The sequence below is a fragment of the Pongo abelii genome, chromosome 13 (genome assembly GCF_028885655.2).
Source record: "Pongo abelii isolate AG06213 chromosome 13, NHGRI_mPonAbe1-v2.0_pri, whole genome shotgun sequence".
NCBI lineage: Eukaryota > Metazoa > Chordata > Mammalia > Primates > Hominidae > Pongo > Pongo abelii.
In genome coordinates, this window is record NC_071998.2 from 109,341,061 (window position 1) to 109,413,149 (window position 72,089).

A 72,089-nucleotide genomic window follows, 5' to 3' on the forward strand; every position below is an offset into this window, starting at 1 on the left:
TGGTGATGTGAAACCTCCTTGACTGCCCATCCATTCATAGGCTCTCTGCAGGGGGAAGCACATCACGTGCTGTTGGCTCATTCTGGCAGTCCAACCTGGCATTGTCTTTATATAGTCCTGCATGCAATTTTGTATTTACAATAATCAGGAGCATTTCATCTTTTATTCCGTAGCAATAATTTCAGAGGGTCTCCCTACAACTTCTCCTACATAGTGCTTACTACAAATGTTATTAAACATTTAATTGTGCATTTGTTTATTATCTGTATTTCCTGCTAGACCAGAAAATCAATGACAGCAGAGCCCTGTCTGGTTTATTATTAAATTTTTAGTACCCAGGCCATTGCCTGTCATTTGTTGAAAAACATATTCAATGAATGTGAGACTGAAGGAATAAACAAACTCACTTGACTTGTGGGTTCTTGGATGTCTTGTCTTATATGCCTAATTGGATACTTAATACGTGACGTTTCAGAATTTGGAATGAGTCTTTGGGCTTCTTTACTGCTATTCTACTGACCCACTTAGATGCACTTTCTAAACTTAAACAGACAAATCTGTTTTCTAAAGATTGAGCCACTGTCCGCAAGTTAGTAGCATTTTCAACTTCTAAGTCATGATTTCTAAAACTAGTCACTAGTAACATTTTGGGCCAAATAAGTCTCTGTAGTGGAAAGCTTGTCATGAATTCTGCAAAATGTTTAGTAGCATCCCAGCTCTATCTGCTGAGAGTCAGTTGTGCAGCATCCCTATCTCTCTCCAGTTGTGCCAACCCAAAATGTTCATGGGGGTCAATCCAAATGTCTCATGAGGGCCGAAATTGCCCCTGGTTGAGAATTACTGCTGCAAGGGGAGTTCCAGCTTTAAACAATAACATAAAAACAAACTTTCATCTCAATCCTGAAATCTTTGATTTATATATGCAGATGCAGCTGAGAAGGGCTGATCAGGTTGCATTGTTTCCTCTGGGTTGGATTTCTCTGGCTGGCTAAAGTGATCCATCTCTGGCTTTGTAACAGTTTTTTAATTGGGAAGAAACTGCTGTTTGAGGGCCTGATGTGTGCTCCAGAGAGTTTGGGATTGTTGGGTATTATGCGGAGTGTTCTGTTTTCCTGAAATGCCTGTATTAAAAAAAAAATCTAAATACTAGGATAATCCTTTATCCAACCCCCACATTGACACTCTGTTTGATGCATCCCTTAAAAGGCTCAACAGTCTCCCCAGGCTAGTAAGCTGTAGGAAGTAGGAAAATAACCAAGAGACTTAAGTCTTTTATTTCACTTTATCTTTTTTTTTTTTTTGACCCAAACTGCCTCTGTGTGAGTATGAATACCTATACAACAAAGGAAAGTAACATTAGGAGACAAAAGGAAATTTCCATTTTCAGGAATTATCACAATGTAAAAAAGCTTGAATTGCCATGGAAACAGCCTAGTCACATCACATTGAGTGGTTATTTTTCCAAAGGAGTCCTTGAGACATCTTTTGTTTCTTTGAAATTGGGTGGAGATGGGTCAAGTGAGTCAGAGAAGTGGGGGATGAGAGATTTTTTTATCACTGCCATTCAGAGAGCTGGCATCTGCTGAGGGGGATATATTCAGTTGCTTTTTCCTAAAGATCTTTTTACCCCAGAATGATTTGAATAAATGTCTTCCAAGGTAGAGTGGTAAACATGGAAAAATGCAGAATTTCATTGAAAATGATGATATTTTGCTTAAGGGACATCACTGTAGTCATCTGAGGGAATCAGAGAGAAGCTGAAGATCTGAAGACAGATGCATCCTGAGCTGCTTCTGATTCAGGCCTGCACACCCACCCACAAGAAGTCTGGAGCCCATTCTCGTGGCTACAACTTAAGTTTAGGTCGACATCAATTCTTTGGATCACTGCAAAGAGACTCCCAATTTATGTTACCATCATCCAGATTCACCACTCCTTAATTATTTCTTTAATGAAATCAAAGTGGTCTTTTAAAAATGTAACTCTGATCACACCACTGCTTAAGTTAAAATTACTAATAGATTGCCTTTTGAAAGTGAAGATATTTTGCTTAAGAGACATCACTGTAGTCATCTGAGGGAATCAGAGAGAAGCTGAAGATCTGAGGACAGATGCATCCTGAGCTGTGCTCAGAATCCGTGAGTTCTGATCCAGCTCACAATCCGCCTCCTGCTAACATGTTCTGGTTTGGCTTCATCTTTGTTCCCCTCATTTTCTAAATTCCAGCATGACCAAATTTTCTTCACTTTTCTCTCACCTTTACCCTGTGTTCATTTCTTCATTATCCCAGACTAAAAAGACCTTATGAGTTTCTGGCACCTCTCCCCTATACTCCTTGATTCTTCTTTAATGTCCATTCTGGGCTGTTACCTACTCAAGTGCTACCTCTTTCCAAACCCTGTTGTCCATGCATCAAATGCAAAATTAAATGAGGACATCTTTTATGCTTTCTCCAGGAACTTCTCCCATATTATATTAAATTCATACGTCTACTTTTTCATCATCTGTACTGAGAGCTCATTGCAGATAGAAGCTATGTTGTATCCATCTCTTTGTCTTCAGTTTCTACTGTCAAAGTACCAGACTGATGCTCAGTAATTTATTGTTGAATGAATAAATGAATGACTTAATAAGACACCAAGTATCAAGGGGTCCCTGGAGAACCTCTGACCAGCCTGTGCTCTGGGAGAAAAGGGTGGAGCCACAAGAGTTTGTGCCGTTTGCAGAGGGGAGGATCCTGGCCTCTAGTTCCTGTGTGGTGGAGCAGGAGCTGGTTAACAGGCTTCCCTCTCACTCTGCTGAAAGTTTTTCTCTTTTTCCTTTTTTGCCCAGTAAATTCCATTTCCCCTCACCCTTCAAAGCGTCTGTGAGCCTAATCTTTCCTGGTCATGTGACAATAACCCAGATTTTCCTGCAACATTAATACACAAATATATGAATAAGTGAATGAATTCATGAATTATTAAATAACATCCAACATTCTATTCCATTCATAAACAAAGTCCTATATTCTTTCGCCTTACTACTACTGTGCTACTTATGTACTCTATTTTTGAATTCAAACATTTCTTGACACTTAGCCTATCTTCCTTCATGATTTTCCTCCATACTTCCTCCCTGTTTCCTTGACTTCTTTCTTCTCTCCCTTTTCTCTCTTCTCCTTCACTCTATCTGTTCCTTTCTTCGTCTTTTACGTTCTTTCTTCCTTTCCCCATTATTCATTCAACACATGTTAATTGAAAGTCTATCATGTGCTAGACACTATACAAAGCTCTGAAGAAATGGACATACAACTTTAGTTCTAGTGGAGAGGCAGACATAAATACACAATGATCAACAGTGATGCATATGCTAAAAGGATAGAAATAAATGCTCTGTTAGAGAATGAAGAGGTGGAGGTTACTTTATTTTATATAATCAAGAAAGGCTTTTCTGAGTATATAGAAGACATTTAAATTGGCCCTGAAACATGAGAAGTTTCCATGCATATGGTGGGTGGGTGCAAAATTATTTCAGACAGAGGAAACAGTGCGTGCACAGACCTCACTCAGAAGAAAGAGCCACTGTATCACAGGGAGGAATTGGGGTAATGAATGGCTGGAAATAAAGTTGGAGAGACAGGCAGAGACCTGAAAATTCAGTTTGTTGAACTTTTCTCCTAAGATGTGTGGAGTTTTTATAACATATAAAGGAAAGCTATTTTTGATAAATACTTTTAGTTTCCTACCTAAGTGGCATTCCTTCTGCTCCCCCTTTTCTTTGTTTTAATTGTTATTGTTATTGGAATCCTGCTTTTTTCAGAATTCCAACCCTCAGGAAGATTTTTTTCAGCTCTAGAGCAAACTTGGTTAATCTAAATTAGTAATGTATTAAAACATGTTTAGCTACTAACTTTTCAGAGGGTGTGAAAGCCTAATTTGTAGCACTTTCCAGTTTTTGTGGTGTAAATACTTCCATGGTGGCCATTTTCAGGCAAGTGACATCAATTGGTTAGCAAAATTCCTGAAAACTTAGCAATGTGTTCTTATGAGCCATGTAACTGGGCTCTAGCATGCCACTGGAAACCAATTATAATCATCTCACTGCCCCTGAAAGTGATTCATGTAGAAACAGGCATGTGAACGCTTCCAGCCAGTTAACTGTGATGAGAAGTGAGGAAGAGCTGAGAAAGGTTTTCTTAGTCATGGAAAGAAGTTCATAGGAAAGACGGATCTTTCTCCCTCCATGGGACAAGCTCATATTATTACATGACACATGGAGCCACCTTAGCCCTAACTTTCACTCCAACTCCATCAGTCTCAAGCAAGCCTGGATTTTGGTGACCAATTTAGGCATGAACTACTTTGGCTTATAATTCCAGAAGGCTCTCTCCAGTGCCTAGTGAGTGAGTATGAGAACACATTCTAGAGATATGGAGGAGACATTAACTTATGCAACCTCTTATTTCATATGGGAAAAAGGTGATTGAGATGAGGAAACAACATGATTTGTCAAGCATCACGTAGCTTTTTAATGGCATAGGTGGCTATAGAACCCATTTCTTTAATTTTATTATTACTGTTTTAATTTATAACTTGTTATCTATGATTAATGTTTATTACTACTATTTTATCCATTGTTCTACACTGAAAAGACATATAGGTGAATATATGATGTCAGAGACAAGACAGGAGGGAGGATGCATGGGAAGGCTGGAAGGTTACCTATTGGACACTATGCTCACTACCTTGTTAACAGGATCATTTTTACACCAAGCCAAAGTGACATGAAATTTACCCATGTAACAAACCTACATATGTACCCACTGAACTTAAAACAAACATACAAAAAAAAAAAAAGAGAAGACATCAGAGATAACAAGTAGAGAACCATTTTGATTTGATTCTGTATTGAGGATTCTCTAGTGTTTTCACTGGTCAGAGCCTAAACTCAAAACAAAATATAATAGAACCATTTAAATATTGTAGGGCACTCATTATATTAATCAAAACAGCATAGAATGTTCAATTTTACTGAACCATCACAGCATTAATTTTCATATTCAACATTTATATTTTTATTATTGGGTAATATACACAGAGAAAAATGCACATTGCAATTGTACAGCTCAATAAATTTTTACCAAATGTACACTTATCTATAAAACTACCAGCCAGAGTATGAAATAGAACATTTCCATCATTCCAAAAACCCTCTGATACCCCCTACTCTGTTACTTAACCACACCACAAAAGTAACTGCTTTATTGACTTGTAATTTATAGATTATTTCATCTTTTTGAAAAGTTAACACACTTTATCATATATAATGTATTGTGTTATGTCTGGGTATTCCTACTCGATGTTATATTTGTGACCTTATGTTGTTGCATGTAGCAATAGTTGTTTTGTTTTGGTTTTCCTTATGGTTGAATAGTAGTTCTTTCCGTGCAAATATCACAAGCTGTCTGTCTATTCCACTTTTGATGGACATTTGAGTTGTTTTCAGCTTGTAGCTATAAAGAAAATTACTGCGTGAATATCTTTGTACTTCTCTTTCTTTGAGCATACACAGGCTTACCTCATTTTATTATGCTTTGCTTTTTTGTGTTTCATAAACATTGTATTTTTTTTTTCAGGTATGCAAAACGTAATTTTCTTTTCTTTTTTTAAATTTTATTATTATTATACTTTAAGTTTTAGAGTACATATGCACAACGTGCAGGTTTGTTACATACGTATACATGTGCCATGTTGGTGCACTGCACCCATCAACTCGTCATTTAGCATTAGGTATATCTCCTAAAGCTATCCCTCCCCGCTCTCCCAACACCACAACAGTCCCCGGTGTGTGATGTTCCCCTTCCTGTGTCCATGTGTTCTCATTGTTCAATTCCCACCTATGAGTGAGAACATGCGGTGTTTGGTTTTTTGTCCTTGCAATAGTTTGCTGAGAATGATGGTTTCCAGTTTCATTCATGTCCCTACAAAGGATATGAACTAATCATTTTTTTATGGCTGCATAGTATTCCATGGTGCATATGTGCCACATTTTCTTAATCCAGTCTATCGTTGTTGGACATTTAGGTTGGTTCCAAGTCTTTGCTATTGTGAATAGTGCCACAGTAAACATACGTGTGCATGTGTCTTTATAGCAGCATGATTTATAATCCTTTGGGTATATACCCAGTAATGGGATGGCTGGGTCAAATGGTATTTCTAGTTCTAGTTCCCTGAGGAATCGCCACACTGACTTCCACAATGGATGAACTAGTTTACAGTCCCACCAACAGTGTAAAAGTGTTCCTATTTCTCCACATCCTCTCCAGCACCTGTTGTTTCCTGACTTTTTAATGATCGCCATTCTAACTGGTGTGAGTTGGTATCTCATTGTGGTTTTGATTTGCATTTCTCTGATGGCCAGTGATGATGATCATTTTTTCATGTGTCTGTTGGCTGCATAAGTGTCTTCTTTTGAGAAGTGTCTGTTCATATCCTTCGCCCACTTTTTGATGGGGTTGTTTGTTTTTTTCTTGTAAATTTGTTTGAGTTCATTGTAGATTCTGGATATTAGCCCTTTGTCAGATGAGTAGGTTGCAAAAGTTTTCTCCCATTTTGTAGGTTGCCTGTTCACTCTGATGGTAGTTTCTTTTGCTGCGCAGAAGCTCTTTAGTTTAATTAGATCCCATTTGTCAATTATGGCTTTTGTTGCCATTGCCTTTGGTGTTTTAGACATGAAGTCCTTGCCCATGCCTATGTCCTGAATGGCATTGCCTAGGTTTTCTTCTAGGGTTTTTATGGTTTTAGGTCTAACGTTTAAGTCTTTAATCCATCTTGAATTAATTTTTGTATAAGGAGTAAGGAAGGGATCCAGTTTCAGCTTTCTATGTATGGCTAGCCAGTTTTCCCAGCACCATCTATTAAATAGGGAATCCTTTCCCCATTTCTTGTTTCTGTCAGGTTTGTCAAAGATCAGATAGTTGTAGATACGCGGCATTATTTCTGAGTGCTCTGTTCTGTTCCATTGGTCTATATCTCTGTTTTGGTACCAGAGTACCATGCTGTTTTGGTTACTGTAGCCTTGTAATATAGTTTGAAGTCAGGTAGCGTGATGTCTCCAGCTTTGTTCTTTTGGCTTAGGATTGACTTGGCGATGTGGGCCTTTTTTTGGTTCCATATGAACTTTAAAGTAGTTTTTTCCAATTCTGTGAAGAAAGTCATTGGTAGCTTGATGGGGATGGCATTGAATCTATAATTTACCTTGGGCAGTATGGCCATTTTCACGATATTGATTCTTCCTACCCATGAGCATGGAATGTTCTTCCATTTGTTTGTGTCCTCTTTTATTTCATTGAGCAGTGGTTTGTAGTTCTCCTTGAAGAGGTCCTTCACATCCCTTGTAAGTTGGATTCCTAGGTATTTTATTCTCTTTGAAGCAATTGTGAATGGGAGTTCACTCATGATTTGGCTCTCTGTTTGTCTGTTATTGGTGTATAAGAATACTTGTGATTTTTATACATTGATTTTTATCCTGAGACTGCTGAAGTTGCTTATCAGCTTGAGGAGATTTTGGGCTGAGACGATGGGGTTTTCTAGATATACAATCATGTCATCTGCAAACAGGGAAAATTTGACTTCCTCTTTTCTTAGTTCAATACCCTTTATTTCCTTCTCCTGCCTGATTGCCCTGGCCAGAACTTCCAACACTATGTTGAATAGGAGTGGTGAGAGAGGGCATCCCTTTCTTATGCCTGATTTCAAAGGGAATGCTTCCAGTTTTTGCCCATTCAGTATGATATTGGCTGTGGGTTTGTCATAAATAGCTCTTATTATTTTGAGATACGTCCCATCAATACCTAATTTATTGAGAGTTTTTAGCATGAAGTGTTTTTGAATTTTGTCAAAGGCCTTTTCTGCATCTATTGAGATAATCATGTGGTTTTTGTCTTTGGTTCTGTTTATATGCTAGATTACATTTACTGATTTGAGTATGTTGAACCAGCCTTTCATCCCAGAGATGAAGCCCACTTGATCATGGTGGATAAGCTTTTTGATGTGCTGCTGGATTCAGTTTGCCAGTATTTTATTGAGGATTTTTGCATCAATGTTCATCAAGGATATTGGTCTAAAATTCTCTTTTTTGGTTGTGCCTCTGCCAGGCTTTGGTATCAGGATGATGCTGACCTCATAAAATGAGTTAGGGAGGATTCCCTCTTTTTCTATTGATTGGAATAGTTTCAGAAGGAATGGTACCAGCTCCTCTTTGTACCTCTGGTAGAATTCGGCTGTGAATCCATCTGGTCCTGGACTTTTTTTGGTTGGTAAGACATTGTATTCTTTACAAATTGAAGGTTTGTAGCAACCCTGTGTGGAGCAAGTCTGTCGGTGTCATTTTTCCAACATGATGTTCTCACCTCGGTCTCTGCGTCACATTTTGGTGATTTTTACAACATTTTACATTTGTTTATGTTTACTATATCTGTTGGTAAACTGTGATCAATGATCCTTAATGTTACTATTGTAATTGTTTTGGGATGCTATGAACCATATTCATGTGATGGTTAATATTGAGTGTCAACTTGATTCCATTGAAGGATGCAAATTATTGTTTCTGGGTGTGTCTGTGAGGGTGTTGCCAAAGGGGATTAACATTTGAGACAGTGGACTGGGAGAGGCAGACCCACCCTCAGTCTGGGTGGTTAACATCTAATTAGCCACTAGCACAGCTAGAATAAAGCAGTCAGAAGAAGTTGGAAGGAGCTGACTTGCTAAGTCTTCTGGCCTTCATCTTTCTCCTGTGCTGAATGCTTCCTGCCCTTGAGCTTCAGACTCCAAGTTCTTCAGCTTTTGAACTCTTGGACTTACACTAGTGATTTGCCAGGGCCTGTCAGGCCTTTGGTCACAGACTGAAGGCTGCACTGCTGGCTTCCCCACTTTTGAAGTTTTGGGATTGAACTGGCTTCCTTGCTTCTCAGCTTGCAGATGAGCTACTGTGGGACTTCGCCTTGTGATCGTGTGAGTCAATTCTCCTAATAAATTCCCCTTCATGTATACATTTATCCTATTAGTTCTGTCCCTTTACAGAACTTTGATTTATACCAACGGTAAACTTATTTGATAAATGTTTTGTGTGCTCTGACTGCTCCATGGACCAGCCATTCCCCCATGTCTCTCCCTCTGCTCAGGTTTCCTTATTCCACGAGACACAACAGTAGTAATATTAGGCCAATTAATAACCCTACAATAGCCTCTAAATGTTTAAGGGTAAGAAAGAGTCTCATGTCTCTCACTTTAAATCAAAAAGCTAGAAATTATTAACCTTAGTGAGGAAGGCATGTTGAAAGTCAAGATGGGCTCAAAGCTCTAGCCTCTTACACCAAAGAGTTAGCCAAGTTATGAATTCAAAGGAAAAGTTCTTGAAGGAAATTTAAAGTGCTACTCCAGAAGACACACAAATGCTAACAAAGAAAAACAGCATTATTGCTGATATGAATAAAGTTTTAGTGATCTGGATAGATCAACCAGCCACAACATTCCCTTAAACCAAAGCCTAATCCAGGGCAAGGCCTGAACTCTCTTCAATTTTATGAAGGCTGAGAAAGGTGAAGAGGCTACAGAAGAAATGCATGTTGGAAGCAAACATAAGTTGATTCGTAAAGTTTAAGGAAGGGACCTGTCTCCATATCATAAAAGTGTAAGTTGAAGCAGGAAGTGCTAATGTAGAAACTACAGCAAGTTATCCAGAAGATCTGGCTAAGATCATTGATGAAGGTGGCTACCCTAAGCAACCTATTAGCAATGCAATTTAAACAGTCTTGTATTAAAAGTAACACATTATAACATATTAAGGTGCCATCTAGGACTTTCATAACTGCAGAGAAGAAGTCAATGCCTGGCTTTACAGCTTTAAAGGACAGGCTGACACTCTTGTTGAGGATAACACAGCTGCTGACTTTAAATTGAAGCCAATGCTCATTTACCATTCCAAAATTCTTAGGTCCCTTAATAATTATGCTAGATCTACTTTGCTTGGGCTCTATAAATGGAACAACAAAGCCTGGATGATAGCATGTTTTACAGTATGATTATTTTAAGTCCACACTTGAGACCTACTGCTCAGAAACAAAAATTTCTTTCAAAATATTACTGCTCATTGAAAGTGCACCCAGTCACCCAAGATCCCTGATGGACATGTACAAGAAGATTAATGTCGTTTTCATTCCTGCTAACACAATGTCCATTCCGCAGCCCATGAATCAAATAGTAATTTTAATGCTCAAGTCTTACTATTTAAGAAATACATTTGTTTTCCAAGATGTCAGACTGGAGCCATTGTTAGCATGCCTCTCCCACAGGGAAAGACAATATAGTGTGTAGAAATTCACATGGAAATTTTTTCCAAGAAGCAACGCAGGAACTTAATGAGAAAACTGAAGAAAGCATAGATCCTTTGAAAGAAGTGGCAGGCTGCAGCCTACACCATGAGACAGGCAGTAAACTGTAAGTTCCCAGAGTGTGGGATGGGGATAAACTGCTTCCAGGATATATACTCCCACTAGGGAGCCTTGCAATCCAGACCATGGTGGAAGGCCTTAACCCTACCTAGCACTGGAACTGTTTTAGGGAGCCGTGGGAAATATAAAAGTAGGAACAGCCAAGAAAAGAGCCTTGCTTGCATTCCCAGTCTCCAGTGCTGATGGAGGGAAGCCATTTTTTATCCTACCTCCCAGGGGACCTTGCAGAAGTCTTCCAGCTAACTTAGGCAGTGGTCACAGGTTGAGATATGCTCCCAATTGAAATTCACAGTATAATCTCTAGTGAGGGCAAACTCTCTTGGCCAACACTGGAGAATGAGCAGAAAGTGTGCTGCAGCCACTAGTGCAGGAGCTGGGTGCCTGGCTTTGCAGGCAGACAGGAAGAGGCATGGACTGAAAGCCTCAGTTGCCATCTCCACTGGGAAGATTTATCACCTGTGGGAGTTTTGAGTTCTGAGCACAGACTGCCTGGATCTTAGCTAGCTGCTGCTAGTGCAACACTGCAGGTATGAGACCTGCCTTGCCAAGTGTGTGAGAGCTGGGTGGGGCTTAGTGCTGCCTGCTACTCCCCACTCCTTGTGTGAACTCTTCTGTGCAACAGGCAGCTGTGCTTCTCTCTGGAATATTATACTGGGGCCAGGTAACTGACCTCCCACCCCTACTGGGCCTGCTGCTTGACCCGCATGTGGAGAGCCAGAGTGCAGACCTGTCTGACCCATTCCCAACCTGGCTTTTCCCCTCTACCCACCCTGGTAGCTTAGCACAATGAACAGAAAGTTTTTGGAGCTCTATGGCCCCACCCATTGCCTGAGAATCCGGAATACCTCCCCTGGGTAAGGGACAAGCACAAATCCACCACTGCCACCACAGCTGGCACTGTTTTGTAAGTACCACCTCCTGGCTGGAGGCCAAACAACACAGTCCATTACAGCACCTCCAGGTAGAATAACACAGTTCCCAGGAAGGAGAAAACTTGTATGTGACCTCAGCTATCACCATTACCCACAGCACCCTGGCTAACCAGGAGGTTCTGAGTCTGTTCGTGTGCCAGTTCATGACTACTACAACCAGTATTTGAGAAAGGCAATACACTAAGGCCATATATAACTAAGAAATCTTACAGAGTCTATGTCACTCCACTGCCACCCCCATCAGAGCTGCTGCTGGTACCCATTGCTGGGAGACTTGAGGACAAATCACATCATTTGATCCCTTGCAGACATTCCCCATCACCAGCCTGGAGTGTGGCAACCCCACTAGATGGCTAGACCCAGAGAAGCAGCAGCATTCACAGTAGTCTGGCTCTCAGGGGCTCCAAAGGAAAGTGCACCATATCAAGGGAATACCCTGTGGGATAAAACAATCTGGATGGCAAGCCCTGAGTCCCAGAACTTTCTGCTACTGGGAAGTTTCTTTCAGCAGAGGCACAGGGGCAGTGCTGGGCTCAGCAGGGAAAGTCCGCAGCTCTACCTGACAGTCAGGCAGCCCTGGTGCATGTGAAGGGTCTTGGAGAAGGGGATGACTTTTCCTTCTCATCCGCCACTGCAGACACAGCTGGGATTTTCCCATGGGAGCTCAGCATGAGTACACCTATAGACAGCATTTCTGGAACACTCAGGGTGACTGCATCCCCACAGGAGGAGTGCCTTCCAGGTTCAGGCTTACATAATTCTTCTCTACTTGGAACACTAACATTTCTCCAGAAGAAAAGACATGCCTGACCAATCTGAATAGCTGGAACACTGGGTCAGGAGTGTGACAAGGAGGTGAATAATCACTTTCCTGCTAACCTGGCAGGGGAGCTGAGGTGGCTCCCACCCTATCCCTTAATAAAACCTCAGTGTGTTTCACTGAGAGCTCCTTCAGCCACCTCTCTCAAGGCTGGGACCTCTGCCTGCCATTGGGTATTGCATTTACTCACCTACTTTAAATACAAACAGTTTCTACCCAAGGACACTTCCCTTACTATCCTAAAGACTGAACTATTCAATCCAGTTAATAAAATACTGGGGGAAAAATAAATAAATAAATAAATAAGTGCACACCACAGGGGAATGAGATAAGCTTCAAGAGACCTCTGCCATTCCAACCTCATGGGATACAGTGAACTTGCTCATACACCAAGCACATTGCTACTACTAGCATCTGAGAAAGCTATCATACAAAGACCCTCTATAACCAAGGAACTCTTCACCTGTGAAAGCACCAAGAGCTGAATTAGGCTACAATAAACTATAAACATTAAAGTGAGGTCTTAAGGGTGGAAAAATAAATTTAAAAAAACACTGAAACAAAAAATACATTTAAGAAAAAAAACGTTTTTAAGTGATAGCTGCCATAGAGAGTGATTCCTCTGATGGATCTGGACAAAATAAATGGGAGATCTTCTGGAAAGGACTCAGCATTTTAGATTTCATTAAGACCATTCTGGATTTATGAGAGGAAGTTAAAATATCAACATTAATAGGGGTTTGGAATAAACTGATTACAACCCTCATGAATTACTTTGAGGGGTTAAAGAATCAATGGAGGAAGTAACTGCAGATGTGGTGAAAATAGCAAGAGAACTAGAATTATAAGTAGATCCTGAAAATGTGACTGAATTTCTGCAATATCATGATAAATCCTTAACGGATAGGGAGTACATCTTTACTCTTTATGGATGAGCAAAGAAAGCAGTGTTTTGAGAAGGAACCTACTCCTGGTGAAGATGTGAATATGGTTGAAATATCAAGAAAGGACTTACAGAAACTTACTTGATAAAGCAGTGGTGGGGTTTGAGAAGATTGACTCCAATTTTGAAAGATATTATACAGGGTTAAATGCTATGGGAAAGCATTACATGATAGAGAGAAATCTTTTGTGAAGGGAAGAGACAATAGATGTGGAAAACTTTATTGTTGTCCTATTTTAAGTAATTGACACAGGCACTTCAACCTTCAGCAGCCACCATCCTAATTAGTCAGCAGCCATCAACATCAAGGCAAGACCCTCCATCAGCAAAATTATTGATTAGGATTCACTGAAGACTCAGATGATCATTAGCATTTTCTAGCAATAAAGTGTTCTTAAATTAAGGCATGTACATTTTTGTACATAATGCTATTACACACTTAAGAGACTATAACATAATGTAAAAATAAATTTTATGTGCATTTGGAAACCAAAAACTTATGAGACTCACTTAATTGTAATATTCCCTTTATTGTAGAGGTCTAGAATCAAACCCACAATATCTTCAAGGTATTTGTGTACCTATTTCCTGTGGATATATAGTTAGGAAAGGAATTCCTAGGTCATGTTGTAAGTGCATATTCTTCTTCAGTAGATACTGAGGTTTTCCAGAGTGGTTGTACCATCCTAAAAATGCCCTGTGCTTCATTTATTAATTCTACCCACCACATCTCTTTTGTAGCTACTGATCCTTTTACTGTCTTTATAGTTACGCCTTTTCCAGAATGTCATAACACTGGAATCATACAGCCTTTTAAAACTGGCCTTTTCACCTAGTAATAGGCATTTTAGGTACCTCAATGCCTTTTTGTGGCTTAATAGCACATTATTTTTTCTTGCTGAATAACATTCCATTGTGTGGATGTTCCCATTTTTGTCACATAAAATTTTATGCTTTGTTGTTAAGTGCGCTTATGTTTAAGATTGTTATTTCTTCTCAGATAATTGACCCAATTGACCCACTTACTCTTTATGTAATGCCCCTCTTTATCTCGGACAAGCTTTCTTGTTCTAAAGAATCCTTTGTTTGAAAGTAATACAGTTACTCTAGGATTTCTGATTGGGTTGGTACTGTATGTCTTTCTCCACCCTTTCCTTTTTAGCCTAGCAGAGTCTTACATTTGCATATAAGTACCCGAGCCTGATATCTTTCTGAGATCTTCACTGCTGAGAACTTGGTAGTGTTCCTGGAATTAAGCCATGAAAGCATTTGAGGCCACCTAAAATTGAGGACCCAGAAATTTCCTACTCTCCTTCTTTCTACATTTAGCTTATTGCAATTAATCAATATTACAATTTAAGTGTTTATACTATTTCCAGGCTCCATAAGTTTCTGCTCTCGGTAATCATATCTCAACCGTGGGACTCTGAGTGTGTTTGCCTCTGCAAACTTCAAAATATTGATTTTTCCTGAAAGCTCAGATTTCAAATAGGTTCAGGAAAACTTGTTGATTTTTAGTTTGTTCAACTGTTTCTTATTGTAAGAATAGGAGTAATGACTTCCAAAGTTTTGCATGTCAGAGCTAAAACCAGAAGGTATGTTTTATTTCTTGTTCCTTTTAATATTTTAACTTTCATTTTGTTGTCTTTTTTCAGTTTTATTTATTTTTTCTAACTTCTTATTTATCTCTTAAAGTCTTGTCATTTTTACTTTTGCATGTGGTAATGTCTTGAGGGGAAAAACCCAGCAGGTCTGGCTTAATTTTCTGGGTTTCCTTCTTGTTAGGAACTTGGATCCTCAAGCCCAGCTGCTTTGACAAATTCAGACTCCAATTTCTGTCTCCCTATCCTTTTGAGATTGCCAAAACATCTGATTGTTTTCCTGCCTCTTAACCTTGACTTTCTGTTAGTATCTTCAAACTTTTGCTATGATCTCCAAATTGCCAAATGCTTTAAGAGGAAATATGGCTTCTAGAATGTTGGTTCATAACTTTCTGGTTACTTTTTCCCTTGAATTTTGTCCATTCAAATTCTGAATTTTTTATTGATACTTTGATGCCTTCATTCAGATGTTTTTACTATTTTTAAAATATTTTATTCACCTTTTCTAATTATTCTTGATGTGTATGTTCTGCCATAAATTATTTCCCTTCAGCCAGAAATAGATACTTAGTATAAATTTTAGTTGAATAGAAACAGTCATTATTTTTCTCATTTTGAAGATTGACATTGAACCTTAGAAACATAGAGAGATATGTCTAAATTCCCCTAGTTAACAAGAATCTGGGCTAAATCAGGAAACTGTAGTTTGCTAAGTTTAACCTAGTGTTCTCTATACCAATTTCAGGCCATTTTAATTTCAGCTGATCAACCAATTATTGACCTAGTGGAAAAATACATATGAGACTATAAATTACTATCTACACATCATGGTATGAAAATAAAATTGGAATAAAATGGATTCAGTGACAGAAATAGTTAGTTTTATAAAACTCAAATAGTATATTTCTTTTCTCTTCTTGGTAGGGTTGTCCTTTTAAGGATCTCAATTTTTCTCTCATACTTCTATCACACAACAGGTAGTACTTTTTGCATTGTGTTTAATATTAAACTTTTTGTTCCAAAACAAAATCTTGCCTCGGCACTCCATACTCCCATGAATAATTGTCTACTTAATATTTCCACTTCAATGACACACAGATATTTCAAACTTAAACCAAATGTTATGAATTCTCTACTCCAGCTTTCTCATCTCTATTGCTGAAGCTGGAAATCTACTCATTGTCCTTGATGTTTTATTTCCTTCTCACATCACATCTATGCATCTCTAAGTCCCTTTTCTGTTTTCTTTTTTTTTAAATTTATTATTATTATACTTTAGGTTTTAGGGTACATGTGCACAATGTGCAGGCTAGTTACATATGTGTACATGTGCCATGCTGGTGCACTGCACCCACTCAAGTATATTTCAAATCAATCTATTTTTTACATGCCCACTGTCACATTCAAGTCCAAGTTTATGTTATCTCTGCTTTCCAATAGGCTTCTAACTCATCTCCCTGCCTCAATTTCTGCCCAATTTATTCTCATAATAACCCTTTTACAAAAACACAAACTTGATCATATATCTCACCTGCTTAATATTGATTTATTTAGAATAGGAAATGAAAAGTGCTGTTTCACTATTTGGAACATATCTGTTTGTCCACTGTTCATTATCAAGTTCCACTTCTAGACAGTGAATCCTGACAGGACAGGGTCTGGTCTCTTATGTGCATCATCCTCTGCCTGGTACTTGCATCCTAGAGGTCCAGCAAATATCACCCACATGAATAAATAAATTAACTAAACTTGTTTTTTGGATGTGTATGTATATTCAAATTTGGGTCCACTTCTGAAATGTGACTTTCTGGAACAAAAAGATATGCCTTTATTTCTTGCTATTTTACTATCTAACTCAGAGACTGGGACACTGTACATCTTAAAACATGTTCATGGGACCAACCTTTTCCAAATGACTAACTGTACCTGGGCAGTGCTGAAAACACACTCACGTTTTTCCTCTAAGTTTCTTTTTTGTCATTTATGCAGAACACTTGTGTTATTATATATTGCCAATTTTATTATTTTAGACCTGCAAGTTATGGTGGAATTGATTGACTTTTATATTTTGGCAACTGTAGAATTATTGGTACTCACAAATAGGCCTTAAAGTTTCACTAATTATACTCCTGTGCTTAGAGTCATAGACATATTCAGTTATATTGTGTTTTCCATATTGAATCCTGGAAAACATGTTGTTTTGGCTAGACCCATGGGCAATATCACTAACACAATTATCAAATGCATTTTAAGGAAATTTCTTTTTAACAGCCAATTGGCTTCAATATATCTATTGAATTGAATTAAAATCTACTTTGTGTCAAATACATTCTCTTGGTTTTCATATCAAGGGTCAGCAATTTCTGATATTGTTCCTAATTTTAAAGAGTGCTGATAACTAACATTAGCACCTTAAGTGGTAGGCTGAGAGATGAGGTAAGAACGGCCAGAACTTTGCACTTGATGTGTTGTCTACAGTAGGTCTGGAGATGGAGAAACGGACCTGCATATATTATTTTATTTGTTGGGGAAAGCAGAGTCTGATCACATTCTAGGAAAGAAGCGTCAAACTTAAATGTCTAAAGGGCTATGTAAGTGAGAGAATGAGGCCAGTGGGTACTTTGGTGAATGGACAGTACACATTTCACCTAAAAGGACATGATTTATACTTAGCTCCAGTTGGCAAGAGCCAAAGAAAGAATGTGACCCCTATATCATTATCTCTGAGACAAATGTCCCCAGGCTGTCAGATTCCAACATCTGATGCAGGTGAATAGGGAAACAGGTCCTGCTGAACTTTGGGGGATCTTAGCCAGTGTACAAGGCACAATCCTAAAATGATAGCTGTTAGTTGGAAAGTTGGCAATGAAGATGTTAGATCAAACAACAAAAATAATCAACAAGGCCAGTCCACTGAAGAGGAGTTTAAAAACATTTAAAAAATAATGCTTCATTTTGAAAAGAAGAGATACCTGTAAGTCAGGAAAAGTCTAGAAATAGAGAATCTGAAAAAAAAAGCAGAACTCATTATTTAAATTTAAACAACTGCTTATTGAGTGCTTACTTTGGAAAAGACTCTGTGCTAAATTTACTTGCAACAAAATTTTACTATTATATCCTGTAATTTTGCTAGTGCATTCTTTGATAATTTCAAAAATAGAGTAGTAGTGGCTATAATAGCAGAAATGGTAACACTTGTAGAAATGTCTTTTATTTGTACAGATCATTACACTTTGTACAAAATTTTACTTCTTGTCTTAACTCTCAGCAGAATTGTAAGAAAATCAAGGCAAATAATACAACCCCCAGTTTGTACATGAAGAAAGAGATGTTCAATGGCATTGAGTGACTTACTCATAATCATGTAGCTATTAAGTGGTGGAGTCTGTAGCAGAGCAGGGATATCCTGGATCCAGTCTGTTGCTTCATCCTGCACGATGCCATTTGATTTCTCATACCAATTTGTGTTGTTCTGGAATACAATGCTCTTGTCTTACTCTCTGCTTCAAACCTTTAATTAAGACATTCTTCTGATTCTCTGGTGGGTTACAGTAGCCTGCCCTTCATCCCATCATTTTTTTGCTTTTTCCAGACTCCTGTTTTTGATTCAGGACACGTTAGTCCCTGGTTCCCTAAAAACAACTCGACACAGTGGGAAATAAATTGACCCCGGAACCAAGAAGCCTGAGTTCTGCCTCTCATTAGATAGCTGTGTAACACATGTAACCTCTTTGATCCACACTATCCTCACCCAAAGACGAGGACCAATGAAAACTACCTCACTGAGTTCTTTAGAAAATTAAAATGTCATGTGTGAAGACATTTTGTAAACTTTACAGTTACTTAAAGTTGAAATTTTTATTAACTAACATCATCGCCATTCCCAAAGCTTCTTATATTTTTATGGATAAGCAACAGTTCCTGCCAAACCAGAAGGTATAATTTCTTGGGTTCTAGAATACTGTTCATTTCTACTGTTTCTACCTCTTTCAGGTATATGCCAGCACCAGGAAGACAAGAGCTATACACAGCTCATTTTAGATTCAGCCAGAGTGTTTTCTCTTTTGGGATAAATTGCAGCATGACTACACTGCACAGTCCTATGGATCCTGAATGTATCAATTAGGAATACCGCAGTTACACTGTATAAAGACAAGGAAGGCATCACTGATAACCTTGCTGGATAACGCTGTAATCTATACTCTGCTGATCCCAATGGCTGATTTATTGAAATGAAGGATGCAAGTGGTTCTTGGACAGGCCTATTCCTTGGACATGATTGGTGATCACAGAGGAAAAGACTATCTCTTATGTTTAATTTCATTTGGCTACCTCCAGAGTAGAACAAGAGCTCTTTTACCTCCACACTTCTTTCCTTTCATTCCTCCAAAAGCATAAGGAATCCTTAATAACAAGTGTCTGAAATGGGAATAGAGTTTGAAAATTAAAGTTCAAGTGCTGTAACACCTACTTTTTTCTCTTTGACGTACACACACACGCACACACACATTTTAGGATGTTAGGAAGGACTGAATTATTGTGTCTGCCCTATTCAGTTATGAGACTTGGCTACACTCATACAGTGACTTAGCAATTGTGCTGCAAATGCGGTAATAATGCCTACACAGTCTGCCTTCAGATTTAAATAGGCTTGTGTTTGCAACCCAGGTGTGTGATTTTAGGAAGGCTACCTGGCCCCTTCTAGCACTGTCTCCTGATATGTAAAATAGGAATAATAATACCTATATCACAAGATTATTATAAATATTAAACAAGTTGCCTTATGAAATAACAGTGCCTTAGCACAACCTAATATTTAGTAAGCATGCAATAGGTCGGGCGCGGTGGCTCACACCTGTAATCCCAGCACTTTGGGAGGCCGAGGCGGGCGGATCACCTGAGGTCAGGAGTTCAAGACCAGCCTCAACATGGAGAAACCCCGTCTCTACTAAAAATACAAAAAAATTAGCCAGGCGTGGTGGTGCATGCCTGTAATCCCAGCTACTCGGGAGGCTGAGGCAGGAGAATTGCTTGAACCTTGGAGGTGGAGGTTGCAGTGAGCCGAGATCACACCACTGCACTCCAGCCTGGGCAACAAGAGTGAAACTCTGTCTCAAAATAAAAAAAAGCATGCAATAAATGGTTGGGTTATTTTTCCCTTAGAACTTAATATTGCAAATAAACTCTGTTGAACATCATCATTGTTCTTTGAGGTAGGGAGTGTGTGGAATATTATCCATACCACTTGAAAAGAAAAAAGTTAAGGAATGCCATTGCTGAATAAGTGATGCAAGGTTATATAATCAGAAAATGACAGAGCTGATTCTTCAAACCGGATCTTTTGACTCCAACATTCATGCTATTGCTACAGTTTTACAGTCTCCCCCGGGACTTGCACCTCTGCTGGCCTTTTATGGCTACGAAGTTTGTAAAATAAATATATCATGAATGATTTAAATTGCTCTTCACATATTGTTTGATTAGACAGGAAGTACACACTGTTACGATAGAAATAAAATGTATGTAGAATGGGAATCTCATTTCAAAGGCTGCCAGTATACACAAATAAATGTTCTCATTGACATACAATTTTGCAAGGCACAGTGACACTTTGGGCAGCACAGCAAAAATGAGAAAAGTCCCTTCTCTGACTGTAATATTATAATAAAAAATTAAAGATAATACTATTAATAATAATCATATAAATAATGACATTTTACAGTACTTTGCAATTCATAAATCTGTTTCAAAACAATTAAATTGGCCATGATGGAGTAGCTGGTACTGGACTTACTTTCCATTATAAACACTAACAAAACCTGAAAAAAAAACGAAAACAGCCCACATAAAAATAGGCAAAGTATTTGAATAGGCACTTTATAAAATAGGATATCTTAATGGTTGATAGATATTTATCTCTCATACTTGTTATACACCAGGGAACTGCAAATTTAAACCTAAATGAGATGCCACTGCACAATCACTAGAATGACAACAATTGAAAAGACTGACATTATTATTTGTTAGTGAGAATGTAGAACCCCTGGAAGTCTCATGTATTGCCAGTGGAAGTGTAAATAGTTTTATCCACTTTGCCAGTACATTCTGAAACTAGATTTGGTGACCGAACAATTTCACTCCTAGGTATATAACCTCTCAAACCAACCCAAATGTCACAAACAGACACACACACACACACACACACACACACACACACTATGTACAAGGATAGCTGTAGCAGCAGTATTTGTAATATCCCTAACCTGGTAATAAAATGAATCCATCAATAAGAGAATAAATAATCTGTAGTATATTCCAGAGCAAACTATGACATAGCAACATGGATGAATTTCAAAAACATTGTGTTGAACAAAAGAAGCTGGACATGAGAAGTTTATACTGTATAATTCCTTTTATATGAAGTTCAAGACTATGCAAAGGGAATCCAGTTGATGGAAATAAGAATAGTGGTTACTAAGAGGAAGCAGGCATGAAATTTGCTAAGAAAAGACATGGCAGGGAGTCACAAATATTGTATGGAACATATATTAACACATGGTTTTTTATATGATATTCCACTGCAAGTGGGTGTCTCATTTTTTATTTGTTAAATCTGTAACATTATTGGAAGAACCTTTTGGGGTTATGGAACTATTCTGTATCTTGATCTGGCTTCATTTACCTTTATACTTTAGATTTAGGCACTTAGTTGCATACACATTTATTTCAATAAGCATGTGAAAAAAAGTAAAACTATAACCAGAAAAATTAAATTAAAAAATTGACTATATCAGTTAATTATCTGAACAGTACTTTGATTTACTCACTAAGCCATTGATAAAAAAAAAAATCTAGAAGTTGTTAAATGGCTTTCTTGAGGTCACTTCACAAATAGTAGAACCAAGCCTGGGATCCAAGTCATTTGATTCTGTCACCAGGGTCTGAGCCTGTCATGAGCATGGCTAAACCTGGTAAGAAGGTAATCTTAGTGAATTTGGTGAGGAATGCTTCAAACTCCCCTATAACCAAATATATTTTCTCATTGTCCTCTCTTATGCCTAGTACGCACTTTGGGAGGCCAAAGCAGGTGGATCACGATGTCAGGAGTTCGAGACCAGCCTGGCTAACATGGTGAAGCCCCGTCTCTACTAAAAATACAAAAATTAGCTGGGTATGATGGTGGGCGCCTGTAATCCCAGCTACTCAGGAGGCTGAGGCAGGAGAATCGCTAGAAACCAGAAGGTGGAGTTTGCAGTGATCTGAGATCCGGCCTCTGCACTCCAGCCTGGGCAACAAGAGAATTAAACAGCCAAAAAAAAAAAAAAAAAAAAGAAATGAACAGGAGCTATCTTGTGTTATTTACAATCAAGTTCTGTCTTAGAGACAATGGTAAATTATTAATAATGCTCATTAATCAATAAGCATATTAAAATAATTACATTTTCTAAAAAAAAAAAAAAAAAAAAAGAGCAAAGCTCAATCTCAAAAAAAAAAAAAAAAAAGAAAAACTAGGTGAAGTACATAGATTGGCAACCTATTAGTTATCATAATCCTATCATCTAAATTTGAATCTTGCTAATCAGTAAGATTTATATGTAACTATATTGGACTGGGTCTCAAAAATCATGGGTTGTGCTTATAGTTCTGCGTTTAGGAACCTACATTGTCCTGGGGGAGAGTCTTTTCTTGTCCTTGGATACTGTTTATTCACATGTAAAGTTAAGTCACAGGGAATATTCATCAAGTCTATCTAGCTTATACATTACATGATCTATAAACTGGGGATATCACAAGTCATCTCATGACATGGAATGAAGATGGAAGGTTGTGCTTTGCTAATGAGCATAGTTTGATGCTGTCTGAATGAGAATGTGGGGACACTACGTTGATAAAAATAATGAAAATCACTTGGCTTAGACCTTACAATGTGCCTTATGCTTGACAAGTGCTATCTTGATTAATCTTCTCAACACCTTGTTTATAGGTATTAATATCTGACTTTATAGAAAGGCAAACTAAGTATTAGAAATGCTAAATAACCTAACCAAGATTACACAAGTAGTAAATGGTGTAGACAGGCTGAGAACCCAAATCACTGTCATTAAAGCTATATTGTCTCTCTAAATAGAATTCCTGCGGCCATGGTCTTTTGCTACATCTTGTTTTCAAGTAAATGAAAAGAGGGAAATAAATAGTTCATTATACTCTATCTTTTTTGAGATTAAAAAATAAAAACTTTGGCAGTGTTTATAGAAGAAGCTGTGAGTAACATATTGAGGGTCTCCATAGTTACAATAAAAACTGTGGGGAGAGAAAAATTGATGGAAGAGATTGACATAAAAGTTCAGTAGAAGTAAGAATTGTGAATTTATTGGAGAAAAAAGAGGATATTAAACTGAGGAAGAAAGAACTCAAGAGAAATGTGACCCCTTTCTGTAAGTGCCTGTAGGTTTGCCATGGGAAAGATGAAGACTATTATGTCCAGTGTGACCCAAAAGCATGGCTAACACCAAAGAGAGGTGATTGATGTATCAGAATGATTAAGAACACAGAATAATACTGGAGTTAACCCCAGCTATGACACCTGTATGCTATGGGATGTTTCTCAAAATTCCCAAGCATCAATTTTCCCATATGTAAAATGAGGATAAAAACACCTACCTGACAGTGCCATTGTAAGAATTAACAGACCAAATATATGTGAAACATGTACAGTGTCTGGCATATAGTAAAGATTAATTAAATGTAGTCCTTCTTCCTGCAATGTATTTGCTCCATACTCTCAAATCTTTCCCTTTCTTTTCCCACTCCTTTGTTCCTTCTCTCTTCTTTTTGTTCTTCCCAATTCTCATTCTTATTCCTATTCTCTGTTCTCCCCTACTCATTATTTTACTTTTCCTTCTTTGGAAATCACATATAACCACCAGTGTGAAGCAACTATTGATCCCAAAACACATTTTTTTTTTCTGAGAAATTCTAATAAATGATAGGGCTTAATTTTGGAAGAAGCTGTCTCAAGTGTTAGAGTACTCCATCATTGTCATTAAGATTATCCAAACTCAGCCAGCTTAAGCCCAGATAAAGAATAAGGTAGGTGGATATTCTTAGAATACAGTATTGACCAAAACAAACAAATACATGAAAATAAAAATCAACCAATATTGTTTACAGAGTAAAATATTTAATGAGGTTTTACTATATAATGAATGGAATTTCAGTTACTTAGATACAGTTAAGAAGAATAGAAACCATTTCCAAACTTAGAGAGGTTTAAGAATGAATGTCGGAGACAAAATCTAAAGTTAAGCCTCAGGGTCCTCATTTATGTGAGTTCCTTCTCAATCCCTGAGAGTTAATAATAATTTACGTTGTTCATATCCTTGCCTTATGACTCCCACACCATCACACAGCTCCTTGTACTAGGTGTTTTTGGAGTAGCCATGAGAAGTTTTGCCTAATAATAGGAAAATAATTTGAGTTTAATGGATCACTTGCATACTATTTGCAAATATTCAAGCTGGTCTGTGATGAATAGGAGTTTACTGGCTTGAAACGTGAAAGAGGTAAATCACAAAAGAAAATGTTTAGATGGGATGGATGAATACTGGGCAGAAAGATGAAGATGATGGGACGTGAAGTTGAGAAGTTTAGTTAGAGCTAAATTGTACGTAAAAGGTCATGGTCAGTAAAAGGATACATGTTGCCAAAGGAATTTTTAAGCAGGGGAATTATAAGAGGGTAACAGAATGTCATATAATGGGAATGGGCCATATCCTGGATTCATATCCTATATCTGTCCTCTCTAGATGTGTAAGCTGGTGAAATATGCTTAAGCTTACATCTAACTGGGGGATAAATTAGCATAATGATTGAGAGAATGTGTGCTTGAGTCTGCCTGTCTGGTTCTGAAGCTTGGCTTTACCATTTGCCAACTTTGTGATCATGAAAAGCATTCCTAATATCACTGACTCTTAAATTCTCTTCACCTGAAAAATGGGCATATAGAAAAACACAAAACAGTCTGTAATTCTTAGCATGGATTAAATAGTTGGGGAATGTAAAGGTGCTGGCCAAATGGGAGGCTTGATTATTCCAGTTTAGGTTTTCCTTCTATAAAAAAATATTCCAGCCGGGCATGGTGGCTCATGACTGTAATCCCAGTACTTTGGGATGCCAAGGCGGGCGGATCACCTGAGGTCGGGTGTTCGAGACCAGCCTGACCAACATGGAGAAATCCTGTCTCTACTAAAAATAAAAAATTAGCCAGGCATGGTGGCACATGCCTGTAATCCCAGCTACTAGGGAGGCCGAGGCAGGAGAATCGCTTGAACCTAAGAGGCAGAGGTTGTGGTGAGCTAAGATTGTGCCATTGCACTCCAGCCTGGGCAACAAGAGCAAAACTCTGTCTCAAAAAAAAAAAAAAAGAAGATTTCTCTTTCATGGCAGAGAATTAATTAAAAGGAGGCAAGATAAGAATTCTAGTTAAGAGGAACCAAAGTTTACACAAAGATTTGAGCTATAGGAATGTGTGGAATGGAGAATGGATTTTAGAGGTGAAATAATTAGGCTTTATATTTGGTTGCATAGGCAATTTCAGAAGGGGAGGGAAGGTCCCTAAGAAGGGACAGAGGCTTTTACCCTCTATTACTGGAGTTGGCAGGGCTTAAAAATGACGTGGTTGAAAAAAGGAAGAGCTTTATCAAACTTTTTTATACAAATGAAAGAAAATATTTGGAAGGATAGTAGTGTTTCACAATCCAAGGAAAAGGTCAACAGCCACATCTGAGGAATAAGGCAGTTCCAGTGTAAAAATAATTATTCACTACCCCTTAAATAGGTGATTTACTACAAATATGGCTCTGTTCCCCAGTGTCTGAGTCTCTCATATCTTATTTGAAATTATTAGAAGAGACAGACTGATAGGCCATTGGCCAGACTATTATGTCTCTGAGCCAGATATTCAGCTATATGGGAAGTGGAAGGAATTCACAGAAAAGAGAAACGACCTACTAAAGGTGGCAATGTTATTAATTTTGAATAAGCAAATTGTGTCATAGGAGCAGAAGAGAGAAATGGAAATGAAGTACCTTCCAATTCTAAAGTCAGATAAAACAATGCAAGTTCAGACTCAGTATTTGCTGCCTGCTTTGGATGTCATCTGTGACACTTTTCTTAGTCACAAAAATCATATTTATTTGGTCCTGGTTTATCCACAACATCCACCTCAGGAAGACTTCTCAGCACTCCCAAATGTGAAACTGTAATAACCTGGCAGGTGAATCTGAAATTGCTCTCGTTGAGAGAATCAAAGAGATCTTCTGAACCTCCAGCTCACATCGGTACAAGTTGTTTCTTTTGTATAAGAACAGTCAACAAGTGCAGTTGCTTACAAACTGATATGTGACCTGTTAGCATAACCCAAACTTATGAAACAGTCGCTGTAATTATGTGCTTATTGGCATTTTGGAGTTTCAAGTCGCTGGGATCTGGGATGAAGTGCTGTGGTTAGGATTCCACCTCGCAATGGCAGTAAGTTGTCCACCTCGCCATTGCTGGTTTCTAAGCAACCTGCTTAAACAACTACCCTTATTTCCAGGTCACAGATTGAGTCGGAAAAATGTGTATAAGAATTACAAAGAAAAGTAATTGCAAGAAAGAGAAGAAGTTCACAGACATTTGTTTCTCCTGCCAGGTTCACTTAACAGGCTTTCTGAAATTTGAGGGTCATACTGGCTGAGAGAACCTCTCAGAGGCACAACAGAGATGGGCAATATTGCTTGACCAGTGAAACAGTAGGAGTGCCTGGCAAAAAGTTTCTGTAATTTATACCGAGCTTCCCTTCTAAAGCACTTAGAAAAAAAAAAAAAAGCACCAACTGTTTTATCAGCAGATAGAGGGTTGAGTCTCAGCACTGCCATTAATTTCCTTGGGTGATTATTTGTATGTTTCTCAACCTCAGTATGTACATCTGTTAAATGATAGCAGTCATAAAGAATTCTCTAGAGAGTTCATCTGAAGAGGAGATGAATGCATGCTGAGGTGCTTTGGAAGTATATAAAGCTGTATAAATGCTAAATGTAATTGTTGAGTTTTAGGCTACATGATGTAGTTAAAAATGAGTATACCTGTTTTCCGGATAAGCACTAAGCTTTCCTACCCCTTTTTTCTTTCTTTCTGTTTTTAAGACAGAATCTCCCTCTGTCATCCAGGCTAGAGTGCTGTGGCATGATTGCGGCTCACTGCACCTTTGACCTCTCAGGCTCAAGAGATCTTCCCACCCTAGCCTACCAAGTGGCTGTGTCTACAGGTACATAATATCAAGTCTGGCACTTTCCTACAATTGTGTGTAAACATCTACCACCATCACTGTCTACATATACAGAACCTTGACATGGATATGTATTTCTTACTATGATTAGCATTGTATAAACACTTTGCTAGTGTTTTCTCATTTAATCCTCACTACATACTTTGAGGTAGTAGGCATTATTTCTAATATAAAGATGAAGAAGCTGAGGCTCAGAGAAACTAAGTACTTTTCCAAGGTGGGCAATAGATCTGGGAATCAAACCCAGGTATGTTTAAGGCAAAAGACTATAATACTCATAATGTCATACTTTCCTCCTGCTTAAATTCCATTGTTCCCCTGAAGTCCTTATTGAGATGGCAAATCAAAAGTGTTTTTTCCTTCCTTTGAACCTTCACAAAACTTTGCACTGGGCAATTATATTTATCTCAGTTATTTGTGAATGCCTTCTGTAGACAAGCCACCTTCTAAGAGTGGTAGCTACAAAACTGATAAGAAATCTATTTCTTTGTTAATCAGCATATGCTGTGTTATACTGTGGTAACAAAGAGGCCAAAAATTCTCAGTGGTTTATCATAACAAAAAAGCTTTTTCTTTCTCATGCTACATATTCAACTCCATGTGGAATGATGTCAGGCTCTGCTCCATATAGTCCCATAGAGACTCAGATTAAGTCTTGAACTGTGCTTTTCCTTTTTGTAACTTCTATTTTAAGCTCGGGGGTGCAGGTATGGGTTTGTTATATAGGTAAACTTGTGTCATGGGGGTTTGTTGTACAGATTAGGTATTAAGTCTAGTATCCATTCGTTATTTTTCCTGATCCTTTCCGTCCTCCCAACCCTTCTCTCTCCAATAGGCCTCAACGTGTGGTGTTCCCCTCTATGCGCCCATGTGTTCTCATCATTTAGCTCCCACTTATAAGTGAGAACATGCTGTATTTGGTTTGTCTGTCTTTGTTCCTAAACTATGCTTTTCTAGCTTTGTTGAGCTAGAAGGAGAATGAAAAATTATACATTCATTTCTTAATTCTTTACTGCTTCAACTAAGAAGTGATACATATTATTTTTGCTCACATTTTTTGGCCTGGACTAGTCACATGCTGATAACTGATGGCAAGAGAGAGGGCATTTTGAGGAGTAAATGGAATGACTCTGCTACATGCTTGCCCCTTAGAAACTCATAGTCCAATGTCATTTTCTAAAATACAAGCATCACAAGGACAATAATTTTTTTTTTGCCTTTTTTGTTCACTGGCGTGTTCTAAGCACTTAGGACAGTGCCTGGCACATAGTCAACAGTTGAGAAACATTTGCTAGTTGATTTCCTGTAGAGAGATTCACAACAGTGGTCATTTTGGTTATTTGTATCCAGGTATTTTGTTCCTTGGTAGACTGGGCAAGCTTTGAGGAAATCAGCTGTATCTTATACACCTTCATCTTCCCTGCCTTTCACCACCCAGCATAATATTTACACATAAAAGAAAGTGAACAAACATTTATTGATTAATCACATAATGCATTTCTGAACTTTGTGAGGTGGTGACGGTTCTTTCTACCCCATCGCAGTTTACTTGGAAATGTGTGCATTATATATTCAAAGACAGTGTGCAACTCAATACATGTTGCTCATGCTCTGTCTTAAAGTGGGTCAGTGATGTTGTTAATGCACCTTTGGAGATGAGGAGAATATGGCTTCCTCCCTTCCTCTCTCCATCCGTTCCTTTCTCTCTCTCTTTGTGTTTCTCCTTCCTTCCTTCCTTCCTCCTTCTCTCTCTCTCTCTTTTTTCTTTCCTTCTTTCTTTCTCTTTCTTTCTCCCTTCTCTTCCCTTCCCTTCTCCTCCTCCTTTCCTTCCTTCCTTCCTTCCTTCTTTCATTCCTTCCCTCCTTCCTTCATTTCTTCCTTTCTTCTTTCCTAGAAACACATTAGCAGGGTCCTGCTCTGCACATAAATGGTCTTAAATCTTAGAAAAGTTCCTATTGACTCAAAACAAAAATAACTAATCATATATTAGGTCCTTCTAAAAAGTGAAGAAGTGAAGAATTGGCAAGAAACCAATATAACCTGTTTTCTGTATGTTTACAGTGAATAGAATATGATCAATGTCTAATTTGGCTTGAGGCCTCATGTACATGGTACTTAAACTATACCCATTTTCCTCGGTGGCCAATCACACCTATTCAAGGAATAAGAATGTCAAAAGAAAAAAAAATTGCAGTGCTTCCAACCATACATTTTTATTAATATCTTATTTTTAGTATATTCATTTTTCAAACAACACTAATTTATTTTAAAATATATAACAGCATGTAGGGTTAAAAATGATCAATGGGATTTAACAATAAAACAAGTCATGTTTGGATCCGGCTGAATGGCCTTGAGGAAATGAATTAGTTGCCCTTTGTTTTGTAGTGAATATTGTATTGAATAATACAGAAATGATGCTGAGTGTCTGAAGGAACTGTTTTGAGATTTAAATGAGATAATACCTATAAAGTTTTCGGTCCAGTACCTTGCCTATGGGGACCACACAACAAATCATGGGAGAGAAAGAATTTTTTTTAAAGTACTGTTGTGACCTTGAGTATCAAAACTTCTTGTTCTCTATGGACAAGCAAGCTATCTTTCTTCAATTTGACTCTATTTCTGTTTATGCTGTCCTTACAATGAGAATCCAGTTTAATCTTTACTTTCAAAATGAGATCCAATTAACATCTACAAGGAACCTATGACACTACTGTTTTTGGCTATAAGATAAACATTGTCTCACAAACAGTAGCTTAAACGAATTAAGAGTCTTTTGGGTTTGTTTTCTTTTGTTTTAGAAATGAGGTCTCTCTACGTAGTTCAGGCTGGTCTAAAACTCCTGGGCTTAAGAAATCCTCCTGTCTCAGATTCCCAAAATTCTGGGATTATGGGCGCAAGCCACACACTGGCCCAAGAGTTCATTTTCATCTCACACAATAGAAGTTCAGATGTTAACACTCCCAGGATCACAAGTCATCAGAGACCTAGGCTTTTTCCAGCTCTTAACTACCATCTTTAGGGTGTGTTCAAACTTTAAAATGACTGTTAGAACTCTAACCATCAAGTCTGTATTCCAGGAAGGAAGAAGAGAAAGAGCAAAGGGGGACTGACCCTTTAAAAACAACAATTTAGAAGCCCTTCCTAAGACTATCCACTTACATTTCGTTGACCATTTTTAGCCACATGGGAGGATAGAAAATGTAATTTTAATTTTAACTGTTTATTGCTCTTCTCCAACCCTCCCCCACCTCCACCTCAATTTGTTTGTTTACTATTCATCATGAGGGATGGAAGAGGAGATTTTGGGTAGGTCACAAGTAGTCTTTGCCACAATAGCCATTCTCCATTTATTGAATCAATGCTTATTTATTGACCACCTCCTATGTGACAGGCATTGTGTTGGGCTGCAGAAGTGATTATGGAGACAATTACCTGCCCTTACTGAGAGCCAAAGAAACAGAGAGAGTAGAGGATCTAGGTTCAGGAGATATGTGCTATACAGCCAGGAGATAAATACTGGAAGTAAGGTACTAGTAGAGTCAAGAATCAGAAGCCAGTAGCCAAGATACTGCTGGAAGCCTGGTAATCACAGCAGAGAGAGAGTCCAGTTGGCAATGAAAGGGTTACACCAGATATCAGACACTTTCTCTAATTATAAATTCCCTACCCTAAATCCTAAAGTGAATTTCCAAATGATAAAGCTTATAATTGTGTAGTCAGCTATGGTTTTATGGTAATTTGGGATATTGTTCTGCATTCATTATCCCTTCTCTTTGGTAAAATTATACATTCACACCCTTTCCAAGGGACTTCCACGTCTGTCACCAGAGTAGGCACAGAGAGCATATTTCCTAACCCAGAAATGGGCTTGGTCATGTGACTTCATTTGGCCTATGGGATATCAGTAGATATAACGCGAGTAGGGCCACTAAGTGTGTTAATGTGGTTTACTTTATCCTCCTATACTTCTGCCATCTGCCATAATACCCTGGGTAGCTTATTCGCCACAGAATGAGAAAACATGTTGAGCAGATGTGAACAGACATATAGCCAAGAGCCAAGCCCATTCTATTGGAGCAGAATCACAGCCAACCCATAGGGTTAAGAAATAAACTTGTTGTAAGCCACAGAAATTTGAGTTTGTTTATTACTCAGAATTATTACAGCAATATACAATGCCCTTTTTTTCTTTTTTATGTCTTGCTTAGTGCCTGTGACAATCATGCATTTCATGCTTAGTTTACAGATATGTAATTGAGATTATAATAAATTACATAGCTTTAATAGAAGGCACAGAAGTAAAAGATTCAGAAGAGTCATAAATATACAGATGCCTGTTAGCCTCTAAGACTTTTTAGTTTTCCAAGCTACTACTCCTAACTTTTGTCCACCTTTTCTCATAGGGTTGTCATATAATCACATAAGATAATGTAATGAAAATATCTTTGTATACCATAGGAAGTCCTCAATTTTTAGTTCATGAGTTTCAGATGGATCAAAGTCAATACCTGGCTTTCTGGGTGAGAACATGACACAGGCCTGACCAATCAAAATACCGAAAAACTCTGGTTAAAATGACTGGTTCAGGGATGCGCAAAGTCAGGTCTATCAGAAACCTGAAACCATCCACAAATAGTCACTTCCTCTCCCTGAGACACTGAGCACTAAGGCCCAGGTAGACCCGAGGCTGCCAAAGACCATCTTTGTCACCATAAGAGGAAAACCTGCTTGAATTTTCTCTACACAGAAGAAACCACAGCAGAGGATACACCCCCAAAAAGATAGGAAAAAAAAAAACAAACAAACAAAATTAAGTTGTAATGATCTCAGTTATACAGCTGGATTCAGTCATTCCTGAAGTATTTTCTTATTTTTTGGCTAAAAGAAGAAAACAGGAAAAGATAACCAATATTAAGTACGTTAGAAATATCGTGAGATCAGCACCTTGCTTTTGAGTTAAAAAAAAATGTCCTTGGAATCACATATTTTAGCTACCATTTATTGCCTCTGCCTCTTAAAATTCTTGGTAACAAACAGAACCAGGATAATTGAAGGGTGATATTGCTGGAGTCTGATTAATCAAATCAAAGATTCATTGTAACTGTTTCCAAATTTTGCTTACCTTCTGAAAAGCAAAGTTAACCTCTAGCACACAATCTCCTCCCTGCCTCCCAGATAAAAAACTCTACCCTTGTCTGAAAACTTATACATTTTTTATTTTTGGTTACAGTGTTTTAAATCTGTCTGCTGTATGAAGCTCAGTGATCTTTTCCACTCTTGAGTAAACCAAAAGTGGCTCTGTGTGTGGGGAAGGCATAGCATATTAGTGGCGACACATTCCTTATTCTTTTAATTTCACATATTAGAGGACTGGTTACAAAGGAATGGCCTGATGATTTGATACTCTCCCTTTTCTGATTTGTAATAACCTGCTTCCACTCAGCTCCTGCCTTTCAGAGACTATTGTCCTATATGAAACCTCTTCTTTATCCAGCTGTCAGGTATTGCTAAGAAGTGGGGGATCATGGTGGAAGAAAGCAGGATGTGCTAATTACCAGGAAAAAGATACCAGTATCTAGTTAACATTATTTGCTGAAATAATTTTGGACCACTGAGAAAATAGGGCTAGAGTATTTTCCCCTGTAGCAGGAGATAGCAGGAGGGCCTGGAAGGGAACACAGAATCTGAGCAATGGGAGGGAAAGTGGCAATTCCAAATACATGAGGATTTACTCTTTCAAGCCATCATGAGAAAATGAAGAGTGTGGGATGTGTAAGATGTGCTGGTTGGTTTAATATTTTTGGTTAATAACCAAAATCACATAACTAGGAAATCGGGCAGTGATGATTAAACTTTGGGTTTGTCTGACACCAAAACATATATACTTTATTTTTTTATTCCTTTTTCTAAAAACATGTATGTAGGATTTTAGTTGCTGCTCCTTGTGATTCTGGCTAATGAATTGTTTGCTGATGTAATGTGTATTCCTTCTAGGCTAGCATTTTCAAGTGCCAGAGTAGCATCCCTGAGAGTCCCCTTCTGCATTTTGCACATGAACCAGAAAAGGTCAAGATGATCACTTGCCTATCATCCTAAGTCTCTAAATGGCCAGAGTCAACCTCGATAGACAAGTAGAATAAGGGCAAAATACTTACTCTTTTAACCCATTAAAGCTTAAGGTTTTTTAAAAGTTACTTTTCATGAACAGAAATATTTTGATGGGTGTATGTTATATTACAGACACTATACAAGGCATATTACTTACATTACACAATTTAATCTGTACAACAATGTTGCAAGTTATGTACTTTTATTTCCATTCTTATATAGACATTAAACATATCGCACAGTGTTCAAATTACCTTTTGCTTTATAACAAACAATCCTAAAACCTAGTGAATTGAAACAATTTATGATTAGCTCTCAAGGTTCTATAGTTGTCTTGGTATCATCCGGGCAGTTCTAAACTGGGCTCTCTCATGTTAGGGCCGTCAGATGTTGGCTGGGACTGCAATCATTGAAGGCTTGACTCAGCTGGCATCCAAGATGGCTCATGAACATGACTGGCAATTCGTGCTGGTTTGGGGCTGGGAAATCACCAGGGTTGTCAACTAAAACTCCTACATGTAGCTTGTTTAGGTGACTTGGACATTTCAATCATGGTAGCTGGAGTGCTTGAAAGAGGATTACACAAGACACAGGGAGAAGCTTTAGGTCTTATTATGGCTTACTCTTGAAAGTCCAAGGATGTATTTTTCACTGCATTCCACTAGTAAATAAAGTTGTTAAGACCAGCTCAGGCTTAAGGGGTGGATAATTTGGCACAAGGCACAACATACTTGCACAAGAGGAAAAGGAATGCACGGTGGCCATCCTTGGAGTCTTATATGTTATATGCAATTTATAAAATACAATCCTTTTCCTTAGTAAGCTTATCATATGTAAGAGCTTTACAGGCTTTCATGAAAATAATCTACTTACGGGGGCAGGGATTGAAGCTGGGCAGAGCATGGTGGTTGATATCCTTTTGTGTAGGTCAAGATAGGTGAGATTATGTGTGAAAGTATACCAGCCCCAAACCACAGTCTTAACACAATAAATTTACTTTTTGTTTAACTCTGTGTACAAAATTGTTGAAATGGGAGTCTGCTTATTACAGTCACTCAGGGATTTAAACAGATGAAGTTTCATCTCATTAGACTGTACCTTTTGAACATTTTCAGTATCAGCAGAGCAGAAGAAGAAAACACAGGACATTATAATCTTAATTATAAAGCTTCCACCTGGGAGTGACAAACATCAATTTTCTTACCTCCCATTGGCCAATGCAAACCATATGGCCCTGTCTAAATTCCTGCTATGTGCCCATAAGGTATGTCAGAGTATTTGAAATAGCTCTAATACCTCCACACCATGTTATCTGAATTCCTATACATTAGGACCAGATTGAATTTAGGTAAAGCAGGGAAACTGAAAATCATCTTTATCTTCTGGGTCTCATATTTCTTTCAATGTGCATTAATTTTCAAAGGCCGTTACATTTGCTGAGTGTAATAGGCACAATTATTACATTAATATTTGATATCATATACAATTTACAGCTGGGTAAGTTCATACATAGTTATATAAAGTTATGTCTATAAGCTATATATGTGGAGTTTTCACATACCTATAATTTCTTATTCTTTTTTTTCACTTCAATTTAGGTAGAGGGGTTAATATTTGTTCTGGTCTGTCAATCTAAAAGTAAAGAGTCAAAAAATAAAATGATTGGCTTCAGATTACATCGCAGAGTTCTTTGACCCTCAAACAAGACATTTACTTCTGTACCAGGGATCCTGTACTTGGAGTCTTAGTGAAGGTTCAAATTATCCATGAAGCCTGTAAACTTGCAGCATTGTGTATGTGAGTGTGAGTGTGTGTGTGTGCATGTGTGTGTGCTAGGTCTGTGTGTGTGTTCTTTTTTGAGTGGCTTAGGTTCACTATATCACAGCATTGTTGCAAACAATTAATAGGTAAATGGACATTTGAGACTGGAATGCCATTAATTCATCTGATTTCTACACATATAGTAGGTCTTAACATCAAAAGGTTGATGAATTGTTTAAAGAAAAACATGATGGGACTTCCTAGACCTCCTCATTTAACAGATTTCACACTTGGGCTTCTTGCTGAGCCTTTTCTTCTGCCTCTTGCCATTGATTGTAAAAATCGAAGCTTCCTTCACAGGAAGCACTGAACAAGACATTCCATGTTTTCAGTGTAAAGTCCATCATTTCCAGTGTGGCTCACATCTCAGTGGGTGACAAAACTTCCTGATGTCCTGGAAAAGCTCTGCAAGTACTCAGCCCCTTGCCCACTTATTTCAGATCACTGGTTTGTTTCCATTAAGTAAGCATTTTTATTTTAAATCTTTATTTACACTTATCAGGGTCCTTTCAACTCAATTTTAAAAATGATGATTTGTATATATCTAAAACAGTACATCATGGGGTTCAGGTCACTTGCATTCCACAGTCATTTACTGAATACATACTTTTGGCAATACAGCCATATAAGAAGTCACAAGCATAAGGCATGGGTCATGTCAGTCTTGCATATACGAAATCTAAACATCAGTATACATATACGAAATGCTAAAAATCAGCAAATATGGTATAGAGGAGTCAAACTGACCTGGTTTGAATCTCTTTTTCTGCTAGCTCTATGACTTAACTTTCTTGAGTTTCAGTGATTTCAACTACAAAGATGAGGAAACTGAGACCTATTAGAGAGTTATTTTGAAGATATAATGTAAAATGTCACATCAAATTGGGGGTAACACAGGTAAAAATACACAAATGAGGGGATGTGTATGACCTATTCGGGGAATAAATTTTGAGTATAAAATATAGGGAAGTTATAAGCAAAAGTGAGGCCAGAGAGAGAAACCAGGATCTTAAATCTCAAACTCACCCATTTGGACTTCATCCTGAAGTTAAAGAAAAGCCAATAAAAGGTTGAGAAAAGATTAGAAAGAATATAATCAACTTTTAAAAAACTTTTTATATAAAAACAATTTAATATTTGATAAGAAGTTTCAAAACATATATTTTCAACATCCTTCATGCAGCTTACATCTCATATAACTATAGTACAATGCCAAATCGAAGAAATCAGCATTGATGTGATACTATTAAACCACAGACCTTACTCAGGTTTCACTGGGTTTTTTAAACATTTAATTAATTACTTAATTTTTAGTTTACAAATTTAAATTATATATCTTTATCAAGTACAACGTGATGCTTTGAAATATGTGTGCATTGTAGAATGGCTCAGTTGAGTTAATTGAACATATGTATTGTTTCACACTTAACATTTCTTGTGGTGAGAATACTTAAAATCTACTGTATTAATGATTTTCAAAATATAATACATTGTTATTAAATATAGCCACTGTGTTGTACAATAGATCTCTTGAATTTATTCCTCCTATCTAACTGAAATTGTGTGTCCTTCGGCTAGTATCTTTTCAACCCTGCCTACTCCCACCCCAACCCCTTGTAATCATCATTCTACTCTCTACTTCTATGAGTTCAACTTTTTTAGATTCCATATATAGGTGAGATCACACAGTATATGTCTTTCTGTGTCTGGTGTATGTCATTTAACATAATAAAGCCTGTCACTTGTGACAACATGGATGAACTTGTTGGACTTTACGTTAAGTGAAATAAAGTTTCACTGATTTTTACATGCAATTTATTTTTGGTGTATAATACAATGCAATGTTATTTCACGTATAGTTGGTCTAACCACTAACACAATCAAGATACATAACTGTTCCATCACTACAGAGAAAATTCCTGCTGTTATTTCTTTATAGTCACACTCTCAACTCTCCCATAGCCCTAACTCCTGGCAACCACTGAACTCTTCTCTACCCCTAAAGTTTTGTCATTTTGAAAGTGTTATACAAGTAGACTCATACAATATGCAACCTTTCAGGATTTTTTTTTTTTCACTTAGCATAAGGCCTCTGAGATCTACATATTAGATGGGATGAGTGCTGTTCCATTTTGTGGATGTACCAGAGATTGTTCATCCATCAGTCCACTGAAAGAAATACATTTGAGTTTTCTTCAATTTAGAGTTATTACAAATAAAGCTGAAATAAAAAATTATTTACAGGTTTCTGTGTGGACATACTTTAATCTTACTTTAGAAAGAAAATAGGAAGAAAAGGCTTTAACTTTTTGAAGAAGTAGGTCTTCAGGAATGAGAGAAACAATTCATGTGTTCATCTCTAGTCCTTTCAAGGATTGAATGTAAACTTAGGACAGTGGTGGGAGGATAGAAGAGCAAGATTTGGGAAAAGTCCATGAGAATGTTGACTTAACTGATTGCTTAGATGTGAGTGGTGGTAGTTTGGATGGCACGTAGACAAAAGTAGTTCGAAAATTCCCAGTTGGAGAATGTGGTGTTGATTTTGTCATCAACTAAAAGGCACAAGGAATAAAGAATAAAGAATTTATGTTGGTGCTATTGAATAGAAAGCAGGAAGCATTCATGTGGAAATGTGTAACAGGCATTTGGAGATTTGAACCTAGTACTCAGAAGTGAAATCAATGTTGGCAATAGAGAAACATGAGTCATTGCCAGGGAAGGGATAGATTCAGCCAAGGCTGTAGAGAAGATTGCAAGGGAAGAGCAGCAAACATCCCAATAGAAAGAGATTGGGTATGATTTCAATGTGACTAATTCTAGCCCAGATTACAACAAAAATCTTTAGACTTTATCCACCTAGGTGCACAAGATGACTTTAATCTCCAATTTATGTTCTGTAGAAGTTTACAATTCTCTCCAAGTTTCCCAGAAATTCGCAAGAGCATATTTTCTCCTGGTCACTTCTGGCATGGTGTGGGTGTACCTCCACATAAGCTGTTTTCACTGGACTCTGTCGTTTGCCCAGACATCCTACTCAACCTTTTTCTTTTATCCCTTCCACCGCACACCCTCAAACAAAACAAAACAAAACAAAACAAAATAAATAAATAAAAAATAAATAAAAAACAGGCAACGATGGCAACAGCAAAACTTTAGCACAAACCACTTAGCATCTATGTAATATTAACTTCTCTCTTACCAAAGCATCCAAGTAATGCTGTGGATGCTTTGAACAACAAAATCATCCTTAATGTGATCAAATAATTAGTGAACAAAATTTAAAATTTTTGAAGCATTTTAATTTTACGGTTGTTTCCACCAATTTGATATTTTATCAGACTATTGGGATTTTCAGATGCAACATCATTTTGGGAAGCCGAGGACAGGATAATTTATATCAAACACAGAGTCATAACTAACTAGATTTGTGATTTAAGAAAGGCACTGAATTTCTAGGAGTCTAAGTAGCCTCATCTTTGAAATGTGTGCAATCTAAGTCATTTGTACTTAAGAGCACTTTGAGGAAAAGATAAAACTTTTGATGGGGAAAACTTGGAAAATCAGACGTACTGAAAAATGTTAGCCTTTTTTACTACCAATAGAGTAATAATTTTATTCTTTCATTAGTTCATTCCAGAATCATTTATTGTATGTATGTTACTTTCTAAAGCACAAAATAGTCCTGTAATTTTCCTGCTCAGAACACTTTTATCACTTCTTATTAACCTCAGGATAAAGGGAACATTTTTATTATGACTTCTAGGGCCATTTCTGATCTTGTCCATGTCTATCAAATCAGCCATGTTGTAGGACCAGCTCACCATGCCATCTTCCATATACTGCTTCTTCCCGAAATACTTCTCCCTGCCCTTTTCCTAATATACCAGGACACTGTGTCATCTGCCTTGCATTTATGAAGCATTCTTTAAAAGGGCTCTTGCTTATGTTTCTGGGTTAATCTTTATTTTCTTTAATATAGCATTTATCACTCTTAATTCTACATCTTTTTAGTTATCGTGTCTATCCCTTTGATAGTAAACTCTCTGAATACCCAGGTTATACACATCATTTTTGTCTACCATTATATCTTTAGTACCTGGAACAATGCTTGTGGGATAACAATTTATAGCCCATCTCTATTAGGTGTAAGAAGTTTAGAGAGGAAAGAGTCACAGAGTCTTCCTTCAAGATGTTTACAGTCTAGTTAGTAACATTTTTAAAAGGGAGAGACATTTATTTATTCAGTTCGTTAAAACAATCTTAGCTTGAATTTTTGGCTTCCTTTGCAGTGGTTTGGATGTCCTCTTAATGGATGGATCCATATGACTACTAGGTCACCAGGAGACTTGTTATTTGATGCTTCAAGCACTACAAACAAAACTAAGCTGGGTTAAATGCCTGTAGTAGAGTCCAGCCAAGGCAGAGCCCAGATTTATGGGGCAGTGTTTACAATGAAGAGACACGACCTATTTTTATTTGATCTGCACTATCCAAAAAGAAAATTGGAATTATAATTAAAGCAGGGGAAATGATAACTTAAGCATTGATTTTCCCATAAACGTGCCAACCTTCAGAACAGTGGCTGGTCTCTATGTTCTATACTCTGCTGTGTAACTTTAGATGAATGAAACCTTCTTCTTCAATAAGTCGACTTACAGCGGAGTGTATAAATTTTAGCTTGTAGGCCCTGATGACTCATCTTTATAGCTGAGATACTGCTCAGAGTTTGGATTGAAAGAAGAGATCCTTAAAAAATCAGGAAGAGGTATCCTATTGGGACCCACAGCTTTGTATTTGAGACTCTTTATAGACCCACTGCTGATAAACATTCAGCTCCATCACTAATTTAGATTTCCCCAGTCTCTTTTGGAGATTAAATACAAAAGAATCACCATTTATCTGTAAAGGTAAAATTTACATCACCTATAATCCTTTCATAAATAGATATATCAACCACCACATTAATACAAAAGTGCAATCTGAAGGAAGAAGGCCATTATATTTGCTTACTGTCAGATATAAAGCTGCAGTTGCAAGTCATGCATGATTTTAATAAGGCTTGATAATATGCTATCAGTTGGTGGGAGCTATAGATTGAACTCTTATAGATTATTTTTGGCTTCAGCTTCCAAATAATCAATCATGTCAAGATATGAAAATCATTTCATTCCCTTCAATTGAAAAGAAGATGTGATTTAAAATGTCAGCTCTTGGATATATGAGCAGGATTCCTGTAATCAATCATGTGAAATAAACCATCTTATTTAGTAGCTCTTTTAAAGATAGGAAGCTTTAGGGGGAAAAATAAACTTTTATTTGCATAATTTGGATGAAGCTCAGGCATCATATGCAAATAAATAACAAAGATAAATATAGACCTGGGTTTTCTCTTTTTTTTTTTTTTTTTTTCCATTCAGTAACCTTGGCAAGGAATTGAGTAGATTCAGAAGACCTTAAACCCCAGGGTATGGGAGGGTAATATTGTCTACGGTATCTGAATACTTTCAACCACAAATTGGGGACTGGTTTCAGACCCAGGTAATCCTACTTCTTTCAGACCCATGTGTCTAGGTTTAGTCCAGCTCCATCTCAGACTGGCTGGGCCACATGAAACAAGACTCTAAACTTGAGTTTCAGGTTCCCTAGACAAAACTCTAAACTTGAGCTTTAATTTACCTAGCTGTGATCTGGCTGATTTCTTCTGTTCATACTCATGTAGGAGATCATGTTATAAAATAGATAGAGAGTGTTTCTGCAAATGGAAATTCTATGAAGCTCCCGACAAACCTAAGTGGTTAGCGTCATGGCTAGAGAAAAAGATGTTAAAAGATACCAGGCTGGCTTCTTGGCAAACCGTAAAGACACAGCTAGACTGAAATCACACTCAAAGCAGGACTTGTCTGAAGAAATTGCCTTTACTCTCAGTAAGTGAAACTCTAGATTTTGCTAAACATTCTGTGTGCCTTTAGGCAAGTCATTTAACCTCTTTGAACTGTAGTTTCCTCCTAAGTTAAAAAAAAAAAAAAGTTTGGATGATATGATTTCTAAGGTTTTATTCCAGCAATAAAAATTGGTGTTTTTTTGAGAGTAGTTATTAACCCAGTAGAAATACAGATCACAGCTGAAACACATTCCTTCCACACCTAACAGGAACTCACAACCTGGGCCAACTCTCTTTAATTTACACAGAATTTGGAAAAGTACAATAAGATTGTGTCATTAAGACCATTATGGCAATAATGACAAGAAACAGCATAAGTAAAATCATTTTTAACAGGCAAAATTATTTCATTTATGTTATGCTTAACAAAATTATTTGTGTCATCACAGCCGCTTCCAAATATAACCTTCTATGGGCTCTTTGCTTACATAGCCTAAGAAAGTATGCTGGGATAGAAGTCCTTAAGAGACCTAGGCCTGGCGCCATGGTGGCTCACACCTGTAATCCCAGCACTTTGGGAGGCCCAGGTGGGTGGATCACCTGAGGTTGGGAGTTCGAGACCAGCCTGACCAACATGGAGAAATCCCTTCTCTACTACAAATACAAAATTAGCTGGGTGTGGTGGTGCATGCCTTTAATCCCAGCCACTTGGGAGGCTGAGGCAGGAGAATCGCTTGAACCCGGGAGGCAGAGGTTGCAGTGAGCCAAGATTGTGCCATTGCACTCCAGCCTAGGCAACAAGAGCGAAACTCCATCTCAAAAAAAAAAAAAGTCCTTAAGAGACCTACTTTAATGATTTACTGTAAGCACACATAATTATTTTGTCAAGCCTTATGTATTCCTGGATGCTTTTAATATGCTTTGGAATTTTTAAAAATTGTAAATTATCTTGAAGTGTTTAAATATTTACACAATTGATTTCTCTATTTTTAAAAATAAAAGGACTTTTCTAATTAAGAGAAGTTTAGTACACAGTCCTTTGTATGTTATTGGGGCCAAAATTCACGGGTATTGAATACAAAAACAGTTGAGAAAAGGTAATTTCATTCTTTAGAAGGAAAAAGTAGCATGTAAAGGTACAAACTAAGATAGTCAGTGTAGAAAATGTGTTTGACATTTGCTGCCTACATCCAGAATTTTATATATATGTATGTATGTATAATAGCTTACCTTCTCATCCTCAGCAAATCAACCTTGAAGCTCTGGTTTCTTCTATCTCACCCTGTATGTGCACAAGACTATGTATGTGTTTTGCATATTTTCTCTTTCATTTTGACTGGTTGCCAAAAGTTACCCATATTTTATGAAGCACAGAGAGTGATATGATAAGAGTTCCTTGCTCCGTAATTTCTTCATACCGGGGAGAGATGGGTTTCTCTCCCTTCTTGTTCATTAATGATGCACGAAGCTTAGACTTTTAACTTTCTCTCATTTTTTCCTCTTCTGGTTCTGAGGAATTTCTCACATTACTTGACATACGAGGTTATATGATAAAGACTCGCTGGCATCTTTTTATCCTGCTGGTATGCTTCCTGAGCAATCTTAGCTTGTCAACTGGCTGGAAAAGCAGCCTCTGTCATTGCAGAATGTCTGTTATATCTTTAAAAGAAAAGAAAGAAAAAATTACCATTACCTGAACATCCGCTAGCCCTGACAGTGCTGCCACTCTTTCTTACTTCCAGAATGTAGATGCTTTCTCTCCATTCTGCCAAATAATGGAAAATAATGATTCACTGAGTCTGATTGAAGCAACTGGCATTGGTGATCATACTTCAATATTTCTCTCGTATTTGAAGTTAGAATTAGTTGATGTGAGATCTTATATTAGCCTTAACTAACTCGAGGTGTGATGTGAACTTACTATTAACCCTCTCCTTCCTGAAATTCTTCACTCAACATCCAGTCTACCATAAATCTTGTCTTTTCCAGCAGGTTGCTCCTTCTCCGTCTCCTTTGCTTGCTTTCCTTCATCTCTGAGATCCCTTAGTACTGCAACGAGCCCCATTACTCACTCTCCTAGTGATTTATTCCAGTCCATGGATTTAAATAACATTTATACTTAGAAGATCACTCACATTTCTACCTCCAGCCCCAGACTCTCTCTTAACCAGGCTGATATATCTACCCATGTATTTGACATCTACACTTAAATATCTAAACATTTCAAGATGGTATCGGAGTATATGTACATGTCCATACTTAGCAAGATATTATACACTAAATATGTGTAAATCTTGGTATATCAATTATACCTCAATAAGATAGATCCAAAACAAAACTCTTCTTATCCACAGTGTTTCTCATCTTAATAATTTACAAGTCTGTCTTTTCAGTTGTTTAGCACATGTCCTTTAGAATTAGTTTTGACTCTTCTCTTTCTTATAGTTCACTTTCAATCCAAAGTAAACCTGGCAATTCAATCATTAAGAATGAGATATTTCAATCACTTCTTACCAAATTCACCAAGCTCAGCCTTGTCCAAGCCACTGTGATCACTTGCCTACGCAATTGCAATTGCTTCTCAACTGGTCTCTCTACTTCTGTCCCCATTCTTCTATGTCTGTTTTTAACAGGTGTAATCTGGTGAGATATAACACATCGTGCTGCTCCTCTGAGCAAAGCCGCCAACATATTTGCAGTTCATTTGAAATAAAAAGCCAAAGCCTTTCAACGGCTAACAGGGCCCTATACAATGCCCCCTACCCACTACCTCTCTGAGTTTGTCTTCTAGGACTCTCCCTCTGGCTTACTCTTCTGCAGCCACACTGCTCTCATCATTCCTTAAAAGTCCCAGGGACAAGCTGTCTGAGGTTTCTGCTGTTGCTGTGCCCTCTGTGTAGAAGGCTCTTCTGCTGGATATTCACGTAGCCTGCTCTCCTATTACCTTCAGGTCTTTGCACAGTGTTCACCTTCTCAATGAGGTCTTCCTTGACCATTTTATTTAAAAACAGACCAAGCCCAACACTACCTAAACTCCTAGAATGCAAACTCTATGGAAACAAGGATTGTTATCTATTTTATTTCGGCTGTTCCCCAGTGCACAGAACAGTACCCAACAGAAAACACTTGCTCCTTTAATGCTTGCTGAATTAATGAGAATGAAAGCTAGGCAATCTGAGGTCTCTCTCTTTTCTTGTCACTCTCTTTTAATTGTCTATGATCATTCCAATTACTCTGAAAATTCTTTTTAATCCAGAAATATACTACTGTCTTTTTTAGCTCTAGCCTTTTACCCACAGTGCTCTATAGCCTTCAACCCCTCTTTTGATTGGAAATATTTTCCAATCAAATTCAATTTTGTTACTTGTTAGCCACAAGTAACAAAAATCACATTGAACAGTGACTTAAACAAATGGAGCTTCATTTTTCTTACTTACAGATGTGTTTGAAAGTGAATGTTTGTTAGCACTGATGCAGTAACTCAAGAAGTACTGCGAATTTTGGCTTCATAACTCTTGTGACCCTTGTCTCTTGGTCACAAGATAGCTGCAGCAGCTCCAAGAAACATCTTTCCATGTAGAAAAGATAGGGTATGTTTGTAAGTATCTTCCTCTAAGCAAGTAGGAAAAGACCTTTTTCACATTGTCATCCTTCCCCTGGTAGACTTACACTTGTATCTTTTTGAACATAAATAGGCTCCAACTCTATGAGAAAAAAAAAATGGGAGTGGTGGGGGAGGATACCTTTTGATAGGCAAAACCTACCATTCTTTATCCCTTATACTTCCTATTACTTTCTTCTCAGGTCTTAACTCAGATCTATTATTTCATGTTGGATGTCCTTCCTGACCAGTCTTCTCCCTTCACAATTCTGGGATAAATGCTCTACTTCTTGGGTCCACAGGCCTTGAAGTTGTCTTAGATCTGTGCTTTAATGCAGAGCTATAAACCTGTGTTCATTTTATGTTCACCCCCTCCACATACAAACACGTTATGCATTTCAGCAGAAGAAAGGATTGAGACCTCTGGATAAATACTAAATTTTTTGTCATTCACATTTGAACTTGCAGGATCTAGCCTCCATTTACAGAATGAATGGATTTTTTTAAATGAAGAATTTTTCTCTTAATGGTCTTTAAAATCAATTTTAATGTTAAATAAATGTTTTTATGATGATTTCAATCCTTTTCTCATGTATCTGTAGACTATGCCAACATTTAGACTTTTATTATCACCAAACTTCCTCCCTCGTTTATTTAAGGATTTGAAACCTCGCCACTTAAATAATGTAATGCACGTTACTAAATTCTTAGTTGTCATTTGAACATTGTTTGGCACAACTAGGGAAACAAAATAATATTTTGTTTTCCAAATTGTGCCAACTATCAAGATGCAGGTAAAAAAATAAAAATAGATACCATTTGTTCTCTGATTATCATAACAGACACACTCTGCCTTCAGCATGGATATACCATGACAATATTTTGGACTAAGGGTAGGCAAGGTTGAAGGATACAGTGATACTAGTGATGGAAATAGAGTCAACATAGTTACACATTAGACAGAGTGATTAACGCTAAAGTTGAGAGAAAGTGAAGTGTGCAGTGTGCAGGCATGCACTGGTAACTTCTGCCTGGGTTTAATTTCCAGCCTTTTTTTTTTTTGAGATGGAGTCTCACTCTGTCACCAGGTTGGAGTGGCACAATCCTGGCTCACTGCAACCTCCGCCTCCTGTGTTCAAACGATTCTCCAACCTTAGCCTCCTAAGTAGCTGGGACTACAGGTATGTGCCACCACACCCAGCTAATTTTTTGTATTTTTAGTAGAGACAGGGTTTCACTGTGTTAACTAGGATGGTCTCAATCTCCTGACCTCGTGATTCACCCACCTCAGGCTCCCAAAGTGCTGGGATTACAGATGTGAGCCACCGCGCCTGGCCCCAGCTTTGTTTTGTAAGTCACATAAAAATGGGCACATTAGTTAACTACCCAAGTCTCAGTTTCTTCATCTGTGAAATGGGGATCACACTTAACCCCTCTCAGGAACCATTCTGAGTTTCAAATTACATACTTCTTGTATAGTGATTAGTCCAGCGTCTGGCACACAGTTTGTTTTCAATAAGTGCTAAAATTTATTATTGTCATTATTATAAACAAGGCACTGTTAGATCATAAGATGTGAAGTAATTGACTGTACAAAATTGTGTGTTCAAGTAATTATAACAAATTAAATCGATATTTGCTTCTCCTCCTGTTTGGGAATATAGTTCTCTATTTTTTCTACTTCTGGATTCAATTATCTGAAGAGTGAGACCCCTGCAAACGGCAAAATCAACGAGATTTTGCAACACGTCCCACTTTCCCTTGTCCTGTGTTATGCCACTATTTCAATTGCCCTGCTTCTTCCCACCATTTTATTTCAGACTTTCACTTCTAGTAACTGTAACATTGATGTGAGTTTAAAGGACTTTAAATCAGAGTACCTTTTGAGATAGAGGGTATCTTCAAGTTCAATTGGCTCAATCCCTTCTTTGCATACATGTGAAAATGAGCCCTGCTGTGATTGGCTTGAGACAGCAGAACTGTTTTGTGCAAGAACAAGAGTTGAAACACAGGTCACTGAAATGCATACTTATTCCATATCTGATGTTACCTCCTCCTGAATTATTCATGGGAGCACAGAGTAGAAATGCGGAGGTGGTACTTTTCATCAGAGGAATGCAGGACCAAGTCAATTTTGGTACTTCTGACATGGGCGAGAGGGATGATATTGGATGAGGCAATGGGAGGTCTTTAATATTCTTAATTGTTATCACTATTTTGCTTTCTGCTCAAGACAGGACTTTTGCTTAAACTGGCCATCTATTGAAGATAAGCTTATTTTCTTAGGGGAGATAAAAAAAAAAACAATACATGTAATAAATTAGTAAATTTTATAGTAGGCTACAAGGTCACATGTACTATTATTAAAATAAAAAATGGAGTCCAGGCGTGGTAGCTCACGCCTGTAATCCCGGTACTTTGGGAGGCCAAGGTGGGTGGATCACGAGGTCAGGATTTCGAGACCAGCCTGACCAACATGGTGAAACCCTGCCTCTACTAAAGATACAAAAATTAGCCGGGCATGGTGGCATGTGCCTGTAATCCCAGCTACTCGGGAGGGTGAGGCAGGAGAATCGCTTGAACCCGGGAGGTGGAGGTTGCATTGAGCCAAGATGGCACCACTGCACTCCAGCCTAGGTGACAGAGCAAGACTCTGTCTCAAAAAAAAAATAAAAATAAAAATAAATAAAGAAGAGGAATAAAGTAGAGCAGGGTAAGTGGGATTAGAAGGGCAGGGAGTAGGAAAGTCACAAGGTAACATTAAATAAAGTGGTCATTTTAGGTCAGAGTAGCCTAGATATCATCCTGAATCTCAGGAGCCTCCCATCTAAACATCTTGTTGAGCATTATTCTCCGGACAGTCTATTTCTCAAGAATTTGTACGAAATATGTGATTATACATGAATGCACATAAACATATATGAATGTATACTTGGCTAGAAAAAGGACCTTAAGATAATATATTTAGTCCCCTAGCCAGAATTTGAATCTCCTTTATAGCAGCATTATGAGCTTAGATCAAAACATAGGTGAGAACAATTAGAAAGTTCACGAGTCAATGATTTGTTGACACATTTCTTATGAAGGCTAATTGCTTGTTAGCTGAAACATGCACCTCAGTTTTAGTTAGAGACACCAGCATAACAAAGGATTGGCTGAGAATCTGAACTCTTCTGTCATATAGAGCTGTCAAGAAACTATTCATAAAGGTTGAAATTCTAACTTTTTACATATTGCCATATAAGGCTTTAACAGAAGCAAATTCTTACTGAAAAATTTTCATCTCTCTCCCTCTCTTTCTCTCTCTCACACACACGTGCACACATATATACACACACACGAGTTAATCAGCTCTTTATACAATACTGAGGTTTTTTTTTAAATTTTAACTACCAACCCCTGCCATATTTGATAGTTTCTGATTTCTAACACTGAACCAGATTCGTCTTTAGAGTTACCACATAAAACCCAGAGGCATCAGCTGAATTTAAATTTCTGATAAACAATGAATATTTTTCAGTATAAGTATATCCCAAATATTGCATGGGACATATTTATACTTAAAATTATCTGTTGCTTATCTGAAATTCAGATTTAACTGGGCATCCTGTATTTTTATTTGTAAAACCTGACAACCCTGAGTCTTCAGTTCCCCAGAGAAAATTCTGATTGAACACTTCCTGTTTTCTTTCTTGTGCTCTAAACCAGCATGACTATGTACATCTGAGCAGTACTGCTGTATAACTGACCATGCCTCAATCATTAATTAATTCATGTATTCCTTCACGCAATATCATTTTTGCATGCCTGCTACATGTCAGGCACTATGCTAGATGCAAAGTGAAATACAGTATATCTGATATAATGGTAGGCTAAATAGATCTGAATCTTTACCTGATTTGGTTTATTGTAAAATAGGTAAATAATTACCTATTAGAAAAATACCCCTAAAGTGTGACAGTGTTAGTGGGCCCAGCACATACCACGAATGTGTGAATTTGCTGATATGCACAGTGGAAGTCGGTAATTGCTGTGCTGACATCCCCTGCATAAATGAGGGAGATGAAGTCTTTTCAAAGAGTGGTTTCCAAATGCTTGCTGATTTTGCGTTAGTCCTGGACATATTGCATGACATTTCTGAGCACTTTACATGTGTCAAACACAGTGCTGGGCTCAGCACTTCATTTAAAACTCAAAGCAGTACTAAAAGATAAAACCAATTATAATCTCCATGTTACTAATGAGGAAGGTGGGACTTAGCTAAATAAATTGTACAATTCTACACAACAAAAATATGATGAAAAAGCTGGGATTCCCACAGAGGTCTGATCTTTCTAAATAGGTAGTCTTAACCTCTATGCTATGCTCCTTGAATGACTTAGGAAACTTGCTAAATATTATTGATCTCCAGAGTTTCTGAATCAGTAAGTCTAGGATAAGTTTTGAAGAATATATTTTAAACAAGTCCCCTCAGTGATTCTGATAACAGCAAGATTTAGGTTCCACTAATTTAGAATGTCAAATTCATCAAATATCATCAAAATAACTTAGAGTATTATTATACAACACTCTGATTTACAACTGTCAAGGACCTCTGATGTAGGAGTTTCCACATATGGGACAGTGAGAGGCATAAGAAAGGAGATAAATATCCAGGGTTCCTGGCACATATATACCTTGTTATTATTTTTTTTTAAGACCAAATTTTTCCTAGTTTGCACAACAGTTCCTCAGGTGGTCTAACTCTAATGTCCCTTCCTCCTGATTATTCCCCTCTAAGATTAGGCTGGTTTATTAAGGCTTGTGACAGGTTTAACATTAAGCATGTATTCTTTCCCAGACATGACTTCTCTAGAGAAGATGAGAAGGAACTAATTTTAAACACCTGGCCATGGTCTGATGCATCCGTTACCTCCATCAGAGAGGATGGCTAAAGGTAGAAGAGCCTGATAGAGGAGACTCACGTGGCACACACTGCCGTAGACTTCCCCAAAGAGTAAGTGAAAATTCAGTGCAGAATTGAACATAGTTGATGATGAGGTCTCCACAGTGAGTTTGTGGAAGTTCTAGCAGTTTGATGAGAAGTAATAAAATGTAACCATACTATTTTCTTTCTTTCATTTGTTTCTTCCTTTTCTCCTCTTCTTTCCTTCTCACTCTCTCTTCTTTCCCTTCTTTCTCTCTTCCTTCATTAAAACAATAATTGCTTATTTAATGTTTTTTAACGATATATACTTACATGCAGAAAAATGCAGAGATTCTGGGCACAAATCCTGATGATTTTTCACTAAGATAACATACCCATGTAACCACCACCCAGATTAGGAAAGAGAGCATTATCAACATACTAAAATCCCACACTAACCCACAGGTTATCATTCTATCCAACCAACAGGACCATTATCCTTATTCATATTATCAGAAATTAGTTCTGCCTGTTTTTGAACTTGTACTAGAGAAAATGATACTGATGTACTGTTTAGTCTGTGACTTATTTTGCTAAATATTATGCTTATAACATTTGTTCAAATTATTTGGTGTAGCAATAATTTGCTCCTTTTCATTCATTCTTTTTCATTCCTTTTTAATTCTGGGGATATATCAAAACTTATTGCTTCTACTATTTATGGGCATTTGGCTTGTTTCCAGTTTGGGGCTATTGCCATAAGTACTAGTAATAGAACTAATAATACTAGTGATAGTGCTAATAGCTATTGCTAATAGCACTGTTGTGAGTATTCTTGCACTCCTCTGTAGGTACACATACCTGCATTGCTTTTGGCTATATAACCATGAAGAGAATTTCCGAGTTCTAGGGTAAGCATGTTCACTTGTAGAAGATACTGCCAACAGTTTACCAAAGTAGTGGGGGTCCATTAATTTACAATCAAACTGCAGCAATTGAGAGCTGTGAATGTTCCAGATCTTTGAGAATAATTGGTCCATCTATCTATCATCTATTTATCTATCAATCTATCTATCTGTTATATTCTATATTTCTATCTATCTGTCAGCATTTACTTTTACCTATCTATCATCTATCTATCTAGATTCCATCATCTATCAATCCATCTATCTTTTCCTTTCTGTTGTATGAATGTGAATTTTTTCTCACAGTTTTAATTTGCATCTCCTTGACATGGGATGATGCTGAACATGGTTTCATTTGCATATGCTTGTGCTTTATTTTTTGTAAAGTGTCTGTCAATTTTTTACCTATTTTTATATTGAGTTTTCTGTTTTTTTAAAACTGATTTGTACTAGTTTTCTCTATATTCTGGAATTGAATTTTTGTTATATATACTATTGCAAATATCTTTGTGAACTCTGTAACTTGTTTACAATGGTATCTTTTGATGAACAAAAATTCTTAATTTAAATATCTATCTACTTATTTAATATTTGCTGTATGCTTAGAGTATTTTGTGTTCTGTTTAAAGAATTTTAATACAGAAAGTCATAAACATATTTGCCTATGATATCTTCAAGAAGTATTATTGTCCTACTTTTCACAATTGAAGATGCAATCCAGCTTAAAATAATTTTTGTATGGTATAATATAGAGATCAGATTTTTTAAATATGGAGATCCAATTGACCCAGTTGATCCAATTGACCCACCCAGCACCATTTACTAAAAACACTATCTTTTTCCTACCAAACTTCTGTTTCACCTTTTCCTCAAAAGAAGTGACAATGTATATTCAACCAATATCATTTGAGCACTTAACTCTGATCTATTTCTGTATTGAGTCCCAGTTATAGAGAGAAAATGTTTATTGAGTACATACTCTGAGTCCTGTACTGGAAATACGCCAGAAGTCATCTTTTCTCTATTAGTCATTCCCTATCCTAATTGGGGACACGGATAGTAAGTAAGTAAACCATCAAATAAATAATTTTAGCATATAATGAGTGGGAAATTAAAGGAATAAAAGTAAAAAGAGAAGAAAAAAAGATGATGTGGTAGAGAATTGGAGGAGGCGGAGGGAGGTGGAGGAAGGGTTCCTTGAAAGGTGCCATTTAAACAGATACCTGAAGGAACGTGCCAGCACTTTAAGAAAATACTTTTTCCAATATAAGAAAAATAAACCGTGCATTTGCTGAGGTATCACCCAGCCTGGCTTACTGTGGGAATGTCAGGAGACCAGGATGGCAAGATAGTGGAAATGGTGCTGAAAATGGCATAAAAAAAAGAATTGAGAGGCAATTATGGGATAACCTAGTCCGTGGCACATAGTAAGAGGTTTCAGTTTTCTCCTAAGGCTATAATGAAAAACCTGGAGAGTGTTAAGAGGAAAATGTTATAATCACTTTGCATTGTTGTACAGAAAACACCTTGAGTGTGAGAGGTGCATCAGTGTAAAAGAAGTGAGGATTTTGCCCTGATGGTCTCCAAGAATCATGTAATAGATTAGAGTAAGGACAGTGCAAGGGGTCAAGCTCTGATGCTCTCATCCTCCATTTGCCTAACTGAAAGTTTTGTTTTCTGCTTAGTAAAGAATCTTACTTTTCTTGTCCCTAAGGAACTTAAGCATTTTCAGTCCTTTCTAACGAATGACCCAGTAGTGCATTCTATATGATGCTACCGTCTCTCTATTTAACTATTCCCTATGTCTGAGTTCTGATTGCTCAACTAATTTACTAACTGTGAAAGAAAGAATAACTTTCATCACTGTCTTCTATGGGATAGAAGGCAAAAGAGGTTCTAACAAAAACAACAAAAAGATGAAATCATTGATTTTAATTCTGGCATTTAAAAACCATGAAATCTCTAGAACACCCAGGTGACACTCTGTGAAGAAATGGAATCCTGGGTTTTACACCCTGAATTTGCCAAAGCATTATATAGAGTTTCTGGAGAACTGTGTGCTTGGTGTTAATAACCAGGGCCACTTGGGATTGGTGTTTTGTCCCTGCCGTTTGCTCTAGGTGACCTTGGGTCGCATCTCCCTTGACCTCACTGTTTTCATCCATAGAATTAGGCATGATTCTTTTTTCAGAGCCTGCTATTCAGGGTTAATTTGAGGATGGAATGAGCTATTTCCCACATAAATTGTGAGCATTATTTCAATGGAAAGAAATTGTTAATACATTCAGGATTATTTGATCCAATAGCAGCCTCCTGTCCACTAATCTCCACCACTGCTGTCAGAGATGTCACTTTGTGCTCATCCATAGTGGGGAGCTCAGAGTTTACTTAATTCCCAGGGGAATAGCAATTAAACCATATTAAAGGCTTTCTTTTAAACAAGTTGCTTTAGTGTCAGCCATCCAGAGCTGTGACTATAAGGACAAGAGCCTTGTCTCACAGGCCACTAGATGGTGCCAGAATTCCTTTCTGCCTCTCCTTCCTCCCCATCCCTGCAATTCCCACCCATTCTGCTTTTGCATCTGCGCAGGCTCCACTGGGGTGGTGATGAATTTGTTTGCTGGGGAAAACGTTACTCCCTCAGGAATCTTTGGGACAGAAAATGCCTCCTGGTTTTGGAGATTTTGGAACTTTCTCTTTCTTCGGCCTTGCTTTGATTTACCTCCCCACAGCTTCCCCACTCTCCCAAAACTTGACTCTTCCGAAAATTTAGAAGAAAGAAAAAATGAGAACATTGGTGTATGGGAGTTTTCACATCTCTAGGAGCCCTAGTCCTGAGGCAAAATCACACAGCACTTCTGTTTGTATACATGATGTACGATGCATGCCAAGCTGTTCCTAATGAAGATATTATCTGCCTGCCTCTTCCTATCCCTAAGCACCAGGAGAGACTTCTCCCATATTGTCACTGTTTCCTTTCCAGGTGGCCAGAGAAACTCTTCCCAGGATTTTCTCCCTGTGGGATCTGTAGTCATTAGTTAGGCCAGGTGACTCTTCTCCAAAGAGCAAATCCATTCTCCAAGCAGCTCATCCAAGCCAGCTTTCCCTCCCACTAGTAACACGAGATCTCTTTTGCTCTCTCTCATTCAACCACCACAAGATCACAACGTTTCACAGATGGCAGGGGCAAGGGAGCTTTGCATATCCTCCAGTCCAATGGCTCTTAAACTTTAGTATCAGAATCACCTGGAAGATCTGTTACAACACAGATTGCTGGACCTCACCACAGAGTTTCTGGTGCAGTAGGTCTGGAGTACAGCCTGAGAATTTGCAGGTCTCCTGTTGATACTGATGCTGTTGCTCCAAGGACCACATCAAGAACCACTCCAATCCTGTTGTTTCACAAGTCTGGAAACTGAGGTTCAGTGAAATTAGATGATTGTTCAAGGTCACAAGGCAAATTGAAATTAGATAGGAGTAGGAATTCAGGAGTCTTTTAAGCAAAAGCTTTTAATGTCCACATTCAAATGGGGCTGCTTGAAAATGTTCTTTCTACTCTTTATGGAGAAAGGATTTGCTGAGCAAATTTACAGATGAAATCAGATTGTAGAAGAACTGTTTAATCTGTAATCACTTAAAATAGAGTTCTATTTTTTTTTCTAGTTTAAATTAAAGCATGAACTACGAGGAACCTGTATCTAAGTGAAGGGACTGACCTTTCACTGTTACCACTACAGTAATGCTCTTTCTAATGCCCATTGTACTTAGGCAGAATTCCAGGGAAAATTGTTCTGCTGTTTGACTCTTTCGGTGATTCATCCTCAACATTTACCCTATCCTACCTTCATCTAAAACAAGAATTCTTCCTTGTAATATCTTGAACATGTTGCATTTTTTTCTTTTCGTTCCCTCCTTCCTTCCATCCTCCCTCCCTTCCTTTCTCCCTCCCTCCCTCCTTCCTTCCTTCCCTCCTTCCGTCCTTCCTTCCCTCCTTCCTTCCTTCCTTCCCTCCTTCCTTCCTTTCTTCCTTCCTTCCTCTTCCTTTCTCCCTTTCTTTTGAGACAGGTTCTCACTGTGTTGCTGAGGCTGGTCTCAAACTCATGGACTCAAGGGATCCTCCTGCCTCAGCCTCGTTAGTAGCCGGAACTACAAGTGTGTGTCGCTGCACTCAGCTGCATTTCCTAATAAAACAAATGGAGATGGAGTAATTTAAGGTTCACTTAAAGGGGTTTATTATAATAACTTTCTCCAAAAGCTTGGTGAACCCAGCGTTTGTGGTAAGTGCATGTTTCAGGGGTGTGTGTGTGTGTGTGTGTGTGTGTGTGTGTATGTAGTTATATCAATAATAACAGTTATAGTTATTGATTTATTTATACTTATACCTTATATTTGGGCCAATGGGTACTGGTTCTCAAGTAGTTCTAATAATAATATAAAGTTCCATTTTAAATGCACTGTCTAAAAAATGGGGGTCAAATAAATAAAATATTATCAGATAAATAATAGGAGAGATGGTTTGCAAATGACGCCAAACTCATTCAGATAATATTTGAATGAGGAAGCTTTGGTAAATACTATGCCAATGACTGAAATAATTCAATTCTGCAACTGCAGCAAGTATATTTTAATTTTTGAAGATGTCCAAGTAGTCTAGTCTCTACTGAATGACCTTGCGTGGAAATGATGGAAATGTCCCTAAGGATTAGATGACTTCAAAATCCTGACTAGTCTTGTGAGTTTTGATTTTTCTCACCATTCCATTAATCTGTCAAGTCATGTCAACCTCCAAGATTTTGGATATGGTCTTCTATTTTTGGAGGGAACCCTAGATTCTGTGACTACAAGTCTTTCCTTTGCTTAAAGTTCAGTCCATGTCTCATGAAACATTCCCTGAAACCCTCATTCCCACTTGTCCTCCTCTGCTCTGTACTCTTTCAGTTTCTATGCTCTGAAATATCCATCGTCTGTCTGATTCTGCCAACACTGAGTACTTAACAATGTTTGAAATTCTGGCATTTGAGAATTGAACCTGCCATCAGATAGGTTCACACACCAGACAGGGAGGCAGATTTGCAAATCAATGACACTGTTATGGGCTGAATTATGTACCCCTAAAGTTCATATGTTCAAGTCCTAACACTCAGTACCTCAGAATGTGACCGTATTTGGAGGTAGGCACTTTAAAGAGGTAAAATGAGGTCTCAGGAGTGGGCTCCAATTCAATATCAATGGTATCTATATAAAAACAGAGATGAGGCTATAGACATAGAGGGAAGACCATGTGAAGACACAGGAAAATGTGGCCACCTATAAGCCAAGGACAGAGGACTCAGAGGAAAGCTAATCTACCAACACCTCGTTTTTGGACTTCTAGTTTCCAGAAATGTGAGAAAATACATTTCTGTTGTTTAAGCCACATTGTCTGTGATATTTTGTTATGGCAACCATAGCAAAGTAATGCGGGCACTAAGGTATGAATATTAAGCAAGGCAAATAAATGGAAAATATTTTCAGAGAGCAGGAGTTCGGAGTTATTCTCTCCAAGATGAAGTCAAGTTCATGAGGCATGCATTAGGGAAGGGCATTCTTAAAAGTGAAGCATAAAATAATTAGTTGCTGTTCTATCCAATAGAAGTACCTGCTTCAGTGCACAGTTAGTGTAGAAAGATGTCCATTGGAGCATTATTTATAAAGTAAAAATGGAAAGATGATAAAAGTCTCTCAGTGGAGAAGAGTGAAGGAAAATGAATAAATCCATTGAAAATTACATGGAAGAACTCAGGATATGTTTCCTGCCTGCCCTTAAGTATCCTATACTCTATAGAGAAAAGTGCTTAAATTTTTCCAGGTGACTTTGGGTATTTAAAATCAACCAACAACATAAACACGCACACAAATAATTCTTATTAGAAAATGTTAAATTAAAAATTACACTGATTATTGTAGTGATGGCTTAAAGATGAAATAAGAGGACTTCAACAGAAGTTGCTGTGATGAATAACAGACTGTACTACATTTTCATCTGCATAATAAAGACATTTGAACAGTGAATATTAAAACATATAGTCAATGCAGTCTACTGTTTAAACAATAAATGTGTAAAGGTTAAAAGCACAGACAGAGTCAGAGTCTAAGTTTGGCTCTTTTGGGGTCTACTAAACTATTCTGAGATTCTCATCTCTAATTTGTAAAATGAAGATAATTTAAGTATATTATTTTCTAAATATAAAAATAAACATCTTTATTGTTCATAATTTTAAACACACATGGATATTTTTTTTAAAATAGCCGTTTTTCTCACTTATCAAGAAATAAGCACTTATAAAAGATTTTATATACTTCCTTTCAACCTTGTTAATACACATACAATACAAATTTGTATATATTACAAATTTGGCATCATTCTGCGTTTTCAAGTTTGCACTGTTTTTTCACCTCATATTACATAGTGACTATTTTCTTATGCTATTAAATATTCCTTGTAAACATAATTTTAATGGCTCTACAACATTCCATAGTATGGATTTATCATAATTTATTTAATCATTCTCCTCATTTTGGACATTTGGCTTTCTTCCAGTTGTCACCATCAAGGGTTATATTGCAATGAACATCTTGGCACATAGAGTCATAAAGGGAATTTATAATTTAATAGCATCAACTAATTTGTAAGACCTCTGATATATATTGCCAAGGTGTTTTTAAGAAATACGGTACAATTTATACTCCTACTATATTTTTCAGCTTTAGCTAGGTTTTGCTGCAATAAAAACAACATCAACATTTCAGAGGGTTCAACAAACAAATCTGATATCTTGCTCCCAGTATCCCTTTACTGTGGGTCACTTGCAGCTCTTGTTCATCTGTTTCCTTCATTCTGGAATCCAGGCTAAAGCAGCAGTTTTATCTGGGACATGTTCTTCTTAAGATAGAGGGATAAGATTAATGCCACTGTGACATGATTGCTTTTAAAGCTGCTGTTCAGGTGAGGCATTTGTCATTCTGCTCACATCCTACTGGCTAAAGCAAATCACATGGCCAAGCCTGATGTAATAAGGTGGGCAGCATAATCCTCCCTCAGAGAAGGGCCCAACCAGAGGCCCAACCAGATGGTGAAAACTGGAAGAAAGGAGCTAATAGAGGGGGGAAGCAAATATTTCAAATCAATAATATATCTACTAACACTGTAATGAGTTTAATTTTCCCACAGCTTCATGAATGCTGAGATTTTTTTTTAATTTTTATGTTTGAATATTTGATAAGAGAAAATGGTAACATACTTTACTTAATTGCATTGCTTTACTTGTGAGGTCAGAGTATTTTCATGTTTTTGTGCCATTTGGTTTGGTTTATTCAAGTTCACTACTTTTTTCTTTTCTATTTTTTGTTTTTGAATAAATTATGTTTTTTTAAAATTAAGAACATGAAATCTTAACCATCAAGGTTAGTGTATTTTTTTTCTGATTGCACCTTAAACTTATTTATTTAGTTGTTGATAAATGGCATATTAAAATTTATCTGCAGTTAAATTCATCATTTTTGGCAACTTTTTTTCATGCTTTCTGCTTAGAAATTGCTTCTTCTTCCTAATATAAAATACATTAGTATGTATCCTTTCTTTTGCAATTTTTCCCTTAACTCTTTAACTCAATTCAGACTGCTTTGCAGTTAAAGTATGAGGTAAGGATAAAACCAGATCTTCCAGTAGTGAGCCAGCATATAAGTTATGCCATCCTGTATCTATCATTTTCTCACTTGCCTTTTTTAATTGGAAACAGAAGCACAGAGCAGAAAGCATACAGAATAGGGGGTCTGAAATAGCTTTGAGACTAAATTGTTGCATGACTTTGGGAAATTCAGATAACTTTTCTGGTTCCCTATCACTTCCTCTATAAAACAAAAGCATTGGATCACAGATAGCCTTTTTATCCCCAAATGTCTTTGGCTCTTCTGTGGATCTGGCATATTTTTATTATACATCCTACCACTGCCCGCTCCTGTGGCCATGGCAGACATCACTACTATAACAGGTCATTTGTTTTTTCTTTCTCAGTCTTTCTTGTCCTTGTAATAATCCAAGAAGTTGTTGAGTAAGTATGTCAACTCTGACTTACCAGTAATGCTGTAAGAAGACAGAGCTGTTGTAGACTCCTAATCCAAATATCTGTTCTTAGGTAATTCTGCTTATTCTATTCAGAAATTGGCTACTTATCGTGCACTTTAAGGTTTATTTTGATTCTACTAATATCCAACATTCTAATCCAACTGCCCTTCATTGGCCCCATACTAATTTTTTATCTATATTTTTAAGATTTGCTCAGATCACTGTGAGGCCATGAGGTGTATATGGTTAAACATATTTTCAGTATTTTTGGTCTAAACCAGTTGGATTTTGCTATAACATATACCATTAGTGTTCTTATTATAATATCAGTTCATTTTGGCTCAAATAAAAAACAGTACAAAATTTAAAAGAGACGTAGTCTGTCAGAGTTAGAAAGAACTTCATATTATGTATTCTAAACCCATTCTATTCACAGAATAATCTTCTATAGTTCAGATATATCAACAAGCTCGCATAAGTCTCATAGTATAAACCAGAAACTTAGAGGCATCAAGATTCTTGAATCCAATTCAAGGACCAAACACTAATAGATACATCCTTTAAAGTCTCCTATGGTAATAAGCTTCACTGGCAAAGAGAGAGTGCTTTTAACTCACTTCTTTCATATTTGAGGTCTGAAATCATAACTACTCAAATTTTCAGCTGTATTTCAGCTTTGTGCCATTTTGTATTCAGCCATATTATATTTTTTAGTCCATGCTTTCTCTATATTTATAGACTGTATGTTAGTGAATGAAGATAAACGCCATAGTAGCCTGTCTTTTTTCCTGGTTGCAGTATGTACGATCTATTTAATTTTATTTTTTTTTAAAAAAAGCAACCTACTAACCCATTGCTGGTAGATACTGTTCTGCAATTCACTTTATATTTATTCATGGCTATGGGCGTAGACGTAATATACTCAGAGATTACAAGAAAAATGTGGGAAAAGCTCCTCATAGAAAAAAATACTAAAATGTTAAAATCTTACTTATCATATTGATACTGATAATATCTCCTCTGTATTTTGATCCTTCTACCTTCTGACACAAGGAAAGCACAATCTTGGTGTTGGGTTGAAAGGGAATACAGAAAGCTATGGTAATGTCAGTATCTACCCATTTTTTGTGGTCTCTCTTTCCTTTTGAGTCAGATTTACACTTTGAGTTACCTGTTAATAAAGATCTTGCTACCACTGGACTCTGTTTCATTGTAAATTACCTTGGAACCCAATATATTTTCAATTATTAAGTGGTGTAATGAACTAGGACAAGCTATTTCAATATATTTTGTTGATAAGTCAAAAAACCAAAAATAAACAAACAAACAAAAAAAACTAGCCAAAGATTTTGCAGGTTGGTAGTGACAGAGTAGAAACCATTACTCAGATCTTTAGACTTTCAAATTGAGTGCTTCCCAATATATTAAATCCCTTCTACAAAGTTAATCATAACTCCTTCCATCCACATCGAGTCCCCGAGCCCTGAATATTCCCCATTAGTTGGCCAAGAGGAGAAATGAAACATTTACTTTTTGTTTTCAGTTGCTAGTGGCAAAAGAATATTGATGTGGTCGAGATGAAGCATTAAAATCAAAATTATGTAGGAAATAAAAAGGCAGCATAAATTAGAAGCATTTGCTTCCCTTGTGGTTTAAAAGAGTTAGCATTATACCAGCCTCATATAACATTCTGGGGGTGGGTTTATGGATGTATTGGGCAATATATCAAAAACAGCATTGAAGACCAGTGAGTTACATATGGCAAAAGGACACTGCAGAGAAAATAAATGGTCATCAACAGAGGCTGTTCTTGTGGAAGATTGAATTTTTTTTTTTTTTTCTGAAAGATAGTAAGATAGGACATGTACAATAACAGTGTTCAAGTTAGGAAGGATACATTGTTATGTTCTCTTCTGATGATTTCATTAATTTAGAAGTTTAAGGTTATGTCACCTACCCGACATCATGGAGTGAGCCAATAACAGGTTATTTATTTATTGTTGTATAACACATTACTCTAAACATAATGGTCTAAAACAACAGTACACCTTTAATATCTGTCACAGTTTCTTTGCATCAGAAATCTTTGGAAGAATTAGATAAATACTGTCTCCGAGTGCCTCATGAGGTTGCGATTAAGATGGTGATGGAGGCCAGGCACGGTGGCTCACACCTGTAATCCCAGCACTTCGGGAGGCCGAGGCAGGTGGATCACGAGGTCAAGAGATCAAGACCATAATGGCCAATGTGGTGAAACCCCATCTCTACTAAAAATACAAAAATTAGCTGGGCCTGGTGATGCATGCCCATAATCCCAGCTACTTGGGAGGCTGAGGCAGGAGAGTCACTTGAACCCGGGAGGCAGAGGTTGCAGTGAGCCGAGATAGTGCCACTGCACTCCAGCCTGGCAACAGCGCGAGACCGTGTCTCAAAAAAAAAAAAAAGAAAAAAAAAAAGATGGTAACAGGAACTGCAGTCATCTGAAGTTTTGACTAGGGATGAGGGTCTGTTTCAAAGGAGGTTCATTTGTCTGGCTGGCAAGTTGGTAATGGCCATGAGCAGAAGGCCTCAGCTTCATCCCATGTAGTCCTCTCCACAAGCTGCTTAGGTGTTCCCTTGACATGGGGAGCAGATGGCTTCACCCACAGTAAGTGACCCAAAAGAAACCAAGATGAAGACCTTAATGTATTTTAGGATCTATTCTTAGATGTTACACATCATCATTTCTGCAATACTTTATTTGGTATAAAGTCAGCCCTACTCAGTGTGGGAGGGGAGTAGACAAGCGCATGAATCTTAAGAAGTGAGGATCATTGGAGGCCATCTTGAGGCTGTAGTGTTTAGAAAAGCACCCAGCGTATTGTAAGTGCTCTGCCAGTGTTAATTGTTATGATAGTACAATTATTGCTATCACTATTAATATTTCATAGCATATGATTCTGAAGATTTATATATTTGAAGAGTACATATCATAGTTCTAAGGATTCATAATTTTAAGTTTTTGTTATTAATTGGAGTGTAGTTTTTATAGGTTAAAGGAAGAAGACCAAAAAGATTAGTAATAAAGTGAGAAACTGGGTTCTTTGATTGCGGCCTTTATAAGCTGTTGCTATACTTTGGACATAATTGGTTTGTCCCCACCAAAACTCATGTTGAAATTTAATCCTCAATATGGCACTGTTGGGAGGTGGAGCCAAGTAGGAGGTGTTTGGGTTATGGGGACAAATCCCTCATGAATGTCTTGGTGCTGTTCTCACTCTTGAGAGACTGTGTTAGTCCTTGCAGGAATGAATTCATTCCCATGAGTATAGGTTGTTGTAAAGCCAGAACACCCCTCAGGTTTTCCCCTCTTTGTAGGTGTCCATTTCCCCTTGGACTTTCTCTACCATGTTGTGATGTGGCACAAAAGCCCTCACCAGAAGCCAGGTTCATGCTCTTCAACTTCTCAACTTGCAGAACCATGAGCCAAATAAATATATTTTCCTTATAAGGTACCCAGTCTCACGTATTCTCTTACAGCAACACAAACAGACTAATCTAGTTATAAATCTTCCCTTAAAATAGTAGGAAAATGTAAGGAGTATCATAATGTTTTATATGTATTTGGACATGGATTGGAAGGTGAATGAGTAAAATATACAAATAACTATAATACATGCTATAAAACAACAAAAAAGATCACAAGAAAAATTCAGAAATAATTATATGATAGCTTAGGGGTTTCGACATTTTGTAGAATTAGGAAAGGCTTTAAAGGAGGAAGGTCATTGTAAGACATTTTTTTGTTTTTTGTTTTTTTTTCTTTGAGACAGGGTCTCACTCTGTCACCAAGACTGGAGTGCAGTCGTGCGATCACACCTCACTGCAGCCTCCACCTCCTTAGCTCAGTTGATCCTTCCCCCTCAGACTCCCCAGAATGTGGGTCTATAGGCACACACTACCACCTACCACTAAGTTTTGTGTTTTTTGTAGAGACAGACTTTCATCATGTTTCTTAGGCTGGTTTTGAACTCCTAGGCTCAAGGAATCCACCTGCCTCAGCTTCCCAAAGTGCCGGGATAACAGGCATGAGCCACTGTTTCTGGCTTTAGCAAATGCTTTAAAAATAATTAGATTGTATATAACATAGGAAGTTACATGTGGAGGAAACAGAAAGAGTTAAAATGTGATGAGAAATCAAAGGGCATCTCCATAACACAGAGAAAACCATTGTTTCATTTGTCTGGAACATGGGCTAAAGGCGTGAAGTCAGAAGTTTATTCTTCATGCAATGTAGAAACATTGCAAGTGAAGAATAGTCTGATTGAGGACAACTCATCAGACAGTTTTTACACATCAAACTAGGGAAGTAAAGGAATGAACACAGGGAGATCCGTTAGGTGGTAATTGTAGGAGGTACCTGAGATTCAATGAGATCTAAAAAGAGATGTGTCAAGAATTAACATAGCTTATTTTAAAGATACAGTTTATAGCCTGGGGCACCTGAATGAGTGTGGGTACTGAGGAAGAGGCATTATCTAAATACTTTTTCTCCTGGAGTTAAATGAGTTGAATTTAGTAGACAGTCTTTATTTTCTTACTTCATTTAATCAAAACAATTTTGTTAATGACAACATTGGTCTAGTTACTATAAAATTTCAGTGTGGTGAACATGAAGAACATCCAATTTATACCCTATTTCTCTGTTCTTGTAGGAGAAGATATCCTCAGTAAAAGTTGTTTGCATGTATCTTGATTCCTCTCTCTCATATCCTCTTAAACTCAGGCTAGGGTAGTCTTTGCCTCCATCATTTGATTAAAACTCTTTGTGTCAAGGTCACCAATAATATCCATATTACTAAAACAGTGGTCAATTCTCAGTTCTCAACCTACCTGTTTTTCACAGGTATTTGACTCAGTTTATTTTTCTGCTTTTTCACATTATTTTCTCTCAGCTTCCTTTATCCCTCTGCTAATTTTTCTCTGGCTTCACTGGTTACAACTTCATAACTTATTTTCATGGTTCTATGTTTTCTTCCTGATAGCAGGCTCAGTCCTTGACTTTTCCTTCTGTATTGCCACCCCTTTCCTGGTGATCACATTTAAACACTTGGATTAATCTTGGTACTCTTTTGATGCTGAAGATGTCAAAATGTATATTTTTATCTTAGATTTTTCTCCTGACATCAGAACCATGTATCCATCTGCCTAGTCAATCTGTCCATATAGATGTAGAATTGACATTTCAAATCAACGTGTCCAAAACTGAACTACTCTTTTCCCCTAAATCTGCTACTTCCACCTGCTTTCCCATCTAAGTTAGATATCTCCTTCCTTGGATTGATGCTTGCTTTCTCTCTTTCTCTTATACCATCACATTCCATAAATACATTACAAATCCCAATGGCTCTATCATCAAAATATATTTGAATTCCACCTATTATTTTGGTCTGCATCCCAGTCATCTCTCACCTGGATGACAGCACTAGCCTGCTATGTTTGCCTACCCTTTCTCCCTCCTCTTCCCCGCAACACTAGTCTAATTTTGCTACAATTCAAGAATAATTATTTTAAAATGCAAGTCATATTGTATCACTTCATTGTACAACATGCTGCATTGGTTCCACATTTCACTCACTGCAAAAACCCAAGTCCTTACAATCATCTGCAAGGCACCATTCAATCTGTCCACCATCATCAACGTGTTACTGCTCTGAGATAATATTTTATCATTTTCACTATTTTATTATTGCTCTTTTTCTTTCCTCTAGGCTGCCTGGTCTTTAAGCTATTTAGAAACACACCAAGCACGTCTTAATTTAGGATCTTTGCCTAGAAATCTCTCTCCATTAATATTGGCAAGTATGAATCTCTCACCTTTTCGCGTCTAATGAAATGTCACCTCCTCAAATATCCATCTGTCCTGTTTCTCTTATTGAAAATTAGAGACTGCCTCTTCTCCTCCAATACTGGCTACTATATTACCCTCTTCTCCTTTTGTTTGGTTCCCTAGGTTCTCTTGTGGCAAATTATATACCTTTATAAATATATGCACATATAAGTATTATTCATTATGGTTATCACCTGTCTCTCCCTATTAGAACATATCCTTCATGAGGACAGCGATCTATGTCTTTTTGTCCCTAGAAGAATCCCTGGCACAGAGTAGACACTTGACAAATGAATTCACAGCTCTGTGGGGTGACAGATACATCAATGTAGTGTGTACAGCTATGATCAAGTACTGCTGTAAAAAAGAAGAAGATATGCTCCTTTCTTGGGTAAAAAATCTTCTTCAGAAAATAGTCATATCTGGGTGAATTATGAAAGTATCAATTTTGAGAACTTGATTGTTGAATTTTAATAAGGATGAAAAATCTCTTATCTTTACATCTATCGTATAATGGAGTTTCTGGTGAAGAATAGCAGAAATGTTAAAGATTTTTCTATCACATGGGAGTACAAAACTTGAGATCCAAATAAGCCCATTTGTATTAAACTTTAAATCAACATAGATGTTTTCCAGACCTACCTGCAAAAATCCTACTAATTCTTGAAGGTTCAGCTCCAATGTAAGATACTCCAAGAAGCCCTACTTACCTCCCAATGATCAGAAATAAGCACTTCCTTTTGCAATTATTGGCTGACATCCAATTCTCCATTCTAAATTATAAACTGATTGTGAATATAGAACTCTAGACCTATTTTTGTGTTCCCTACAATTCATTAAAAAGGTGCCTGCGTAGAGTTGAAGATAAGAGGTTACACTAAATTATTTCTTAAAACTCTTCTAAACCATATAGTATACTGGAATATCTCAATCCAGTTTCATTGATATATCCAATTTTCTTGTGCTGCCATAGGGCATACAGAAATTGAACCTATGAATTTGGTTTTATAGGCCCCTTCAACTAAGGAGAAGAAAGGGAAAAATCATTCAATATCTCTTATGTTCCAGGAAACGTGTTACGGATTTTTACATACGTTATCTCATGCAATGTTCAAAATAGCACCATTATGCAGGCATAATTTCCTTTTTTGTTTTGCAAATGAGAAAACTGAGTCTCATAAATGTTAAATAACATCTTGAAGGTCACACATCCTATAAGTGACAGAGCTAGAATTCTAACTCAGCTGTGTATTATTCCACTAAATCACCATCCACATGGCAAAGGAAATGAACAAATGAGAAATGATAGCAAATTCAAAATGTTGAAAAACCAAAGGGGATGCAATAAAATAGATATGATGAATGTGACACTGGGGCATAGTTTGTGGAACTAATTCCACAGTGCCATAAACAATGGGTTCTGGGAAGAGTTCACACTAAAACTTACAAGACAAGGAGCTATTCTTGACGCTATCGTGAGTAAAACACTGGTGTCGTCAGAGGCATTAAAAGAGGTTACAATGCTAAGGCAGGATGATGGTTATATAATTAAGTTTGGCATCTTTACTGGAGATCACATCAGTTACTTTTGGCCCAGTGAATTAAATAAAATAGAGTAAGTTTGAAACTGCTGAAGGGAAAGTTAGAAATTTAAAATCTATAGAATCCGGAATCCGAAAGAAACTGGTTTAAGAATAATTTATGAGAAATCTCAAAGTTTGTCAGTTACAGAACAACCAAAAAGCAGGAGCTAAGAGGGTGATAACAAAACTAAACTGGCTAGATGTAGAAATAGAACTTGATTTAGGTCAAGAAAGTCTATTTTAAACATTTAACATTAGTATATGTAATTTCAGTGATGACTAATATATTTAAGTGACTATAATATAAAAAAAGAAAATAAAAGATTATCTTATAAATATCTGAAATAAACCTTATGCCTTATTAAATACTTGCAACAGCCCTACATATCCTATAGTTATATAATATGGGAAATTAGATGGCACTGTGCACATGTCAAAGGCATGTGAACCAGAGCAACTTCATCTTACACAGGAGCTGGGTAAAATGAGGCTTAAGCCTACTGGGCTGCATTCCCAGATGGTTAAGACATTCTAAGTCACAGGATGAGACAGGAGGTCAGCACAAAATACAGGTCACACAGACCTTGCTGACAAAACAGCTCACAGTGAAGGAGCCAGCCAAAACCCACCAAAACCAAAATGGCCACAAGAGTGACCTCTGGTCATCCTCATTGTTACACTCCACCAGCACCATGACAGTTTACAAATGCCATGGCAACCTCAGGAAATTACCCTATATAGTCTAAGAAGGTGAGGCTTGAATAATCTACCCCTTGCTTAGCATATCATCAAGAAATAACCATAAAAATAGGCAACCAGCAGCCCTAAGGGCTGCTCTGTCTATGGAGTAGCCATTCTTTTATTCCCTTACTTTCTTAATAAACTTGCTTTCACGTTGCACGATGGACTTGCCTGAATTCTTGCACTACATCCAAGAACCCTTTCTTGGGGTCTGGATCGGGACCACTTTCCTGTAACATACTTCTCTGTCCTGTAACACAGACACTATGGAAAGTCACTCTTATTAAAACTTTTCTTCTTCTTTCTGAGCATACATTTTCCACAATTCCTTGCTTTATTTGTGGCCAAGTCACTGAATACTTGCTAGCAGAACATGACCAGGACTAATATGTGCTTCTCCAGGCTGAGCCATAAAAACCTTCTTATACGTGAGCATCAATGTTCTTTCCCATTCCACTTCAGGTAAATAAAGGAGGCATCTTTGACAGGAATGATTGACAACGATGGAAGTACAACTTGAAAAGACCCCACACCACTGAGCTGCTCACCAATTAGGAACATTGCTTTTTGAGCTTATTTGAGTAAAAAGTACATTTCTATAATGTTTGACCTATCATATATTTGAGGTTTTTGTGTTACAGCAAGTAGTATTACCTTAAACAATATAAAGATTATTTATCCAACCTAATCAATAGACAAATGAGGAAGTGAAGACTAGAAAAGTTAGGATTAGGATGAAGATCAGGGATCTGGGTTTTTAAATGCTTCTGTGTGAGGCTAAGGGTCCACAACTAAGGGAAGAATTGAAGCACAGGGGCAGAAAACCAGGGAGTGATTGACGTGAGTTACTTAGTAGATATTTATTTAAGGAAAACACCTTAATTCTTAATGTAAAGTATAATTTTAGGGCATAGTCTGGTTTCAGCCAGACTTCCAAACTTGGAATCAGTGAAAATCACACATAAATGCGAGACATTGCCTCAATGTGATGAAACCTATATGAAAGTAACAACAGAGCATCCATGTTTTTGAAAATCTCCTGTGAAATTCTAATTGTTAGTCATTGCTTATTTAAAGATTAGGCATATTTAATAAGCATTTTCTTTGGAAATTTAATGGGAGATGGTCACAAAGACAAAATTATTAATAGGTTTTTAAACTGGCAGAGGAAATGAAAATAATTTTTAAATAATTCAAATAAGTACCAGAACAGTATAACATGAACATAAAGCTAGGATTCACACCATGTAGGTATTGATTCTGACTCTTTGATTAATTTGCTTAATATAAGAAAAAACCCATTTAAATCTGTGCATTAGCTCTTCTATCTGCGAAATAGAAATCATGGCTATTGGTTTCTAATTTACGTTGAAGATAGAATAGAGGGGCTGTGTCCACTAGATAGTACAATATGCCAGGGATCCTACCTGTGCTCTATTATTAGTAAGTAGATATTTATTATAGAAAAAAAATATGCTCCTGTCTTCAAAATGCCAAACTTGGCCAAGACTTTGCTAAAGACTTAAGATTCTTAGAATAATTTTGATATGGAAATTTCAGGACACACACACAAAAGCAGTCAGGTTCTACTCCCTGTAGATTACCTAAAAATATACTCAGATATTTCCTACACAGCAGTACCTCCTCTGACCAATAGTAGGAATCTTTTTCTATGAATCTATTTGATTCTTCAGTGGATACCTTTTTCCTTGATTTTAGGGTGTAGACAACAGAGAGGAGTTGCCTTTCTGTGGCTAAGTCTGCAGGCTTTCAAAAAGGGGGAGACATGATGTGATCCCGTTTTCTACCCTATTCCAGAACAGAATTTCTTGGCTAAACATGACATCAAATCACGACCCTCTTAGCTCATATGAGATACTTAGGGGCAAGCTTAAAATGCAAATTTCATCATTTACAAACAAAAATGTCTGAAGTATAAGGCTCAGCAGGTTTTACATTTTTCTCTTCCCTCAATGTAGTTATTGTTTTTGAATGAAGTTTACATACAAGGAAGCCCAGTCAAGAACTTAGATAATAGTCACTATCTGCTAAGGCCACCTGTTTCCAATGGAAAAGGCAACAATAGGATATGCCGATTTCCTGGTGTATCAGGGCTACTTAGGGAATTCACCAGAATCTTGAACAGAGAAACACAGCACTGGGATTTGCTATCATCTTTTACTTCCATCTATTCATTAAGAAATGGGTATCAGGGGAGTAGAGAACATATTGGTATTATCTGTACTGAGAGATAGAGATTAGGTGGTGATTCAATCTTAGTGTCAAGCAATTAGTTCTAATAAAAATCAAAAAAATGTCCAATAGGTCCAAGAGCCTCCACAACCCAATAGCAGATGAGATTTTGGATCGACAGATGAGAAGTGCCGGTGGAAATTATGGTTTTAATGACTACCTGCTGATGGCTGCTGAATTAGTTGAAAGCTTTTCATGAAAGAGATGGACGAATTATGGCAGGAAGTTCAATAAAGACTTCAGAGGTTGGTGTACCCTGACAGTTGGCAAAGTGAGTTTTATAGAAAGAGAGAATTATATTCAGCTGCTACATAAGTCATTCTCACAGATTATGTTTTCAGGTTAATAATACTGATGAGGAGAAATAGAAACAGTTTTAAAAAAATGATTTGACAATTTCAGCATACTGAAGGCATTTTAGGTTTTAAGAATTTTGTTGAAAATAAAGAAATGAAAGGAATGATGAGTGTGATGATAAGTTGAAATATGTCCACAGGGTTGTCATTATAGGAAGGGATCTGAAAGCCATGTCCAAGAAGAATTGGAGAAGAAACATGGCTAATTTTTTCCATAAAAAAAGAAAATATGAGGGCAGCAGGATAGCCACATTCAAATGCTGTAGGGCTCCATTTGACAGTAAAAGGAAGACTTGGCTGAAAGACGCTCGAACTTATATCATGAATCAGAAAATGTGCTATTATAGGCTTTAACTGAATCATCCCTTTCCATGCTCACAATATACCTTGAGAAAGGTGTTCTTTTTCTTTATTTTGTAGATGAAGATACAAGATTCAGAGTAAATTATAAAAGACTGTAAGTAGGTAGCTGGTGTTTGAAACCATGGGTCAAATTTTCCCTTTATTTGCCCAAAGGCCTCTAAGGCTTTTCACAAAATTAGCAAATTTTTATTTTTCTTTGGAAAAAAATATAAGATTTCCAGATACTGACTATGAAGTTACAACAAGATCAGTGTGCAACATTCTCAGAAAGCTATTATTTCCCATGTTGCAATAAGTAGAATACATTCTGTATAATGCTTGAAAGTTTCTGCAAGATATCTCTGTTCAAAATCCGTACAACCTTGCTTTTCTACCTTATCATAAACAGTTTATTCACCATTTCTTAAAATTTCATAATCTTAAATTTTTTTCACACATCCTCGTACAGACATATTTTTTTCTTAGTGTTTCTGATTTCCATCCAGATATTCATATCTTAAATAAGAGCAAAGATAATTGTATACATTGAGAAGATACCAGACACATAAACACACAAAAGTTTTTGTTTTCTCTCCTCTCTCTCCTTAGCTTGTCATCTGAAAGGCACTTGGCAACTGGTCAATAAATTTTAATAAAATATTACTGTTTACTAAAATGTGTTCAACCTTGAGCATTTCCTAAAGAAATACACATATGACCTCTGTTATAAACAAATACCATCTATTTCACAAATGCATTAGTCATCTTAAAATTCCCAAAAATATTGATTCTAAAACTCCATCCCTGGAAGTCCATCCTAAGGAAATAATAACAAACACAGATAGAAGCTTGATGAACCAATCCCATAAAAACTGTAATATGTGTATCTATAATTCATTCTTTGTATCTATAACACATTCTTCTGAAATATCAGATACCCATCAAAATATTTATATGAATTTTGTAATAAAATGAAAAAATGTGTGCATATAAAACAGATGTTAAGTCAATGAATTGGAATAAAATTTGTATGTACACCATGATTTCAGTCACTGAAACATGCCCAGAAAAATTGGATAGAAATTATCAAAACACGACCAATAGCCAAAACTGAATCATGGGATAATGTAGGGGATTTTCTCTATTCTTCATAGTTTTATGTACTTTTAAAAATATTTATCTATTACCTTTATAATGCATAAACCATTAATTAGTTTTTAAATGAATTAACCAATTTTTAAAATATTTATGACAAGCAAGACTACAACATCTAATGAGAACAAAGCATTTAAAATGAATATCAAGACTCTAGCTGCCCTTGATGACATTTTTCTCTTCCCTAGAGAGAGAAAATCCAGTCACTATTATTGGTTTCAAGGATATGGTTCCTGAGACAATCTATGAAAATACATAGTTTATTCAAGCATTTGCCTACTGATACACAGCTAGATCACCTTTAATCCACTGATAATGTGAAACAGATAAAAATAATATCTTGAAATTAAGTCATTTAGAAGCATATGTCTGGGTATTGGCCATTTTGTATTAACATTTTCTAGTGTGGTTCTTCAATCAGTGATTTGAGAGTTTTTTTAAATAAATTATTTTTATTTACCTTTATCTGTTTCTCCAGAAGTGGAATCAAAGACTCATTGTCTTCTTCATAGTTCACTGTCTTTTCTTGACTCCCAGCTACCTTAAAAGTGCTTTGCTTTATATTTCTCTGAAAGGCACAACAGGACTCAAATAGCTGAAGTCACAGGGAAACACATTTCAGGGCACCACAAAAAGGTGATGTCCAGTAAGAGCAATAATGACATTGGCACGGAACTCTAATTCCATAATTATTTACCAGTTCTAATGTCCTCTCTTCTGAGCTACCTTACAAGACAGTGAGTTCTTAAGCATTGGAACTGTTCCCAGAGAGCTGGGAGTGACCCATCAAATATGTTGTGGGAGAAATTATAAATGTTTGAAAGGGATGGATTAGAATACTTTCAAGATATCTTCTAAGTCCAACATTCCCTTTTGTGTATATTAGAGGGGTTTTTGGACTAAAAATTTAGTTAACATTCGAATGAACTTGCGGTGAAAGGGTTGGAAAAGTCACTTAGCTGTTAGTTTTCCACACTATAAAAATAGTGAATGAAATTGTCATGTCAGAAGGATACTACACAGATTAATTGGCCGATGTCTGCACAACAATAAAGATTATACAACACAAGGTCTACCTAATAATAAAGGCTGTGCAAAAAGGCCAATTGGAACTTCCCCAGCACTTCGTAATGGTGAAATGGGGGGCAAAGGGTGAAATGGCCCAAGAGAACTAGGAAAAAAAAAAAAAAAGAAAAAGAGTGCATAGTACAGAAATGCAAATGCTTAAAAAAAACACACTCATACATACAACAACTTAATTAACCTGTAGAGACCTCTTCCACCCAACGGTTGCCAAGTGGATAGATTAGACAGCACATTTAAAAGAGTTTGTTGTTAGTAATGA